The sequence below is a fragment of the Excalfactoria chinensis genome, chromosome 22 (genome assembly GCF_039878825.1).
Source record: "Excalfactoria chinensis isolate bCotChi1 chromosome 22, bCotChi1.hap2, whole genome shotgun sequence".
Lineage (NCBI taxonomy): Eukaryota > Metazoa > Chordata > Aves > Galliformes > Phasianidae > Excalfactoria > Excalfactoria chinensis.
In genome coordinates, this window is record NC_092846.1 from 2,553,878 (window position 1) to 2,611,042 (window position 57,165).

A 57,165-nucleotide genomic window follows, 5' to 3' on the forward strand; every position below is an offset into this window, starting at 1 on the left:
GTTAATGCACACTGCTAAGACTTCTCTATCAAATTCTTGGTTAAAAAAGCCCCTTCAGCTCCCATGGAGGAATTCAGGTATCAAAAGCAGTTGGACAGACAAGCACACATCCCAGCAGAACCCAAGGGTGGCTTGAGAGAGAGCTTGGAGAAGCAAAACTTAACGTTACTGAGCACACAACAAGCATCCAAGCTGAGCAGACTGGGAACACGGTAACAAAAGCAAACAAGCCGGGGTTTAAATAGAAGGAGAAAGAAAAAAAAGAACTTGGAAAGGAAAACCAGAGAGAGCAAATGTTTACCCTGCGGAGGGATAGTTCAGAAATTAGGGCTGGGTGCCAGCTCTCCAATATTTTTAGCTTGGAAAGGTCTGCTAATCTCAGACTGCAGCGCTGTGGGTCCGTATCCTCACCCCCTTTCTGCTGTTGGCTCAGTGGGGCACAAGGATTCATTGCTGTGTTAGGGCTGCGCTGCACCCACCTGTCTGACCATCATGGTCAATGCTCCCACCACCTGATATCGGGGGCAGGGAACCAGGCAACAGCAGTTTGCAATTAATCAGCTCATTGCAACTAAAGCAGAAATCAACAACCAGGCGAGTTGGATATGGGACAGCGGGAAGAGGCACAAAGCCCCCAAAGCGCAGAGGTTTAACGTTGATTCATGCTGATAACAACTTGCTAATTTTAGTTTAGCACTCGGGGTTGGGAGCAGCTTTAGGACAGCACAGAGCTGGGATGGTTTGCAACAGAAAACCGTGAGGGATTAAAATGTTGTCAGCACAGGACAGGAAGGAATTTGGGGATTAGGCACAGCCTCAGCTGTGATGCTGACCGAGGCTGCGTGCAAATCAAGGAGAGCACAAACAACACTTTGCTCTGCCTGGTTAAAGAGGTGAGAGATGGAAATGTTCTCTGTGCTTTGGGAGGAGGAGAAGGAGCAGAACCCAGCCCGGAGCTCAGGAAGAACAAATCAGGTGTGAACTTATATTAACTTTATTCTCATTTCCAGGAGAAAGCAGTGGTGGAGAGCAGCATGGCAGCGAGCTCAAGTATTTGTTTGCTTTAATGCAGGCAAGCGTTTCCAATGCTGAATGAAGACGATGGCTGCGCGCTCCCTTCCCTGTGTACATTTCCAGTTCAAGTAATAGGAATCTCAAAAATAAGCTCTTATCACATGACAGGGAGAATGTCAGAAACTTTAAAGCTTTCTGTGGCATAAATCCCCAAGCAGGGCGTGAAAGTAGCAGGAAATCTTCCACAGCTGAACTCGCTTATCCCCTGGGCTGAGAATCCTTCCTTTGGCTGGAGAACTTTGTGATGAGAGGTGCTGGATGTTTCTGTCTGACTTTAATGCGTTACCCAGAGCTGAAATCTGCTCCAGGATCTGCTCCACTGAGACAGCAGAGCTCTCCATTGCACTGCTGGGCCCTGGGAAGCTGTCACAGTCCTGGGTGGCTTTAAGGAATGCGCTTCCAAGTGACTGCTGTGTTCAGCTGGGACTTGTGCTTTGCAGACTATGAGAGCCTCCGCAACCAGGTCGGCGTTACCCAATGTCAGCTTCGTGCAACACAAGAGTTACAACTTTTGGCTTCCTGCTTCAAAGTGCATGTTTCAAATTAGGCAACAAGGCATTACACAATCAAAGGCATCTGCAGACCCCTCGCCTAGGCACGGAGTGTGATCAGGGCTGGGAAAAGGCAGAGCTGGCTTTGCAAAAGAAGAGCCTGGCTACAGAACCAAGCTGCTGGGCTGCATATGAAAGCAGAGCTCCCTCATGCAAGCAAGATGCCATCAGTAGCCACTGAGATCCTAAGGCAAGGAGCAAAGCTGGGGCTCAGAGAGGACTTGTTTTGGTTTTCCTTAGTCTTGTACAAATTAGGGACATTTCTGTGTGCCCGTGAGGACGCTGCAAATCTTCTTCTTGCTGCAGCCTTGGGAAGTTGTCTGATTCGATGAGAATCTAGCTATATTTGGAAGAAGACCCAGCAATGGCTGAGCACACATCCTTGCTTGCTCTGCAAAGACAATTACTGGATTACAAAAAAAAGGCACAAGAAGCACACATTCCTCCTTCTTCTATCCCTAAAAGGTTTTCCCTCCTTCTTCCTCACTCTACTACTGCTGTCACTGAACAAACTCCAAGTACACATTTTCATCCTTGATCCAGCTGGCTTGGAAGCCTCTAGGATTTAAGATCTCTCTTCTGTTTGAATAATTTCAGTGACTAGAATCTCATTGCTTGCTTCACCAATTCTCTCCATCCTCTGTCTATATATAGTAAAGGAGATGAAATAATATTACATTTAGTTTTATTGCTGGAAGCGATCTGCTGTCCCCCAATGCACTTTCCCAAAGGAAGGAGGTGAAACAGAAGATTCAGCAGGACGTGCCGACTGCAAATAAGAACAAGGTAGAACTGCACGCGTTCCAGCTGGCTGTTACAGAGGAGGAAAACAGAACACAGAAGGGTTGGGGTTATTTAGCCCAGCTAACAATCCTCTGCTCCGGCTGCCACAAAACAGTCCTGCTGTGCCTGGAAGGTGAGCTGTGTCAGAGCCCAGGATGTGGGATTAAGGCTTAAGGCTCTGGGATGCACCGAGTGGGGCAAAGGAATGGGGCTCTTTGCTGAACATCCTGGTTATGGCACCATAAATTCACTGTAATAAATGATATTTCTGTCTTGTCTCATCCCTGTCACCGCATTACAATACACGACTCTCCTGCAGTTGCGTGGCTGATATTTAATGTTTCAGCTACTGAATATCCACTCCTACGTCTTCTCAGTGGAAGGCTAAAAATCCTTCATGTTTTTTTTTTTAACAAAAATAGAAGGTATGGGGATAAATTGCTCTCTATATTACTAATCCAGGACCGAATGCATTCAGCAGTGTGAATTCTGCTCTATCTACACTTTTAAGGAGCTTACTAACTCAAGAAGGTCACGAGGACCTTCTCAGGAGCTGGGAAGGACATGGAGAGATCAGGGACTGCTAAATGTTCATAGAAGCACACTTAGAATTCCAGCACAGCAGAAACACCAGCTCTTCCCCTCTGCCATGTAAGCACGGGCTGCTACCTGCACATACAGGAACAGAGCCACAAGCTTTGCTTGCTCCCTGACACGCACCAGCAATCTCCTTTGAGAAACAGTTCTCAGCTCGCTTTGCTGCCTGTTCAGACTGATCCCCCTCCAGGCAAACCTGCCCATGTGCTCTTCCCATCTCCACTGCCAGAGATGCTGAGGACCAACATCCACCTGGAGGCTGAATATGCTGAATAAGCACTGAAGCATTCACAGGTTTTGACTGTTTGAAAATAGAAGGAAATTGTTTCTAGGAACAATGTGTGCACCCATAGGCATACACTATCCTCTGTGGGGTTTTCAGCTCCCATTCAGTTGTGAAAAGGTCAGCTCCTGAATCACAGCACTGAAGGATACAGATTAGCTCTACTCTGAAGCTCCCCCATTTTCCTACTCTCTCCTCTTCAGAGCTTTCATACATACATACAGCTGTTAAACATGCTGGTGATAACTCAGTCTCTTTCAGGCACTCTCATGGGACACAGCAGACATTGTACTCATAACTGTCCTCTTGCTATTGCAGCTCCACCAATGTTACCCTGGATTCCCCTTATAACTGGAGGTTTCTTCTAGATCTCAAAAAAGAGATTGATATATCAAAACCAAATTCAATTACAAAATACAATAACCTCTTCTTGGAAGTGAAGCTGCCCCATATTCCAGACTGTGGCAGGATTTTTATGTCCTAAAAATATTTTTTTTTAATAAGTTCTACTTAAAATATATCTGAGTCTCAGCCTGCCTCGCGGGCACGTTGTAATGCTCTCAGTGAAGATCTGCTCCCTGTCAGTTCCTCCTGGGCTCAAACGAAAGGGCTTCTTCTCACTCTTCTTCTGCAGACTTGAGCATGAGAATGGCATTGTAGACCTTCAGGGCAGGACCCAGCTTGATATTGAGTATTTTAACCAAGTCGTTCTGGTTCAGGAGCAGGAAGGCCTCACCATCTATCTGCTAGAGGTGTAAAAACACAACAGAGGATAAAAATTACAACCAAGAAATAAGCAGGATTCTCACTTCTTCTACGTTAAACAACGTACTGAGGAATGAAAACGCAGATGCAGCCATGAGGATGGAAACCTCATCCTTCCTTCTGGTTTTGGCTCCCACACCAGCCTGTGATTCCCAAGCATGGTGCCCCTTCTGGGGTCTCAGGCTCTGAAAATGTGGGCAAAACTGACTGGGAAATAACGAGGATGAGGCTCATCCATCTGATGTTTTATTCGCTATAAGGATAATTCCCCTGTCAAAAATCCCACAGCCCAGTCCCAATCTGTGGCCAAAAATTAGATCAGGAAATGCAAGCCTTCAGGAGGCAGCTATCCAAGAATTAATACATTACACTCATCTGCAGCAATTAGAAGCACCAAATCACCATTTCCTAGCGCACTCATTACATGCTGTCATTGCACAGCTTCCCAAGCTCCTGTTAAGCAGCTCAAGGTGAAGTGTGAAGCTTTGTTGCTTCTTTGGTCAGCCTTGCTAGAAACTTTGCAGATGAGAAGAACTGGACAGATGTGAACATCTGGCTGCTCTCAGAACCAGCACTCTGCCCACAGACACTTGGTCTCCATTTAAAGGAGTAGCAGGAGGCTATTATGAAATAGCTTTCAATGGCACTAAATGGGCTTGTTCAGCACATGGTAAAGGAGACGGTGTGTTACATAAAATAGGGCACAATAAAGCCATGGAATCTGTCTGGATTTACACACATACTCTCCTAATTCGTCAGCAAGGAGACATTCAATCAGATTCAAAGCAAGCAATCTAAAACTGTATTACCTTGTGAAAATAAGTGGAGCTCTATGTATCAGAGAGTAACAAAGTATGACTTTAAGAAGAGGTTAAAAATGTATCTTGGTTCACAAGAAACAACGGATATAATTAATATAAACCCCAAATGCTGCAGGGAAGGAGCCAAAGATTAATGGACACAGACAAACAGTACATGTCTAAGTTATTCCATTAGAGTGCATTTACAGAGACTGACAGCATCTCCTCCTCTCACTTGATGCTCACCAGCACAGCGGACAATGTCAGACACTGGGCCTATCCAGAACAACAACCCTTCTGTCCCTGCACTTCTCCTCACTGGAAATTCTCCTCAACATCAAGAACTGCTAGAAAAAGATACACTTAATAAGCTTGGACAAACATGGCAGTAAGGCAAAGAGCTGGGAGACAGGAATTTGGGCTGCCCCTCTCTGACCTCAAGGAGACTGCTGAGCAAGAGACGTTCCTTTACTTCCCAGTTTGCACACTGGAAATGACAGCAAGGCTTCCAGCACAGCCAGCCACATTTCACTGAATCCTACCTGCACGCTGCTTAGAGTCTGCACTGCTGCACAGCCCATGGTGAAAACAGCTTGAAATAAATGGGCTGCTGCTTAAATGAAATAAAGAGTCGAAAGAAGGAGAAAAACTGCTGAAAAATAATCTTACGTTTCAAAATGCTTTTGAGTCCAATATTATCGTTACATTTCACTTTCATCGCATCGCCTCAATGATGTTTGTTTTAAACAGACCTTCCCTGAGCTGGTCCTGGAAATGAGTGCGGTATCATTGCTTGTGGTTTTTGTTCCGTCTTATTTGGACGGTTCTTCAAATTCTGTGCACAATTTGTTCCCTTCGTTTGTAATGTAAGCAGGAACTCATCCTCCTCCCTCCCACCAACAGGAGGCTGCGAGGGATTTATTTCTCCCGTAACGGAGAGCACTCCAAGGCCTGATTACAGTAATGGACAACCCTGGTGAAGTCCAGCAGTGCTGTCACTCACACCTGAGTTTTGGCCAGGGCCAACCTGCTAAAAGGCTTTTAATTTTACACTGACAGTTCAGTCCCAGCACAGACCTGAAAAACAATCCAAGCCTCTCTCGTTTGGCACAGAGACCCACACTTTGAGACTGCAGAAGGTATTAAAATAGAACGTGGCTGTGCTGCTCTCTGAACTAGAAAACAGCCACCGTGTTCAGGATCCATTTCAATTATTACTCGAAGAAACAAAACGAACTGTGAACGGTTGGATCCATCAGTAGACTCACACCTCTCCAAGCCCTCACCTCTGAACTCATCTCTGCTAGAAATGGGGATGTATCTTTTACACCCAGCTATGCTGAAGGACCTCTTTATTGGGAGAAATTTGATCGTTCCCACTGTATTCAATGGAAAGGTATTCATTCCACTACACTGCTACACCGTGTACAAGCATCAATTTATTTTGCTTTTTATTTCGTGCTTATGTTTTAAAATAAGGGAAAGCAAAATACAGGGACATAAATCCCATGAAATGCACTCCAGCCTGATTCATCCTGAAAGGCAGCCAGCTCTGGGGAGCAGTCATCTATTACAAACCTGTCCTTTGCAGCCACTCCACTATGCAGAGCTTCTCCTCAGCACACAGGGTGCACTGGCAGAATGCTGGGAAGGTCCAGCCCCTTCCCTCCAGCTCTTACAATCAGAGCAGCAGAAGGGGAGGCATGTCTGTGCAAATTAATCACGGGCTTATAAAGAACCTCCAAACCATCCCTGCAACGTAACTGGAAGCCAAAGCTCTCAACAGAGCCTAAGCGTCATAGGATCAGTGAGAAGGAACAGGGCAGCCACATCCTGCACTGCTGGGATTTCTGAGAAGCTGTGGGGACTGCAGCACAGCCAGGGAACAGAGCCCAGCACAGGGCAGTGACGGGACATGTTGCAGGCAGGAGATGCTCAGAATCCCCAGCAATTGCTTGTTCAAGGATAGGTGCTCCTCCTGCTCCCACCGTGGTGTCCACAAGAGAAGCCAGGGATTCCTAAGAAGCCCTCTGACTGCCAGCCTGCCCAAGAGAAGCAGGCATATGTTCTTGCTAGAGGGAGCAGATGAGATCTTTGCTGCGCCATTCCAACAGGACATCTTTATAGTGATGCCAAAAACACGAGACAATAGTCCAAGACAGGATGTTAAGCATAAGCTAAGTGATTGGAACGGGAGGGGAAATTTAAAGCAGCAGAATGCAATTAACCAGGCTGGGATTCAGCTCAGTGCTGAAGCTGTCTCCTAAATGCTACAAGGCTAATGACAAGGCTGAGCATGTCTGTGCATTCAGCACTGAATCTGCAGAGCAATAGGGGTACAAAACCACCCAGCTCACAGCACAGGATTGGGGCAGACCTGACTTACCTCTTCCCTGAACACAGCTGCTTGTTCTTTGCAACCAGGTAAACGCTGGATAAAGTTTACCACCTACAATCAGATTTACGAGAAGAGAAACAATGATGGTTAGAACGATGATGAAATACAACGTATCTTATTTCTGTGTGCAAGAATTGTTATAACGTTAACACAACTCTCCTGTTAATGAAGGTTACATACATGAAATAACAATGGGGTGTTGCTACACCATGCTTGGAGGGCTTATTCTGGTTACAAACAGCACTCCATGTTGCTATTTGGCCACTTCTCTATGAGTCCTGTTTCTCTGCAGCTCAAAACGGTCCTTACAAAACATCACCCTTATTAGGAACTGCATACGGCCATACATCATTTTAAATCCATCCACAACTTTCCTTCCTCTACGGTTTTGTCAGAAAATAGAATTAAAAAGAAGGATTCAGACGATTTCCCATCACGACATCCTTTTCAGAGATGATATAAATCAACCAAATGAGTCCTCCCGGTTTCTTAACACGCAGAAGGCAGAAAAGCAAGGAAAGGAAGAAGTTGTTTTATTTAATGCATGGTGGATGCAGAGGATCCACAGAACCAACATGATTAAACGAGTTAATTTTACATTTCGTATTAGGGAAAACCTTTCTAAGCAGGAAATCTGTTAACATTTGGAATAATCTCCTCTGAGACATGCAAGCAAGCCTTGGATTATATTATATAACACGACACAGTGCAAGCAGCAATCCTGAATGCAGTGGAGGATGGCTTAATATGTATTGTCTTCTCCATCTGCAGCTTCACTGGTTCACAGAAGATTTATATATTGAGGCATCATCAGATCAAACGTTTCATGCTAATTGGATGCTCCCTTGCAGGAACAGCTCTGTTTCATGAAGCATATTCACTTGAGTTATTACAGATGTGACATTTCTTCCATGAACACAAAAAGACTAACAGTTTGGGGGGGGGGGGTTGCTGTCAAAGACGAGCTTCCATTTAAATCACAATCATCAGGCTCCCTCCTAAATCACATCACTGCATCTTCAGCTGATCCCATTGCTGACCTGGATCCTTCCATGCACAGCAGTGAGCTGTCAGCTTGCCCCCAGCTGTGTTCTGCCCTGGTAGAGCTGCTTTTTGGTGAGCATTGCTGACTCCTGTTGCTTCTGTTATGCAATCTGAGAGCACAGCCCTTATCTCATGTTTCGCCTTTCCATCATGCTAAGAGGAAAAGCTCCATCTTAAAAGAGAACCCCTAAAATCCACAGCTCCATCACGCACTGATTCCAAAACAGAAGTGCAATCTCCTACTGCAAACAAGTAACAGAACGATACTTTCCCTGTATCTCCTTATAATTAAAAACCCACTGAAATATTTCTGCAGGGCTGCTATCTTCCACAACCTCAGGCCTGTGGCACTCACAGGCTGGCAGAGGTCTTGTTTCAGATCAACAGAATGGGCTGCTTTGTGCAACAGAGTTCCAAGTACAACCCATAGGCAGATGTTTGCCCTGTAGGAAGATGTTAGGAGCCCAAACACCAAGAGATCCAATCTACTTTGGACTCACTAGAACGCAGAAAGTCCTATTGCATTCATCTTCCAGAGCTTGTGGCTACGTTGCCCTGCACACAGTGATCCTCCAAGTGCTCAGAGAGAAGCTAAATTGATTCCTATGGGAATCTGCAAAGAGCACAATTTGCTAAAACCAATCCACTTTGCTGAAATGCAAGACAGAATCCATCACGACTCCAGCCAGTCCACTGTGGTGCTGGAGCTGATCTTTTTAATGTGCCATTCACACTCCCACTGGTAGCCAGCACTTCATCGGTTGGTTCAGGCAGTTCAACTGTACTCTGGGTTTTGAATCACCGCATCCAGAGTGCCTTGATGCGCCGTGGTTGGCTACTTATATTCATCTGTTATCAAACTAATATCCTAGCTAAATTTACCCAGCGGTTGCTTTAAAGGTCAACCGTAAAGGACACATTTTATTGGCTTGTATCCTGACTCTGTTCTTCTATGAACCAACCTCCATGTTTTGTCCAAAAGAGATTCTGACTTTTCTCATGTCAGAGGATTAGCTGCTTCTGCCTTTATTGATTTATTAAAAGACCTCTGGGAAAAAAAAACGAAACAAAACATAACAACAATGGGAGCTTTTACTAAAGAAGGATACAAATAGAAAATCTCTCATAGATTCTCTTCCCTCCTTGCTAAGCAATTTAATTTAAGCTCATTTTCATTAAAACACAAAAGAAAGAAAGGAATACTAAAAGGACCGTTTTCTTTTAAACCAGCCCTACTGATTATTCTATCCCCTTCCCTTCTGCTGTGGTTCCTGACCCCTGCAATCAAGTCCCACCACGCTCCGAGTACTCCTCCAGCATGAAGAGCAAAGTCAGGATTGGTTTCTCTGACAGTGTGAAAAATGCACTTTCTGAAAGTCTCTGAAGATCCTCCATGCATCACGAAGAACAGCACCTTTGTCCTGCTTTGCAGATTATCTCCTATCTTGCCAGCACAACATTACAGCACACTTCTCTTGAATTAAATGGCCTGTGATTAAGTGCCAGGATCCAAATTGTCATCACTTCCCAAGTGGAGATGCAAATATTATTTACGCCCAAGGCAACAAGTAAAAAAAAGAAAACAAACCAACTACTCAGCACACAAAAGACAGCAGCTTTTTCACATGCCACCTAATTACAAGAGACATCTCAAGAGCTGGGACTGCAGACTTATCCTCAGCTACACAGCTGCCTCTGCCAGAAATCAGGTCAGGCTGTGGGCAGTTAGTTGCAGGGAAACAGGCAGGGAGACATGGGAGGAGAAGGCAACTGCACAGCGCAGTTTGGGATTATCTGCAATGTAAAAGTGAATCAGCAGCAAAGTCACAGGAGAAGGGGAGGGAGATTAGAGAGAAACAAAGTCTGATGTAAGAACGGTGCTGCAGGGCTGAGGACTGAAAGATAAAGGGGTAAATAAAGAGGACTGCATTCACAGAAGTAAGGCATAGATATCAAAGGGTTAACAGAGATCCTTCCCCTCCCTTTATAAAGGGACCTGGGTATAACTTTTAGCTGAGTCAGCTATGGCATATGCAAAGCAAACAGAAAAGCATTACCTAGGAGGAAAAAAAAGATGTTTTCCAATTAGCACTCCAGAACAGGGGGGGCCTGGCACCCTCTGCAGCCAAGAAGCAGGGAACTTACCTCTTCCACAGACCACTTGGACACATGTTTGGCTGTGAGGCCTGAGACCTCCGGCAAGAGCCTGCAGTGCTGCTCCCAGCAGAGATGGAGGCGGTGGCTGGGGTTAGAGTCCAGGGCAGGCATGAAGATGGACTGATGGAGGGCCTGCTGGAGGTTGAAATCGAGGTCTGGAAAGAAAATGAGACAAGTCAGAGCAAGCTTTCAAGAAGGAGCAATTATGGAGGAGAAGGAAGGGTCACAGTTTGGAGGGAAAAGCAAGGCAGGGCACACAGACAGCCAGACACTGATGCTGCATGGCACAGTGTGCTCTCAGGGCATGCTGCTCCCCCACCCTCCTGAGAAACTATAAAACAAGATAAGATTGCCAGGCTGGATATAATATCGTTAGCTTCTTCCCTGGAAAATGATGTCACGCTGCTAACACAGAAGATGCTTGCAGCGTTTTATTGACAAGGTGGAGGAGTTCTGGTAACAGCATCTTCGGCTGGAAACTAATGGCACCGCCCCAGCTGCTGGCAGCCTGTGAGGAGTGAGATGTGTGCAGCTGATGGCCTGGGCTCAATGCCTCCCCAGGAGACTCCCAGGCCAGGAATGCTGCACGTTACCTCCAGACATCAGTTCCCTCATGTGTCCAGTGATGGAAGCTTTAAAAATCAAAGAGGGGAAGAAAAAAGAAAGAGAGAGAGAGAGAGAAGAAATCACCCCTCCCTGATGAGATCACCTGAGCAGTGCAGAGTCATGGTCCTACAGGGATTTGCCCAGTTATACAACAGAAAGTGAAGCAGAGGATAGAAACAACATGGAACACATTCACAGCCAGCAGAGTGCTTGGTCATGTTAGAGGTAGAGGCTGGCCTGGCATGTAGTTACTCTTCTGTTCCTAGTTATGTCACCTTACCTTCATCTCCACCTCCCTAAGCAATGGAGGATGCCATCAAATATAGGTCTCTATTGCTAATGATGAGACCAGAGTGAGGGGTTAAAAATACATATATATATATAAAGCCTAAGTAAGACCTGCTCTTCAGATGGGATGGAAGCCCTGTGCAATGATGAAATTACAGGTCAGTGGATTACTGCAGAATTTCCCTCCACTGATTTCCATCACTCTGCTTAAGGTGAATGCGACAGGAAAGCAGACAGCTTTCCCTGCCAACTGCAACTGCAGCTCAGAGCTGGCAGACTTCTGCTCCAACTGCAGAAGTCAGCACTAGGTAAAAATGAATTAAAAAAAAACAAACAGGCACCTGTCCCAGTTTGTGCCTGCTTAGCTATTTTTGATTGGAGTCTATTACTATGTTAAATCCTCCTAAAAGCCTGGTCAGCTTGGTTCTCTGAAATGGCTTTTTATAGTAAATCTGAAAGTTAAGCATATGGTTTGCTAAAGTGATATCGGAAAGCTTCTCTTCAAACTTAACCTGTCAAGTACCAGAATAAAACAGAAGTTATTTTTTCCACTTGGGTTTTTGTTTTCTTTTTCCATCCTAAAGAGAACCTTCCCAAAGTCACCCCAAATGATTCTAACTGTATTTCTGGATACCTACAGAAAGAAGTTGATGGAACTTAGCAACCGCCTGATAGGTTTGGGTTGTGTCTGCAGAATGGTCATGGAATGGGGAACAGCCTCCCCTTGCCACTTCAGAACAAGCAATGCTACAGGAGGTGGTGAAAGCTTTCTCTTCTTGATTAATAAATACAAAACTACACAGGGTATTAAACCTTAGTCAACTTTAACCTTCTTGCTCTTTTCAAAGGGAGGAGGACAACCACCATCATCATCATCTCCAAGCCTGCATTCTCTTGATTGTGGAATCAACAACCAAATAACCTGTCAAGCTTTAAATGATCCTTGTGGGTCTGGTATTTTGCACATACACACACACACAAACAAACAAAAACCAACCAACCTTTCCCGTCGTTTTCCTGTTTCACCAGCTGCAACTTGATGTAGGCATGTGAGCATCCAAGCCTGAAAGCATCAATTACAAAACATCTCAGATGAAAACACAAACTGGTGCAACTGCTCCTCCAAACAAATTGGCTAGTGGGGTACTTAGGAACAAGTACATTCTCCCTCTTAAAATCAGCAATAGGATTTCTTCGTTCACGCCTTCTCCTCTATAAACTATGAACTGTGATATTAAATTCAGACCTACAAGTCAGAATCGAGTTTGCAGTGGGAAAGGAAGCCTCCAAATTAGCATGAGGAAAGAAGACTTAACAAGCAACTCTAAAACCCTGCACTGATAATCTCCAATCAAACTGGGCTGTTCTAAACTCCCGATTAACACCCTTATTTCAGATATCACAGCAGCATCAAGAAACACAACTATGAATCCACAAAAAGACATCATAAAAATCTTATTTACTTTTTGGGTTTGGCTTTGATGTTTCCAGAGGGTTTCTCTTCTACCCAGTCTTTTGCTTCATTGCTTTCAGACTGCTCTGATGGACTCTGGATGCTGCTTTGACATGACTTTTCACTGTCTTGTGCAGATTTCCTGGAGAGACAGACAAACCATAGGAGCTAAGCTGACATTCTCAGCTCCCTTTTCCCAGAAGAGAGTAAATGAGAGTAACAACTACCACCTAGTGGTGAAAGCTCTCCTCTCCCCTACCATTGTTGCAGCCCAGAGCATGGATTATGAGATATTATATGAAATAATCAGTCCCTGTGGACAAAGGCTGCAATCCCAGCAGCGACAGGAAACCCAATGAAATCGATTTAGGATTTATGAATCCTGGATAACATTTAAGACAACTTACATGACTGAGTTTGTTGCTATACAGTTGCCCAAAGAAGGATGAACAGCAGGAAGCTGTAACACCTGCATAACGAACTCAAACCTCCCACTATCAGGAAATGAATTACTCAGAAGAATGTAAAAATAACATAATTTTAGAATGAAATTGGTTCTGGGAGAATCTGAAAACTCTTTAGAGAACATTACAGCAATAGTGCTATTGAAATCCAATCCATTTTGCTATCAAGAGTAACAAAAGGAGACCCCTGTATGGCATTGGGATGAGAGGAAGCAAACTTTGACCACATGCACCTTGGGACTGAGAACTGTTCCTTTTGTCTGAACAAACATACCAAATATATATTGAAAATGTGATAAATTTAAGCAAAGCAAAGATACCTTAACACTTATATAAGCCTTAACACACACAAAGAAGGCTAAAAGTACCACTGGAGATTGCTCTGGTGAGATTGAATTCCTACAGCCTAAAAGTGACAATAATGAAACCCTTTATGTCCAGGTTTGTCCCATGACAGACTAACTGCCTCCTGCAGTCCTGAAGCCAAAACATGGTTTGTCTCAATGATACTCAGTTCCAAAATTATTGTAAGATAATAAAATATCTGAAGGAGCTCAATTTATTTGCCAAGTGATACATGTAGAGTCATTACATGTACCAGTGTAACGTGACCAGCACTGAGGTGGATTGCAGTCATGGTTTAATAGCACAAAATAATCTTGCTTGACAGTTTTAGGGCAGGAAATGAAGAAAAAGAATATATTTTAAATTGAAAGAGAAAAAAATATATACGGAGACAGAATGCAATTTCTTTTGTTGGAATGTGACCAGAACAGCAGGATTAAGGAATCAGGAAACCTATTAAGGCATATGAGGGTATAAAAGTACACTGCACTGTGTTAAGAGTGTCTGGAGCATGGGTCAATATTACAGAAAGATGAACTGAATGCACTACTGATTCTCTGCCAATCCCTGTGTTTTTCAGCCTCGTAAAATGGTATTGCCATGGGAAATGGGCTCAGCTCACCTGGATTGTGGAGAGTCCTCCTGAGAAGACTCTCCTGCCCTGAGTAGAACCTGGGCAGGGGTCTCCAGCCTCTTGGCCTTCTGCAGGCTGCTACTGGGGGAAGGTCTCTCCCCACCCAGGCGGTCCTGTAACACATTGTCCTTGTTGAGGTTCACATCAGAATATGGGCAGCCAACTAATCTGTGTTAAGAAAAAAAGAGAGAGAGAGATTATGATGCATGCTCCTGAGCGTGTTCCCAAGTCACAGCCTTAGCAGCCTCAGGCAGATACAAACATTAACAAAAGCCAGGAAAAGCGAGGCCTAAAACTCATCCAGATAGACATTATTACCCAGTTTTAGGTATGGGAAAGCAGAGGACCGAATGGTAGCTCTGGAAACTGAATTTATGTTTTCGAAGCATCACCCTAGAGAATAACAGATCTTCCCATGTTGCCTGCTTGTCTGAACAGCATTTCATGAAGCAGTAACAGTCTGAAGCTCTTTATCACATTAAGTACTACTGGATCCTCAGACCTCCCATCTGAGACTGTTTTCTTGCTCTGTAAAGCTTTCCTTTTCCAAGAACGCATAAGAAACCAAAGGTAAGCCTGTCATCCAAAATCCAGCAAGAAAACCCTCTCACTCCAGCGTGGTTTTAGAAACCACAAAACATGGCTCTCTCCTCAGTCTTATGCTCTAATAATGTACCAGCACTCTCTTCCACTTTAGCTATTGCCTTGCAGTATTCTGGGGCATATTATTTTACATAAGTAATTCCTTCGGTGATGCTGGAGTGTAGAAATTGAAGCGAATGAATCTATGCTATCTTGTATTGCAGTTGGAACAAACATACAGCTATAAACTGAATTGATGGTGGAACAGCTCATTTAGACACAAGAGGGAGCTGCAATTACACTAATAGCTGTCTCCAGAACACCCTGTGATAATTGCAGTGCAGTGCAGGTGCTTGTTGCTGCATTATTATTGCAGACAGCACTCAGATGCTCCCAGACAGAACCCTCATAAGATCTCAAGATACATACGTATAATGTGTTCCATATCGTGGCCCCCTGACATGACCAATCCCATGACATCCCGGAGTGGGACACGTTTGTCCCACTGTTCCCACAGGATCAGCAGCACCTGGAGAATAAAATACAAAGGTAAACGGGTTTGTGATAAGCTTCCTACCTCTGAAGAGAAGGCTGCATTTTGGGGACATTATTTGTGATAACAATATGGTTTCATCTACGTTACCGAGAGGGACTTGCAGAGCGTGTCCAGTTTTCGCACACCAGCCTACTGGATGAACATCAGGGCTGTCTGCATCGACCCAGAAATCATAGTTACAGTCCCAGCCATCAAAATGTATCTAAAAGAAACACAGCCTCAGTGAGAGATACAGTTAAGGAGGTGACTCAGCTGTTATTTTAACTTCCCCCTTTGTTTCACCTTGGAGCTGATTCACTCAGTCTTTCAGTCAAACACAACCAATCTTCGTGCTCAGTTTGCCTGTTACAGAAGCACCACGTCCTGGTGGCACAGCCAAATCTGCAAGAAAGCCTCAGACCACGGGGTGCTCAAGTCTAAACTTATGCAAACGTAACTGGTCTTTTCTCATTGCCTTATTTTCTACAGATCCCAAAACACCACAAACCTGACGAGTTTTGCAGTGAAGAAACTAGAATTTTCTGCTGGATGAAGGGATGAGTAATAGCTGGCTTGGATCCAGGTCAGGCAAATAGAGACTAAGGATTATTGCTATTTAAAGGCTGTTGGACTGTTAATAAGGCAAAGTTTCAAACAAAGGTATGAAGTGAATATCTTGCTTCTAAGATGCTGGGGAATCTTGACTTTTGCTTACAGCTACAGTGATGAGATTGAGAATCAAACGAGCAAAGGAAAGCAAACGCCCCTCCTGCCCATGGAAGCGTCCTTTAGGAAAGACTCCTAATGGCCAAGAAGCCCCCATCAGTGCAGCTTACACCTCAGCCAACTGATGTGTAACTTCTCATCAACAAAAGCCCAAGCAACTCTCCAGGCAGCATACAAACATGAAAACAACCGATTACAATGCACCTATGCAACAAATTCATACTGGTGCGTAAAGCCACCTCCTACGTGGGCCAGGATTGAACGTGCTTTTGGATTTCCTTTAAGTGTGTTAAGAAAAAAAAGCTAAATTCAGGCAGCTTCCCACCAGCAGAACGTTACTGCTACCCTCATTCGTGCAGTTCACAGATGGAAAACCATCCTGTCAAGTCTTATTTCAAAACAGTTACAGTAAAACAGTAACTAATAATACCAGGCAATTCCATTAGATTTCAATAGGACAAAACAACAGAAATCATTTCCAGCTGGGCACTTCTGTAGGCTGGATCGCCTGCAAAGCATTTGTTTGCTGCTCCTCACATCAAATGGGTATTTCTTTCTGTACTGCCAATCACTGAGCATTCCTCAGCACAAGGGCTCTGCATTTCAAAGCAAGGTCATACCTTAATACGATGGTCATCTCTGTCAGTTACGGTTGCCACTCTTATCAAGATGGGATTTCTTTTGTCTACAGCCTCCAACTTCATATTAACTTGGAATCCGTGAGCAGGACGCTGTAAGATAAGATTGCAGGCAGAATGCTAAGAAGTGAAGGCAGTTGCAACTAGTCACCTTCTCTGAATAAAACATACTTAGTTTTTCATCTACCATTCAAGTGCTTTCGCAGCTTTTGCCCCCATCTCATCTGACAGACTATTTCAGAGGTTAAAATCAGAGTTTTCCAAGAAAATAAGCTGTCCATTTGTCAGCAGTACTCGAGGAGAAGCCTGAGCTTTCCAATGCAGAGCAGCACCTCAGTCAGTGCTGCACAAACTCCACTGACAAACAGACTGAACAGTCTGACAGGAGAACTGCTCAACACAGCAGCGATTACCCATCACCAGACAAGGACACCAACCAGCTTGCTGCTGTCAAACACCTGAAGCACATTGCTATGGGACATCTCCCTCTGCTACACAACGTGACATCCTTCCAACCGCTGCCTCAGCCTCTGGGTATTAATTACCTTCATTTGGTGCATGTGCTGGCAAACGCGCTTGGTTTCATTTCAGTGCAGTGTGAATTTTTCCCTCTGATGCTGAGATTTTGTCCTACCTGTAACCTGGCATTTTGGGGCACCCCTCTTCCTTCCCACTCCAAACCTCAAGTTTCTCTTTGGTCTTTTGAACTGGATGCAAGCCTTACCCATAGTCTTTCAGCCAGCTGGTAGACCAGAAGGCAGACAGCCTACACTGCTTTCAGTTTAGTTTAGTTTAGTAAGAGATTCTTACTGAGACAGCCAACACTGTCTGAGTTTCCTGAGGAAGGAGGGCTAGAACAAAATGCAGCCCATAAGATGAGCCGAGGCTATTTGAGCCTTGCTGAAGGGCTGCTACCTTTTTGCAATGACTTTTGAATGTTTATACACTGACAGACCAAGACGATGAGTCAAAACAGTGATGCTGACAGCAGTTGTCTCCTGTTGTGCTTTAGGGTAGGTGTGAAGGCAGAAACCCAGAAACAAGACTTGCTGCACGTGCTAATGATCAGCGCCTCCACACTACGTAGATTAGCTCTTGAAAACTGTTAAAAACTAATTTGGTGAGAAATGCCAATTCTGTCTCTCAACTCATATTTTTATATACTGATTTCCTGTAATTGCTAGCTGGAAAAATAGTAATAATAATAATAATAAAATCAATAACTCTGCCACGTATTCGCACTTCAGACCAATCAAGCCAGAAAAATAACGAGATTCAATCTTGGAAGAATTCTATTCATGGCTGCAATATCAAGTGTCTTATTTCTTTTCTGTTTCAATTTCCAAAAACAGTCTTGGATGCTAATTTATACTCCTGAGTTTCATGACAGCCTGTCTGCCATTCTTCCTCAGCCAGGCATCTGAAGGAACAAAGCAATGGCTTCAGAAATCGATCTAAAACAGGAAGAAAGGCAGACAAGGCTGCTGCATTCCCCCTTGGGAAGGTGCCTCATTTCAGAAGAACCCAGAAGAGGGAGTATCCACATGAAAAAGGCCCCATGTACCGTGCAAAAGCCCTGTGATCTGCAGGTAACATTTCTCAACACTCTTTGGATTCAGGCAATCTGAGGAAGAAGTGCTGGAATGACAGATTACTGAGGACTTCAGACTGGTGACTCTAAGTAAGTTGCACTTCACTGTTCCCACTGTCACAAAGAGTTTTATTATCTTTCCAAAACATTTGTCCCTACAACGCTATTTCTATTGTTGTTCTGTTGAGCACAAGGCTGGCTGCTGCATTCCTTCTCTCTTGCATTATGCAGGCTCCTGTTTTCTAGCACTGCTGTGACTTCATGATTCATATGTTGTGCCCCATGACTGAGATGCAGCCTGTCTAACTCTGGAAAACCTAAATCCAAGGGATGCTGTGGAGATCAACCCCACTGCAGGTAACTCGTGCTGTGGCCCTACAATTATCTAAAGAGGCCAAACAGCCTCTTTACACGACACCCACCTTGCAGCCTACAGCATCTGCCTGCTGCAATCTAACAATTACCAACTTCCTTTGGCTGGATTTTTACCTCCCTTATCTGGAGCCACCTTGATTGCTTTTTCTTCCCCAGTCTCAAAGAGCTTGCCAACACAATATAAGGGAGGGAAGGAGGTATTAACCTGCAAGTCTAACTTTATCAAAAGGAATCAAGGGAAATGTCACAATGGCACAGAAAGTTCTTAAACACACTCGCAAGGTTTAACAAGATGAATCAGCAGCGTGGAAGATGCTGCTAAGGAAAAAACACCACCATCACCATTACTTTGGCATTTAAGAAGTTATTCTAAAAGCTTTTGTTTCGTTTCTGCTCACAGTGAGCTCCCAGATAAATGCACTGTAAGGAAACGTAGCTCATGTTCCTATGGTTGAGGGATCTATCTTCAGATTTAGCCTGCAGGATGGTCTCATTCCACCTAGGAGTTTGGCAGAGATGCTCTGTCACCTGGTGCTATGCTTATTCCTGCAGAGGGCACAGATGGCTCCTTCCTAGAAGTACCAAGATTTTGTTTTGTTTTAGCAGCACAGACAATTTTAATCTCAGACTCAAAGTAGAAAACACACTTTCATCCTCTTGGCACAGTCATGGTGAACTGTCACAAAATAAAGCATCAAGACAGAAAGGGAAGATAATATATGTTTCCCTTTCTCTTCTGAGCTGGGAAAATCAAAGAGATTCACCAACCAGCTTGAATGCTCTTGCTGGGGCTGCCTGCGAGTTGGTCTCTATCAAATATTTCTCCCATGAGAAGGCTTTGGGATCCTTGTATCCTGAAAAACACGGAGAATTAACATTTAAGTAAGAGAACCCCACAGTTATTCTTACAAACAACAGAAAAACCGCTATGCAACATATGGCTGTAATGTTAATTGAGCTCTTAAAAATGCATGGCATTGGAAAGTGATGTGTTTATTCATACACAATACTTACAGCACACACGACAGCACTGCAAGTTTCCCAAGCTTCTACACGAAATCTTAACCCCAACCTGAAAATCCTGAAGAGTTTTTATCTCTACTGCTTAATCCATTCTTATTGTGTTGAGAAAGCTGGCAATTAAGAGCTAGTCAGAGGATTCTGTGATGTGCAATGACATCACTAAATTCATTTCCTATTTTATTAACTGTGCTATGTGTGAGTGCTTGGCTGCTTGTAGAAACTTCTTGTCTCCTCCCACCTATTCATCCTTAGCTGAGTAGAATTAGCAGTCTGGATGTGAAAGCTGCACAACCATTTCCTACCTACGCAGGTACCCACAATGGCTGCGCTTCTCTCTTCACCAGCAACTCCCAAACAACATTTAAGAAAGCGTTTTACCCTTTTTTATTTCCCATTTCAGTATTTTTTAGCCTCAATACTGATCCCTTTAGGCGAGAGGGTCCAATCACTAATTGCATAGGACAGACTGCAAATTGCTGCACATAAATCTTTTAGCAGAGAAATGAGAATTGACTGCAGATTCTCTCAGGGGCACAGGCAATTGTGATGTGAGTGGTGGAGCTGGATGCCACAGCCCTGGTGCACATTCCAGAAGCAGGAACAGATGTGGTGCTGCTGAAGAGCCTATAACCCCTTTAACATCTGCAGTATAAGGCACAAAGGTTAATTCTTCCTCTGCAAAGGCAGCTTGTAGTGGCACCCACTCCACTAAACTTGATATGCTGTAAGTAATTACAGAATTTCTTGCTCCAAGGCTGTCAATCTAGCTAACAGCAGACATGATTTTTTAATTACTATTATTTTTAAGACAAATGAGAACTTCCATCGCCCTGAAAACAACACTGATTTTCCTGCAGGCTCTGTCCTTTTTCATTTGCCTACATTCTCTTCATTGACTGAATTCCAAGCAGAAATGGATGTGGCTTCAGTTGCTCCTTCAGTTCCAGAAATTCTCTCATCATCTATAAAATCATGACACCGATTCCTCTTTTTTTCCAAGCTCACTTTAGAGGAAAATCTGAAAACAGCTCTAATTTCTTTCCCTCTGAAATCAAATTCAATTGCAAATTACCAAACCTTGTTCCTTTGCTTGAAAGAGCTGTAAAACAAACTACAGTGGCAAAAAGTATGAACAATAACACTGTTCAATCAGCAAAGAAAAGAGTCAATCTGTAACTTGCAAACATATAATTATGTGGAAGATAAAGCCTGCAGGTTTTTTGGCTGAGGGAGGAAATGTCTCACTTTCAACATACCAGGTGGTGTTGTCAGTGGGGTTCCAGTTTCTTGGCAGTAGCCAACAGGACGAATATATGGGCTGCTAGATTCACACCTGAATCAAAGAGGAAAAAGTTGGCACAAGTCAATTTTAAAGCAGAAAGAAAAAGCAGAATTTCAAATGCTCTCCGATACGCCTTTGCGAGGGTAGCAGATGCTTTCAGTGGGTGTGATCATGGTGTAAAAGACAAGCCTTGCCTTGTTAGAATTCATACACCTAAGTTATCAGGGTATTCAGGCTGCCCCAGAAGATGTCTGCTGCTTTAAAATACAGCAACAACAGTAAAATAGCCCCCGACCCCCACATGGACCACACAAACCACAGTTCAGCCTGGACATAAATCATCCAAGCTAAAATACAAAGAAAGCGAGCAAAAGGAAAAAAGATCAAAGACTTGTACCTAACCGAAACACGATTACTGTGCAAGAAGGGGCAATGATTTCTAATGTCCTAACAGGAACTGCGGGTGAGCCTTTACTTCCAACCAAAAACTATTGGTGGTTTGCCTGGTTCCCAATGTTATTGCAAATATAGACACTCTGAAGCCCTGAAGGAGGGGATGGGTCCATCTGAGACAGGCCCTTTAGTCACAAACTGTGTTTACAGCCAAATGCTACTTTGAGGCTTTGTTTGCTTGTGTTTCCTATTAAAATGTTCAAATTCCAAACAAAACAAGACATGGAAACAAAGCTTCACAGACTAAAATGGTATAAAAACTAGATCTAACGTTCTGCAAATGGAAACAGCAGTGCTGCAAGGTTCTGGATGATATTTTTATGGCAAAGAAAGAGAAAAATCAACTTGGCACCTATTCTGAAAAACAAAACAGAAACAAGTAAAAGGAGGTGGGGGAGAAAATACAGAATGCCGATCAAGTCAGTGCTACGTAGATAAGCACATGCCTTGTGTTGCTTTCACAGGCAACTTCAAAGCAAGTTTCTCCATTCATGTGGGCTGGAAATCGTGAGCCAAAGAGAGAGAATGTTTCCTAGGTTAATATTTCACCTGGCCCCAGCAGCACGCAGGGCAGGGATCAAAATTCCCAGATGCAGAAGAACTGCAAGTGCAGGTCAGGACTTAAAAGCTTAAACGCTGGCAATCACTTTCATTTTCAAAGTGCCCATTACTAGTTGTTCTAGGGGATATCACTAATCAGAAGTGTTTGTTACCAGTGGAGCAGTTTATTCTTTCTCTGGTTCTCCACAGGATAACATGAACTTGACTCCCAGCCAACAGCCGCATTACCCTGAACACTGCACTGGCAGTTCAAGCTAGCCCCACTGGTTCTGCACTGAACCAACTAAAGTCATCAAGTAGAAACTCCTGTGCCCCCAAAATTATTCAGATATTTGAGAACTGATTTAAGATCCCGATTTCAGTGACTACATTTCAAATATTAGATATCACCCTCAGTGAAAGAGTGAAATAAACTGCAGTAATGCTTGCAGACATATAATAGAAAAAGATTCTCTGTACCAGTAGTCGTAAGTCTCATCCCAGTTATCGAAATGAATTAGCAGGCGGTTATCCACCATGTCACTAATGGTTGCAACACACATCAGTGATGGATGCTTCTTGTCCACTGCCTCTAGTTTCATCCCCAGACGAAAGCCAGATGGCGTGACAGGCTAAGGAACAGGACAGCAGGAAAGAGAAATCAGTCATAGTATAGCTTAGGCCATTTAAACTACTGCTGTAAACATGTTAGTTGCAGGTTATAAGCCCAAACCCCACAGACCAAACCTCAGGCTATTAACAGGAGGTCTACAGACAAGAATTCCACGTGTTTTGGCAGTAATTGTCACTTCTAACAAAGAGCTGCGCAGCACAGGTTCTGTGGGTAAACCACAACAAATTCTAAGGCTCAGATGCACAACTTTGTGCTGCTCGGTGTTGATTAAGGCTTAGAACAAGCATTGCAAGTCCTCTCTTATTGGTAATAAAATTAGTCTTCACAAGCAGAGCTGTATGGTTAGGGCCAGATCCCTCTGCAGTCAGCGCTCTGTCCATCAGGAGCACTGAATCCATGGGATTGGGGACTTTGTGTCATTTGAGTACCACAAAATGGGTAACTGTGTTGTACAGAAACTGAGGCTAACAACCAGAAAGAAAACAACAGTGGGTGAAGGATGAAAAATACTCAAGATCCATTGCCTCGTAATGAATCCCAGGGTGCACATGAGCATGCTGCTGGAAACCAGAACTTATTTTGGAAATGATTAAATTAGACGAAAGTGACACAAATATCTTGACTGTAGGGACACAGCAAAACAGACCATTGTAATATATTTAACAAATGGTGGAGTAAATCCTTTCCTCCAGTACTAAGGAAGAAGGGAAATACAAATTCTCTGTCTGGAAAGCCTGTGACTATGGGAAGGAAGAAAAATTGTACTAGTTTCCCATCTTACAAATAAATTACAGCAGGAAATAGCTCGCATCCGACTGCTCTGTGGCCATATCTCTGACATGAGCATATTAAAAACACGTAAATATTCTGGTCAAAACTTGCTTAGCATCAGACTTGTTTGAAAACACCTTTGTATAATATAATCACTTACAGTGCTGAGGGTCTTAAAAAGGCTTTTTGGAGCTGCTTGAGCTTTGCAGTTCTTCAGATAGGATGTCCAATTAAATTCTCCCTCCTTGAAACCTAGAAAGAGAGATAAAAAGATTGTTTTACACAGCCCTGCTACATTCAGATTGTTTTTTCAGAAGTGGAAATTATCTAGGAAGGATATGAACTTTGCATGATAACCGCCCTTTAACAATCTTCAGGGGTTAGGTGTTTCAGCTAAAACATCCCCCTCTCTTTCAGTACAATGTCCAGTCATTGATCTCAGCCTTCAAATGATTCCAGGGAATGGAACACAGGAAAGCAGATCCTGAACCCTGAAGAAACTCCTTGCTTTACAAGCTCATCCAGAAGTTTCTAATCCGACTCATATCAACCTTTGGGAACATCAAAACACACACAGCCAGGACAAGCAGCTCTCAGTACAATTTATGCCTTCTTGTACACTGCTGTATTATTTATATTCATACCTTTAGGAGGGAGCAGCTTATGACTTGTTTTTTCACACCAGCCAACGGGATGGATGTCTGAGGAATCAGCATTAACCCAGAAGTCATAGCACTCCGGATAGCCATCAAAATGTAATCGCATTCTGTATCCTTGTACCTGCAAGCAGGAGAGTTCTGATTATCACACACGGTCACACAGAACTTAAAGAAAAGCACTTATGAAATGCTCCTTCCATATCTGGATTTATATATAAGACCTGCTTTTATCTTCCCCCACCTACATCTCCACGCTCGTCCTTCCTCGCTTCAAACTGGTGATGACAGAACTGGCCATTGCAACTGCAGTGCCCTCATATTCCATACACTGTATATCCTGTGCTGCAACATCCTGAATGCAAATGCAGCAGGAGAGCTCTTACGTCCACACCAGCCCAATTCTATTTAATATGTGTTGAAGAAGCATAAAAGCATTCCAGCTTGCTAAATATAAAGTCTTAGAGCCCAAATGCATTGCTTTTTTTCACATTCATTTGTTTTATGGAAGGAAGAGGTGCGTTACCATTATGAGTTACGGCTGCACAAATCCGACAATAGGATTTCATATATAGATTGTGAATCACTTAACGTTATTCCTTCAGTATCACTCTGAAATCCTCCTAATCATTAATAAACTAAAATATTATTCTTACGTTTCCTCTTTTTATTGTAACAAAAAATAGCACAAACGTGAACAGGATTTTTGGAACCAAAGATAGGAATATCAGCTACCTCTGCCACCGTAAGAACACAGAATCGAGAGGGGTGCTCAGGATCCAGCCCTTCTAATTTCATTCCAACTTTAAATCCATTCCGGCCTTGTGGGAATGACTGAGACTGTGAAAGGGAGGAAAGAAAGGAGAAACTTGTTTTTAATTCCTGAAGAGAAAAAGTCATAGCACAGCAGCCATCAGATCCACCTCGGGTTTTGAATTTACAGCTCCAAGTGGCAAATTCTATCCCTAAACGATAGCTGCTTTAACAGACAAGCACAGGTACAGAGATCAATAATGGCACCTTCACCCTATTTCAGGTTCACTTGTTATTCTAATTCACCTCTGAAAAACACTGAACCATGAGTCTGTTGCAATTAACCGCGAACAAATCTTTCAGCAGAGGCAGAAATGAGCTCTATTCAAAGACAAAAGATCCCCCTTTACAACCCAGTGTAGGAGGGCTGGCAGAAACAAATAGATAGGAAAGCTCAAACCATTCTGCCTTTGTCAGCACGAGGTCAGCAGGATGGATTTTCCCAAAAGGTAACTTCTCATCTTCAAACAGCAGAAGGGATAAAGTGTGTTTAATCCGGAGCCCATTCACACAGCCATTCCAGAAAACCTTTGTGGTTTTCATTTATTTGCAAACTTAATCCAAATTAAACATCTGGAGTATAGGACAGGCTAAAGAATTTTAACCAGAATTGCAAACAGCTTAATGCATCCAATGGAGTACCAGACTTTCCTTCTCACCTCACCCTGCAGGCTGCAAACAGCTTTTGGCTTTAAAGGATTCACTCAGAGTTGAACTTCTAATTCCAGCTGATGCTCTGGAATGCAGAAGCAGCTTCACTGTGCCTAAATTAATACCTACATTCTCTCAGTTTCAGTGGATGTTCCACAACTTTATTTTATCTCTAACATTCACGGCTTGACTCACAATTCTCTATACAGGAAGGTTGGGAAGGCTGCTGTACAGCCACAGATGAAACACAGGACATGTGGAAGACATTAAACTGTTCCTCTCCAGCATTACTTAGAGGTTGCCTAACAGCTGATCTATTTGGAGCTACCCAAAGCAGACTGAAACAGTCATTGTTTATTTGTGAGTGAGACTCAATCCCTATTTTTTCAAGTGCTGCTTTTAGATGAGGCTCTCAGGGTGGAATTCAGTTTGCACAGCGCCTCAGGGCTGGAAACAACTGGGTTTTACTGCCTGCTTGCACCAAAACAGCTAATAAACCTAACTGCTGGTTTGAGAATAGTCTGCAGTTCTGCTTCCGTGGAGTTAGTGATTCTGTGAGATAGCCTGAGAAAAACACAGCACGATCTGAAAAAAGCTACTGACCTCTCTGAACAGTTTGAGGGGAGCAGCTGGCATCCGTTCCTCTTCTAAGTAGGAAATCCAGTTCCACACCTTCTTCTTTGCAGGAACAACTGAGCAATCAAAAACAGAAAGAGAAATGAACGCTTCTCTCAGGTGCTTCCCTTACTGCCCTCTCTTCTCTTTCTCCTCCCATTCCTGCAAGTAATGAGCACCCAGAGCATCTCCAGGCTGCTCCCTGCTATGGTGTAGAATTACCCTTAGAGGAGGCAGCTCCGAGTTCAGCCCAGCCACATGCCCAGCAGTGCTGTGCCTTGCTGTGCCCCTGAGGAGGCAGTGTGACCCAACTTATTGAGGAAACATATCAATTCCAGCAGCAGGACAAACCATGCTCGTTTCTCATTGATGGCATCAGAGGTCAGATAAGTTGTGACCCCTGGATTGCTGGCAAGGTGCCCGTGGAGAGCTGCCACTGTAATATTTTGACATGATAAAACAGTGCAGAATTGTGGAAAAGAATTCCTTCTCCTGATATTTTACAGAGGAATAAGGGATCGGGTAAGAACTAAAGGACAGCACAAATGGGAACGTGTAACTGTATCTAACGTAAACCTAAATCAAACCAAAGGAACAAGCAAGTGAATTTGTGTTCACTGTACATGAATATATGTGTTTATGACCTGCTAATAGCACAGTGCATCGACTAGAGAGGCAGCTGTCAGTACACAGATGATGAAGACAACTTGGCATGTGCTTGGATTCCTTCTAGTAGGACCATGGCTGTCCACACAGAATTATGCTTTGAGTATATATTAGAAACCTCCCCAGCTTACACAGGCTAGCTCCTTTAAGGTATGTAATAAATTTAACCCAAGGTCTATAATCAATCCCGTCTTGTTTACAACTCATTTGCTGTTGGGCATTTGCTGTGTGTGGCTCTGAAGCTCTCTAAAGTCAATGGAGAAAAGATTCTTATCGGCTTCAGCAAGCTTTGCATCCGGGCTGTCTCCTTCCAGATCCTCTGTGCTGTGCCCACCATGCAGGTAAACCTTGTGTATTCCAGCTAATACGTTTCAGAAGACTGACTGTGGTAAGAGGGTTATGTGCCTCATAAGCTGCTCTGAATGTGAAATGAGCTCTACTGTCCTCTCCTCTTCTGCTTACTACCATTCATTTTATAATAGCTAGTAAAAAAAAAAGATATTAATCTATAAACATTAAAGAAAAGAGACTATGAGCTTAGCTCACCTTGTTTTATTGGTTTACTGTTTCTGCGGCTTTTCATATTATTTGATTTATTCTTCTCCTAGACACAGATATGTTAAAAAAAAGTTTAGCAATATTGTTGTTTCCTCCCTCTTTGATCATCTCACAATGCACGTACAATAAGGATGTAACATGGATCTAACAGGAGTATTAGCTAGCACCATTTCCCTTGGAATAACCCTGCAAGAACATTAGTAGGGTATGTTACACGTATCACTTTGATCCTGCAGCATCCCAAAATGCTTTACAAGTTATTTCATGTGGTACTAGAGTTCATTTAAATATGGCCACCAAAGAGCAGTAGAGGCCCACGGTCTCCATTAGGAAATTAAGGATTTGCTTTTTGCAATGCAGGATTAACTGCTCACATAAGCAACCTTACTGCAATGCTCCATTTTCCTTTTGCTTTCCAGTGTTCTTATGTCCATCTATGCCAGGGAATGGATAAGGGAAAAACCAACAAAGCACTTATAAAGCCCTGAAATTCAGAAGCAGAAGCTTCAAGTAATTACCATCATGATGAACACCCCAGGACAGGTTTCCTTGCGTCACACTTGGAGCCAAACTGCCATTTATAGCTGCATGAAGTTTTCATACCCATGTGAATTCACCCAGGGTTGTTGTTCCCTCAGATTGAATCCCAAAGGGCAACATGTGAAATGCAAAGCTGCCTCCCAAAACACACCCCAAATGAAACAGTGGGACTATTTCAAATGATGAAGAGGAGAAAAGGAAGAGACAGAAGTCAAGTACTTCTGCAACGTATGTACTTAAAAACCTCTTGGGCACATCGCAGAGAAAGCTGAGCAATGAGTTAAACTGTTCATGAGATCAGAAACTGCAGTTTGCATTACCAACAAGCACCTACTCCAGTGGCTCTGCATTAGAAAAACAAGTGCAATACACAAGTACGGATGTAATGGTTCAGGCCTGAGATTACATGCATGGTAGCAGAGAGCAGACTTGCACAAAGAAAGGCCCCTAAAAGGAGTATGATGCTTAATGAAAGATCACATCCCAACTGATGTACTGTTCGTATGCCATTAATACCTGTTGCTAGTGGTATAGTGAATGTACACACAAGGACATAATAAAGAGAAATCAAACTGTGCTGCTGGACACCAGTTCTCAGCATCACACAGCATTCTTTGACTGTAGTTAGGTGTAACATTTACGGGGGGGGAAGGTATTTTAATTACTGTGAAATATGCTCAGTGCACAGAGCTGGAAGGACAGCTATATTCAGTTACAGTGTGAAATCTGGGCTTCACGTGAGCTGTTTACCAACAGTGACTCCTCTTACTTCAGAGCTGAGCACTGACCCAGCCCATCCTCATGGGTACAAAACAACCTCCCTTGGTCCAGCCGTCATTACGCAGTGAGATGTAAGCCACAGCACTGTACATTCTCTTTGCAGTTCTCCTTAAAGAAAAGACACGCAGCCTTATTTACCTCATCCTCATACGCATTTTCCTCATCATCCTCAGACTCCAAAAGCAATCTTCTCTTCCTTCTGAGCCGCTTCACAGGTCTGTCAGCCTCATTTACCTGACAGCCAATGCTGGCATTAAGATTTCTACCACTTCCCCTGTTTCTGCAACCATCTGGAATTTCTTTGGTATCACTAAACGTTCAAAATTGAAAACAAAATCACATTAAAAGCCCGGCAGTATTCTTATGGTATCCCCACTGCCTCTGTACCTCTTTGGCAGAAGGAAGTTCATTTACCTGTCCCTGTGATGCTGTGAGCCTGTTTGAGCACAAAACTTCCCATTCTCAAAGCAATCCATTTGCTTGCAAGTCGGGAAATGAGAACAAGGCACGTCGTCTTTGGGCACTGCAGGAGCAGAAGAGGAGAAAACTATTAAAGGAAATTGTTACAACCACTTTCATGCAAGGATTTCTGCTAAAGTCCTCTACAAACAGTCATCAAGAGAACCTCGGTATGCATTGGGAGGGAAGTAATTATTATCTGTATACAAACAGTGTGTACCTCCTCATTAAAGACAAAGTACTCTTATCTGTTGAGTCCTATGTTGAAGTATTAAATAGGAATATAATCTCAAGGCTATAACCAGTGCACGATTTCTGTTTCTTTATTCCTAGTAACCTTCTAACTTGAAAGGGAAATGTCAAGCAAGTCTGTCTTGTTTAGACACTTTTAATAGAGTTGGTTAAGTTTTAAAACCTCCATCTTTATATACACTTCATATATAGGAGAAAAGCTTTCACAGGCACCATTGGATCCAGGCAGGGAGAAAACCAAATAGGGAAACGTGCAAGGCCAACAGTGCTTGAAGAGTTCTGCCCAAAGAGACACTGGCAGATAGAATACACTTGGATTAAAAGGACGTGAAGAATTCTTGGTGCTGAGGTGACCACAGATGAGCTGGTTGATGGATTGCTGCTGCCTCAGCACTGGCAGGAGAGGAAGACTACAGCCAGACAGCAGGAGCACAACAGAATGCCTTAAGGGAACCTAAAGAGCTTACTGTAGGTCCTGAGATGAGAGAAACAACAGGGAAGACAGGTACAAAGCAAGCCTTCCTACCAGAGAAGAGAAACAGTTCCATGGCAATAATGGGGAGAGCCAACTGGCAGAAACCTGCAGGCAACAAGAGGAGAGTGCTCTCTTTCGATAGAAGAAATTCCCTCCATGGGTGTGCATGATTTCAGGGACACAGCCCTGCCTTGACCAGTGGAAACTCCTTTCCCCTAATTTAGATTGCAGCAGCCTTGGAAATGTTGAAACTGTAGCAGCTTAACCATATCTATAGCAAGAGCCAGGTTAGACTCAACTCTCTAGGAGTTCTAGCAAAGCTAACTAACATAGTAGGGATTGATTCATTAAGGGACACGAATCCCAGTTAGCACCCCACAGTGTCACCCACTCACACTCCACATGCAGGTGGAGAAATGACACTGGAAGCTCCTGTTGCCCCCTGGGGCAGTCAGTGAAGGCCCATCTGTACTAGTGCATCAGTTTAGTTGAATACAAATGCAGACCCAACAGCTGCCATGACAAGGACATCTCCTACATTAAGGACAAACATCGATGCCACTGAAGATCTGCTGCCCTGGAAAGAAGGGGCTCCACCTTCTCATCATCACCCGAGTACTTAAGCTTAAGCTCAGTGGCAGTGGGATGTTTGACCACGCTGACAAACCCAGCCCACATCATTTCTATAATCACACTTACCTTCCATACAAGGAGAGCACAATGCAGGAGCCAGGTACTGTTATGACTGTGCAGCAATTACATTCACTTTAAATACATCTAATATATTCAAAATAGACAGTGACTCACTCCACACGCTGTGTCAGGGAGCGCAGCGCTGCTCAAACACACATTTCAGTTCTGTTTCGAGAAGCTTTTTCAGTATATTCTATCTCACAGCCAAAAGCTCACCTTCCAAAGCAGTGCTAAAGGCAGCAGGAGCGTTGAGAGCAGCAGGAGCAAAGCAGGCTGGACTGGCATTTATTGCTGAGGCTGAAACAGTTTCTAAGGCTTCTGCTTTTTCTGCTTCTACTTCAGTAATGATTTCTAGCATTCCAAACTCATTTAAAAAGTACTGCAGGTAACAGAAGAAAGCAAGCGAATGAGCAGCAGAAAATAAGTTAGGAAAGGGAAGAGGAAGGAATAGGATTCCCTGAATAGCAGTGAGGTATGAGACAAAAAGAAATGGCTGTATGTAACATACAAAAGCAGTAGAAGTAACTAACAGTAAAAATGAGAAACACCAAATAACGTCCTCAAAATGCCAACAACAGGCTCCCCAAAATTCCAACAGTGCATTTCATTGCCAAAGGAAGCCATCTTAGCACTACCTACTTTGGATGCGCTCCCCCTTTTAAAAGCCAGACCTGCAGAAAACCAATTTAATGCAAACCTCTGTTCTGATGGTTCAAACCTAGCAAGGCACAATCACGTTTAGAGCAAATTCTCCCAGATCTCCATGCAGGAAGGAATCACCCAGCTGTTAAAAGCCCCATTGCAATGGGGAACGCAGACCTTGGAGCAACACAATGCAGTGAGCTGCAGGGGCTGGGGGCACTCCTGGGCAATATGATCTTCCCACAAGAGCAGAGAGATATGGGGATATGCAGAGGCAACGCTGCTGGAAGGCACAAAGAGATAACAGGCAGCTCTTCTCCTTCCATGTATCCCAGAGAACCAGGATGTGCCCAGCCTAGAACAGCCCAGGAGCTAACAGGGATGCAAAGCACAGAACCTCTGGCAGGCACACTGTAAAGTGCTCGATTCACAGGGCAGCTGTGCAAAAGGAATGATGCATGGCAGACTTCAGACATTCCTTACCAGTTAAGCTTATAAAAAAATCTTGGGCTACGAAGGAATAATTCATTGGTCCAGATGAATTTATTAAAGTGTGCTAACCAGCGTAAACTTGAAGCTTTTATTAGTCCCCTATCTGCAAAGGCAACCAAACAACAGAAAATTTTATATATATATACATATACATACATACATATATATATACATATATATATATATATATAAACCCTCCTTCCTGATGAGCAAATAGCTCCACAGATCAGTCCCTCCTTGACCTTCACTGCCTGCAGCACAGAGCTACTCAGCTCAAGAATGAAAGAGGAAAGTCAAAGGTGGGCTGCATTTGTAAGCTCTGCTCCAAAGCTTCTTCTCACAGCCCTTTATTAGTTTGAAATCTTTTCTCAGCCATCCTTTCTTCGCTCAAAACTGGCAAACTTGGTCTAAAAGCGTTTTGTCACCCCTGAAGCACGGCTTCTCATTGAGGAGCACCATTCTGCCTCTACCACTGCACGCTTCCTGGTCTCTGATCCCACCTCCAGCTCCCTATCAAAGCCTCATCCCAAATATTCTTCCTCCCTCTTCCTGCTTTTGATCTGAAACCTCTCTTTCTTAGGGCTTCAAAGATGCTGGACTTGCTCCTACAAAGTGCATCTCTTCTTCTGCGTTCTCCCAGGGACTGAGCATCGTTTTTATTTCAGCCAGAAACGGCTCATTACAAAGAAATGATCATTCTAAGGTAACAACTCCACATTTCCTGCACAGGGGCCAGTTTAAGAGATGAAATCTATCACCTGTTCCCACAGCCAGCACAGCATCTCAGCAGTTCAGTGCCATTGCCGATGAGGGTAGCTCAGCACCACGAGCAGAAGGTGGGCGGAAGGAGCATCTCCACATCTCTGTGCCATTAAGCAGCAGAGCTCTGAGCTGGAGGTGGGGAAGGATGCCAACATCATTCTGTATGAGCAGATCTGTCTCTGGAGTAGATATTCTCGCATATGAATCAACAGCTCTGATTCTGCCCAAGCCAGGGAGGACAGGGGGCTGCTAATCCCTCCTTTAGGAATCCCATAGTGTACCTGCAGCCTCATTAACTGATGAATCCCAATCCAAGTCTCCCAAAGCAAAAGACTGTTAGGAAACACATTGCCATACTGTTCCAGCTGAGGACAGGCTGTCCCATGGAGCCAATCTCCACTTTGATCCCCACTCTTTAAGGCAATACTGCTCACCCTTCAGCTCTGGAAATGCATAACTGCTTCTATCAGGACTGCATCCCCCTTTGCACACACAGGGGAGCTCAACGCAGCACACCACGAACCCTTCAGAAACAATCTGTCCTTCCTGAGAACTTTTAAGAAGGGAATTCAGGAAGAACACACTTCGTTGTGCATTACATCAGGAAAATAAAGTGCTTCACATTTTTTGCAGGAAAAAAAAACAACCCCACAAACAAACAGCGTTTGGCATCTTAAGAATGAAGTAGCTTCCTGTGCAGCCAGTTATGTTCCAGCTTAACACTTCTACTGCTACTTCTACACCACTCACCAGCCGTGGTGTTCAGTGCTCTTACCCTCCACCACCTAACATAAAATAACGCTGCCTTACTTGTTCTCTTTAATCCAAGTAAGCAGTGTGGTGCTTTGCTGGTTCACTACTGGCAGCCCGTGGAGGGACTTCTCTGTACTACATGATATAGGAAGGAAGGGAGAGGTGTCAGCATGGACAGGAGGTGGTGGACCTGATTCTGAATGCCTGATGACCAACAATGGGATTTTTTCCGAGCTCTCAAGTCCCTTCGATTCCAATTTATCTCTAGAAATTGATTTTGTTTTTTTCCCCTCTCAGATTCAGATCTTGACGCCTTAAGGACAATTTTACGTATTCACTTTCAGCCACCAGAAGTGCAATCAAACTGAAATAACAACTAAAGGTAATTTGGGAAACAGCCGAGTCACCTCCTTCCCCCTCCCCCCCCCTCTGTGATAGTACATCATGTTTGTGGCCATCAGATCCTGGTTGTGATTTATAGGAGAGCTGTACTGGAGTCACCATTGTGAGTATATCACACGGAGGCAGCTGTAAAAAGCTGTCCAAAATAACCACTGGTGTGAAAAGAAACTCAAGGCCCAGCCCTATAAATATTCACTCATAAAAGAAAAGGTTTTCTCATTTTGAGCTGAATTAAGGGGACTTCTTGCCAAAATAAGTTACCTGGATGTGACTGAGAATTAGGAAGATCAGGGCCAGAATTTCCATCAGAAAAAAAATCCCCAATTATTTAAAGTACTTCCTACCTTTAGAAATTAATTAAGCAACAAATCAGAAGGGGGGAGAGGGGGGAATATCATCAGGCTTTCAGAAGCATCACCAAAATGCCACCTTGTAGTGCCAACTCGGCTGCCTGAAACAAACCATTTGCTCTGCACAAGTTTCACTTGCAAGCTGGAGGACAACAGGTAAACATTGCTGCAGTGCCCAAGGCACAGTGGCCACTCATTTCTTGTGTTGTTTGGATTCTTACTTGTATGTTGCTACTGGGTAAGGTACCAATGCCGTCTTTCCAGTCTAAGGCATTCAGCAAATCGTAGTCTGCTGTCGGGATGCTGACGGTGCTCTCCAGGATATTCTGTTCCATCTTTCTGCTTATTCTTTGGACTCTTTATTTAATTTTAAGAAAGAAAACTAGGATTTGGGGGGAAAAAAAAAAAAAAAAGAAAGAATAATAATAATAATAATCAAAGAATAAATCCTGCATTCTCTGGATTCAGGAGCTACGCTCTGGCTATCAGCAGTACAAGGATTTAACACAGGAGCATGCATAAACTCAGACACCATATCCACTGCCACAAGTCAGTACAGATTGTGATGCAGCAGCACTTGTTGCTACGTTTCTCTGTACTGCAACAATGCTCAGGTTCTGTGCTAGAAATTCTACGGTGCTGTTCAAATGCTTTTTGCCCACGCAATCCCTTCGTGTCCCAGCAAAAGAACTAATAGGCTCCATTAAAAGAACTGACTGAAAGCCGCAGCTGTATGAGCCCCCAGTTCCCAATTACTCAAATATTACTGCAGCGGGCACTGAACAAACGCTGACCATACATTAATTGTATGTTGCTGCCCTTTAAACGTACCCTGAGTATTTTCAATCTGCAAACGTAACTGCTTGCTTAAAGACAAATGAGAAGGACTCACAGCCTTCCCCTGAGCTGGCAGTACTGCTAACTTTGCCAGCGTGAGCAAAGCCACTGCTGTTAAGCACTAAGCTGAAGGCATGAGCTGAGCTGCACTCCTATGGAAGTGGGTCAAAACCACGCATGGATGGGGCTCTTTGCTCTGAATTTTGGGTTCCCACATCTGAGCTGGACGGGTCTGCTCTCAGCTTTTAGATGAGTAATAAGGTCAGGCATCATCCAAGAGCAAATTGCTTGATCTGCCTTTGGCAGATTGCTTCTCTCCTTAAGCACTGGAGTGCAGTGACAAAGCTGGGGCATGGTTTAACTGCTGGGTGCTTACATTGGGGCAGGTGAACTTCACTCTGATGTGATGCCTTCCACGCTACACCATCCATCTGGAGGCTAAGTGTGAATTTACTGCAGCCAAAGGCAAAACCACAGACCTGACACGGGTAATTGATGATGCCTGAGCATTCCTGCAGTTCTAATTCAAGCATGACAGCTCAGTATGATGATCTTATTTAGGTCGAAATCAGGACAGATGTATGTAGATTGTCCTTCTAGATATCTTTGCATAGCACAGTCTAATCCCTGCACTAGTTGCTTTATTTTTTTTCCCCAATTGCATGTACCCATCTACTTACAATCCTGTCCATGCAGCACAGCAGTACATGTTCTGCTCAGGCTGAGCCACAGCAGTGCAAACAGGAGCCAACAAAGCAAGGCTGAGCTGCAGCATCCAGCCCAACTGCCACTGGTTTCCAATGGAACCAAAGGTGTTACCCAGCCTGGTGTCCTTGGCGATGCAAACAGAACCCAACCACTGCTCCCAGCCCAAGGCTCAGGCTGAGTGCCATCCAAAGACTGCAGCCAGAGGCACCCCAAGCATTAATATCTCATGTGTCCTCGTCCATCTAGAAACACCTGTTTGTGGCCCATGCTTCAATGCCGATTTCAGCAAGGACAAAACCATCACTTCTTGCTATTATTTGCACTCAGGCTCTAAAAATAAAGAAGTTGCAGCACCAAGGCTGTCTGCAGGGCTCCCTCCGGGGAAGGGGGTTTGGAAAGAGCCCGGACAGAGCTTGGGCAAACGTAATTAAAGTGCAGAAGTAATTAAACTGCTGTCAAGAAGCATCATACACAAAACAATCTTGTGCTATCTGGAGAAGACCCAATACAATAATGGTCCTTTTCCATCTCCTGTGCTTTTATAAATCTATTAAAAGCCTTAGAAAAATGCAAGGAAGGAATTACCGCTCTTATAGGACTCCCTACCAGTAGAATCTACAATAAAACCAAGATAGCCCAATAAAAGGAAGCAAACTGTGCAATTAGAATGACAGCAGAAACTAACTTGAAACATTCTGAAGAGCCGCAGTCAAGCACAAACGTTTCCATTTTGTCCCTATTTGCGGTTGCTTTTCATTTCTAACATTATAAGACTCAGAAATGTTATTAGAAGATCTAGCAAAGCGATGATGAGTCATCCAGATCCAAGCTGGAGATTCAGATGTATGAGATGATAAACGACTGGCATGCTGGCAGAGAAAACGGTTCATAATTAATATGCTAGCACCCAGACCTCTGTGCTTTATCTTTAGATATGAAACCTGCAGGAAGAGGAAGCCCCAAAATACTCCGGTTTTGATCTCGTTTCTGCCACTGAACTTCAGTGCAGCCTTGGGAAACTGCTTCATCGTTGCTGCAGAAAACCAGCTGTAGCTTTTACCATCCATCCTGCCTTCGTCGGGAGGGGGAAAAGAAAGAATACGGGAGAAAAGGCACAAGTTCATACAAACAAATAAAAGCATGGAGGCTGAATGAGTGCATTGGGGTTCATTATATTTCCCTACGCACCATCAGATCTAATGGGAAGAGAAATACTTCAACAGAAATTCCATTTCACACACTGTCCAGCTTGACTGCCAACGACAGGAGGATTCGGGTGTCTTTATATGAGGGTAAAATGTGAGAAACACAACGATGTAATAAACCCAAAGGCCGTAAATCAAGTAAAAAACAATCTCAGGTTCACAGCCCTTCTGGCTAAGCCTCCATAGAGCAGGAGGCAAAATTCCATTCAAGAAGCAGCTGGCATCATGGAAGTATTTGATATTGTGCTGTTCTGGGAATAACCAACTTACAAATCACCCTTCCTCCCTGAAACAGAATGGGAAACCTAGCAAAGCTGGGCATTTCATTCAGTGTAATGTATATTCGGGGCTCTGAGCATCCTATTTCCTGTGAAATTCAGCATAGTTATGTAACAGCCACTGTATTATACCTGCCATTCATTCTTATGACATTAGCAGAGAACTGAAGCGCAATTTAAACGGGGGGAAAAAAGAACCTTAATGAGTTCTCACAAGGCACAGCTAATCCTGTTTCTGGAACAGCTTTGAAAACTTACCATTTCAGATAAAAATTGGTTGCCTGTCCCGGGCTATGATGGTGACTGATGATCTTTTACTCACCCATCAAGAGATATTACTCACCTCGGGCAAGCAATATTTTGCAAGGCTGAACTAAAACAATTACCAGAAGCCCAGCCTCACCTCCAGGAACCTCATCAGCACGGGCACAGATTGAAATGAACTTTCAGAGCTTGCAACGGAACCAAACCAACACATTTCAAATGAAAGTGTTTGCAGCCACTAGCAGGCATTTAATAGCATGAGTAACACATAGCTGCTTTCACTGTCTGCTGTGTCAATGAAGGGAGAATCAAACCTGGGCTCACAGCACAGGTTTGAACCAAGGAGACACACACAGGCTTTGCCACAGGACTGCTCAGATAAACTACTTTGGTTTTCGAGGGGCTTGCAGTGTTTGTTTGTACAATGCAGTCCTTGCAAGGTCACTGCAATGCACATTAATATACGGATTATACCTATCTGCTATTGTGCAGGAGGACTAATAAACAGGCACAGCGGCTGTGTGACTTTAATCCATTTATAAGATCAGACACCAATATCACGAGCTCACTCTAAACCGAGCAGCTGATCCTAGCATTAAGTCCAAAGCAGCATTGTCATTCATAAGCTGCTATCTCTTGGTTTCTTGACACAGTTGTGTCAGAAAAATCCCAGCACGTACACACACACACGTACTTATTTCAGCTCAGAAAAGAAAGCTGCTGCATGGGCCAGGCTGGATGTGGCTCTGGGCAGCCTGGTCTGGTGGTTGGCAACCCTGTACATAGCAGGGGGTTGGAACTGGATGAGCATCAGGGTCTTTTTCAACCCAGGCCATTCTATGATTCTGTGACACTCCCCATTGGATGCACCAAAGTTTTCCCATTGCTAAACCTGCGCTCATTTCTACCACAACAGATGCAAGACACAAATACTTCCCGTTGTTCTTGACCAGAACTGTTCTCGCTCAGAACGTAATGACCCGTAATGAAGCTGTAAGATTTCTCATTCAGGAGAAAGTCAATTTTGTGGTAGCATAAAAATGATTGTGCTGGGAGAAAAAAAATGAAGTGCTTGTTCTAATGGAAAACTGAAAGCTCAGTTACCACTTAAATGCTTAACTAAGACACAAAGAATTAATTTTGCAATAAAACACGCTCTCAAAGTGGATGTAGTTAAAGACAACAAGGAGAGCATCCATTACATTTTGTTGCCCTCCAATATTCCGATGTCTGCAATGGTTGCACGTTGGCACAGACTTGCAAAAATCATTTTAAAGGGATGTCGAAGTTCTGCACTGTTTGTTTCATTTGCTTCTGTTCTGAAGCCTTGCTGACATCGTGCCTTACTTAAAACCCACCTTATCCTTTTGGGGGAGAAAAATTAAGGCTGATTATCTAAGACTGGCATTAAGGCCACTAATATTAACCTCCAAAACTACCAGCACCTCCTCCAAAGCAGTTGTTAAAGTGTCACACTGACACTGACAGCAATTGTTCCATGTTGAATAACGCACGCTTAGGTCAAGCACTTCAAAAGGGGGAAAAAAATAGCACTCAGAATTGACAAAGCAAGTTTAAGAAGGACAAATAAACACAAGCTCGCTGTTCAGATCTATTTGATGCTGAAGTCAATAGTCAGAACCACTGTAACTATGTAACTGCAATTGAAAATCACAATGGAGATTTCTTTCCCTGGTATTTGTTTTCTAAGTAGCTGGATACAGCATGCAGTCGAATTGTGATCTGTAGATTTAGTGTTACTACAGCATGAAGGAAGTAAAGTACAGTTTGGCACAGATGGCCATAGCAAAATATCCAAGCGACTTGCAGTTAACTCTATGAGCAGAGGGGGGATCAGAACAGCAATTAAGCATAGCCTGCCTGATCTGTGCTCAGAAAATCACCTGAATCTGAACACAGAAAGGTTCAGAGAAGGAAGCAATTGAATTAAAGCCTAGAATTACTTCTTCAGAATAAATGAATGAGATAAGGCAAGGGATGCTCCGTTTATAAATGAAACACCTGTTCTGTTGGCACTGGACGTGGCACTCTGTCCATCACCACGTTCCTTCTGACTCACTGTACCAAGAGGAACACATCCACACACACACGTGCTTTACCTGCTGAGCACAGGCAGTGCTGCTAATGAGGAAGTCCTGGGGTGGAAGGAGCCCCATTTTGCTGAGCCAACTAATTGATTCCAAGTGCCAGAGCTTTCAGCTGCCAACGTTCATTAACAAATAAACATTTGATCTTTTTTTTCCCTCACCAGCTTCTGATCTAGTTCTTCCATCCACTGTTCTAACCCTCTTCCTTTCCTCTGTCTGACGGAGGCACGTGGCACTGATACAAGCTGTGGAAGGCTGAGAAAAGGCAGAAATACATTTGTTGTTATAAACCACGAGAGAGGGGGAACTGTGTGTGTGTGTCTGGAGCAGAAGAACCAAGGCTGCAACTCAGGAAGCACTGGGTTATTCCACAGGATAACTGCAAAGATGCAGAGTAGCTGCTATGGCATTTCAGTCTGGTTTTGACCCAATCTAACTGTTTTCCTGACATTCGAATCCTGAAGTTCTATCAATGGAGATTCCCTTCTGTTCGGAACAGACCACGCTCCACAGCCTCTGCATGGCAACCCCATGGCAGTGGTTTCTCCTGGGCTAGAGATGACCTCCCATAGACAGGCTTCTGCACTTCTCACCTCCAGAAATAACAGGGTTTGTATGGATCATGGAGCTCTTTTCTAACTTTAATGACTCTAGGATCATCAAGGGGCAGAATAAGGCAAAATCTGAGCTCTGGTGCCATTGTATGGATAAGTACAAGAGGCTTACACTGAGGCTGTACCCCATAAATCCACAAGAGCTGTTTGCAGAGCACATCTGTGCACAACCACACATCACACCTGTGCACAACCACACATCACATCTGTGCACAACCACACATCACACCTGTGCACAACCACACATCACATCTGTGCACAACCACACATCACATCTGTGCACAACCACACGTCACATCTGTGCACAACCACACATCACATCTGTGCACAACCACACATCACACCACAGCTGGCTCATTATGGCAATGAACACAACAAAGCTTGTCACACAGCGGGTTTGGAGCTGCTCACTCGGACTTCCAGGCCTCATAACGGAGGTACGGGCGTCGAGCAGCCGAGGGCCGCGAGCTACGATCCGCCGGGGCCGCGGCGCCCTGACCGCGGGAGGCGCCATCTTCCCACCCCGCCCCGCCGCCCTCAGCGCCGCCGTCCGGCCCCTGCCACAAGATGGCGGCTCTCCCGGTCCCGCCGCCACTCACCGCCACACGGCCCGGCCCGGCCCGGCCTCTCCGCGCTTTTCTTTGCTTCTCAACTCGGGTAACGTTTAGCGAACCGGCGGCGGGCAGAGCGCATGCGTGGCTGTTCCGGCAGCGGCCCCGGGCCCGGCTCCGCTGGGGGCAAGGAGGGGCCGGGCGGCGGCAGAGCAGGCGGGGCCGGGAGGGGACGGGGCGGCTCCGGACGTCCGAAACGGGAATAGCGAGACAGCCCCGGTTAGCACCGCCGCACATCGCTGTGTGCTGGACGGGCATTTCCATGCAGAGTAAGGGTAGCTCCTTACCTTCTGCATAGCCCGATCTACTCATGTATGCAGCCTCAAATTCATGTTTGTCCTTTGTGGCTTATAGAACATCCCCTATTGGGCACAGCGTGTAGCACAGTCAAGTGTTTCTCTGTGTACTTCCATCCTCAGGGATCTGGGGAAGAAAGTGCTAAACAGCCTTACTAAAAACACACAGCTCACTAGCAGCAGCATTGGTGGGCAGACAGCAAGAGAAAACTGCTTGCCTGTACTTAACAAGCGGTTGATTTTGTTAGGAAGGATTTAAGCTAATCGACCCCTGTTAACCATCACAGAATGGCTTGGGGTGGGAGGGACCCCAAGGACCATCATCATCATCTCATTGCTTTGCCAGCACCTTGCAGGAGGAATTGCAAACATTCAGTGCCCGAGATGTTCAAGCAGTAAGCACAGAACTGAACATCTCACACTTCAAAGGATATTAAATATCACTTCTGCAGCAATATGACATTTGATAAAGCCTGAGCCACTCACAGAGCCCTGAGCCCTCTCTTACATGCTACAGAAAGATTGTCTTGAAAGCTACACTTGTGATCTACCGCCCTTTCATCTTTTTTAATGTGGTAGCGCAAGTTTCAAATGATCCAATTATACAAAAAGCACTTGTTCCTATGAAGTTAACATCTAGTTGCAAGAAGCTGCCATCAGAAGGATGAGATTAGCTACAGAAAAGTTCTTAATAAAGCTGTAACTAACCTTCCTTACCAGACTAAGGAGGGATTAATAAGATGTGCTTCGTCCTGGTGTTTTCTGGCTGCATTGCTGGCTCCAAAATGCAGAGCAGAGTTTCAGTTCTTAATTCAAAGCCAACGTTGGAGCTTGTAGGAAGTTCAGTTTGGTAATTTGCTAATGGTACAACAGTAAAATTGGAGTGTTATTCATAGAGTATTCATGCTAGAAGCTGCTCTCCTTCCTTCCCAAGCCCAGAGGGGTGCTGAGGACACATTGCAGTCAAACAGCCCACCCCTCAGTCCTCTGGAGCTCCTCAAAAACATGCCACACATTTGTCTTCTGTGCTTCCTCCAAAGCAGAGGTGTTTTGTTAGGAAGAAAAGCTCCCGGAGCTTTAGCCTCAACTCCCAGTCGCTCTGTGTGGATGTATTGCTGCATAAAGCTTAGAGTAAAGCCCTATTGATGCTAACCATGTCTGTAATCTCGTCTCACCTGCTCCAGACTAACACCTTTCCATCTATATAGTCATGCTTCATGACCGAAATCCCAAACTCACAATCAGAGATGATGAAATCAGAGAAGTAAACGGCTGGATCAGCTTTGTGTCCTCCTGCTGAGTGTGCCAGACTAGAATAACTACTGTAAAAGCACCGTGCCTCTGCCTTCATTTCTCAAAGGCGCTGTAAGAAAGGCCAGCTGTGCAAGACGAGGAAACAATTGAACTGATGATCTACCAAATAAAGCAAAAAGCAGAAAAAAGCACGTTTCCCATGTCAACCATCCTTATCTTCAGCGTTAGCTGTATAGAGAGTAAAAATGTTTTGGTACGAACAATGATTCCTGTTGACTCGAGTCTAGCAAGTTAAGTGGCTGAAAAAATTATCTTCTTTGTGTTATGGAAGCTGAAGCACAACTACATTTCATTTATACAGACAATGGAAAACAGGCTTGTCATCTTCATTATTATTTTCTGGTTCAATTTCTTGTATTCTTCTTATTGCAACGTTACAGCTCTAAACAACACTGTAAGTGCTTCTGGAGAAACAAGTTAAAATAACTTGATTGTATTCAAGTGCCGTGACTACATATAAAGTGACTTTCCAAACCGAGAGCCCGTTCTTTAAGAGTAACTGTTCCGCAGATTCAAGTTTACGCTGATGGATCTAAAAACCACAACACAACTTCAGGTAATCACCATCAAGTGTCATCAAGCAAAAATAGTCTTTATTCAAATCTCATGGAAACAGGGATCACTGTACTTTGCAAGACGGGGGGAAAAAAATAAATTAAAAAATTAATATAAAACAAGGATATTGTCACAATACCAGAATATGGAACTCTATTTTCCCACAGATTACTGCAAGTACCTTTTTATCCCCTTTTGACTGTGCTATTCACAACTCTGGAAGTCCAAAAAAAATATGAAACAAAAGTAGTCTGAAACTTAAGACTTAGCACTTCCACTAAATGGCATACAGCAAAGGGCATCAATTCAAGGGCAAAGATTGTGGAAGCCATCATACCTACCTATCAGTCATCATTGCAATCTCATAAACCCACTAAGGTGCAGTGCTCACTCTCTGCAAAGCTCTTCCTGGAAAACAGGGCCATTTCAGTGATCTCGGAAGAACTGTATCCTAAGAGAACCTTTCTATTGAATAGTAAAAGAGCTGAACAGCCTCGCACCAGAGAGCATGACAGGGATTGAGTACTGCCACTAACAATGACAGACACACCACCGGGGCAGTTAAAAATATACAGCATTGACATGTTTTCTACTTCAATCACTTGTGCTACAACTACCAAACACGTACAAAAGACTTCTCTGACTGTTCCAAATATGCTTGCAGCAAGGTTAGGATCTGGAGCGAGACCTCGACCGCGACTGGGAGTGTGACCTAGAGGCAGACCTAGACCTAGACTTGGACTGGGACCGAGGTTTTGAAACAGATTTTGACCTGGAACGGGAATCTGATTTGACATTTGGTTTCGACTTGGAAATAGACCTAGACCTAGAGCGAGACACCACATGGGCAGCTGCATCCTCACCCTCACCTTTTGCTTCCTTTTTGTCAGACTCTGATTTTAGATGTTCCTTTTCTTTGGAGACTGACCTGGAACGCTCACGGCTGTCCTTCCTTTTTTTCTTGCTACTTGGTTTGCTGTCTCGCTTGCTGCGCCTCTTGCTTTTCTCGCTCTTGCTGCAGCTCCTGCTTCTACTTCTGCTGTCATCCCTGCTTCTCTTCCTATTTTTCCTCTTCTCCTTACTGTGGCTCCTGCTCCTACTCTCATTCCTGCTCTTGCTCCTACTTCTAACTTTGCTAATGCTCTTTTCCCTATCTTTGCTTCTACTCCTCAAGCTCTCCCTCGTCTCTCCCCTGTCTTTGCTTCCACTCCTGCTCCTGCTCTTTTCCTTGCTGCGGCTCCTGCTCTTTTCTTTCTCATCACTGTTATGGAGAGTGCCCTCAGATTTATCTTTACTTTTGTTCCGCGATTTCTCTGCACTCCTGCTGCGACTCCTACTTTTATCCTCTTTACTTGGAGTCCTGCTTTTCTCTTTTTGGCCTCTGCTACGGCTCTTGCTTCGACTACGGCTCTTGCTTCTGGAACGGGACACAGACCTGAAAAGGCAAAGGCAACAGACAACTCCACTTTAGTGCAGCCTGGATTTGACTGGTGCTTAAATACTGTGCATAAGTTAGGAAAAACACCTCTCCACTTCTCCCCACTTAAATGAGAAGCATCATCCTAAACTTAAGTGACTAACCCCCATTTCTTTCACCACAAAGACATACCTGGATCTTGATCTGCTCTTGGAGCGACTGCTGCTGGCACTGCGGCTCCGGCTCTTATGAGAATGCCTGCTTCGAGAGCGAGACCTAGAACAGAATCAATCAGCTCAACGTTAGCATGTGCCTGTGGAGAACTTCTGGTCTCCTGCAGGTGAAAGCCCACAGCATTAAAACACCTTTCAAGGTCTCCTGAACTTTTAAGAAACCTTGGAATCCTTATGCAGGAGGCACAATACACCAATGTTTACTTTGCTAAAAGGCTGCAAAAAAGTCCACTTTATTACACAGTTCTATCCTCAAATGGAATGTGGCAGCGCGTGCTGAAGCATTCCCCTTGATCATACAAAGTAAGCAGTACATCTCTACAAACAGGGAATGGGTGGGGGTTTCCAAACTGAGGAAGAACTGATCGTCCTTGTGCCTAGAGCAGAACACAATGTTCAGAACTGTAGTGTTAATAGTACCTTCTGCTTCATTCTCTGTGCACAGCTCCACCTGCCACACAGCATTCCTCTGCAAGAAAGGAAGGACTACAGACTTAACGGAGTTGGGAAGAGCAGTAGCATACTGCCGTGTATTTAGATAGCTGATGTATACATTCACTAAAGAAAACACTTCTGGTACGAGATTTCTCCTGGTGACTTCCTGGTAACTCATAAGTTCCCAAAAACTTGATTTACTGAGAAGTCAGAACACTTCCAAGTTGGTTTAGAATCCACTGCATGTTCATGTAATTCAGTTAGATTCAGCCTCAGTGATGCCACTAGGAAACATACCTTGAATGGCTTCGGCTTCTGGAGTAAGAGCGGCGCCGTCTTGATCCAGGTCTGTCTTCCACTAATCTAATCTTTCTGCCATTTACTTCTGTCCCGTCCAGCTTTTCAAGGGCTCTTTTCATGTCAGAATAGGATTTGAACTCAATCACACCTTCATTTTTCCTTCCTTTGTGTGCATCTGCATATGTCACTTCCCCTGCCTGACGCATATAATCCTAGAGGAAGAGGACAGAATAACCATTGCCTCAAATCCAGAGTCAGGCTTCCAGGCTCTACTCATCTCTCAGTGATGCTTGCATAGCCTCTTCTAGTCACACTGATGTCAGCAAGGGTTTTAAACAAAGAGCATTTGCAGTACCAAAGCCAAAAGTTCCTCAGCAAGCCAAGTAACACACTAAAATTTCACAGATTTTGTGTGATTAGAACTAAGGCAGCACTGATAATTCAAGCCAAATAATTTAAGGTCTCCCATCTAGAGTCTAATGTCAGTATGGTTGGGCTATGATAAATTACAGAAGTGTTTTGAGAGATAGATGCTTGTTCTCTAAATCCTGTTTTCAAAGGTAACTTGGGTTAAGGAACACCCTTAAAGGTTGAATATGAGAAGGCCTCACACAGACAAGAAGGTTATTAAAGCAAGCAGACTTCCCTTCGTCTTCCACCTAGGTAGTACATCTCATTCTGCTGGAAGAAACCCCCACACAGATAGGAGCTGAATTCATTTTCCCACTTCATGCTACCTGGCTTCTCTGTTTCAATTACTAAGCAGGTCAGCCCTGCTCAGAGCAAGCTGTCACAGGGCCATCTCAGCCACTAGCTACTTCAGCTGCAATGGAAACAGCGCACAGAGATTTGGTTCAGACTGTTTTTGGCCCAGCTACTCCCACCTTAGTTACACTACAATGAAAGCTATTCAGAGAAGCAATGCATCCAGTAGAGAATTAATCATGCCATGCTCTACTTACAATTTTTAATACCAGAAGCAAAGACAAGCTATTGATGGTGTGAAGCATTAACAAAAGACATTCGAAGAATCTCAGTACGTACCTGAACTAGTGTTACACATTCAATTACAGACCAGTCTGTACTACGTCAAAGTTTGTTTAGAACAAATTTTACACATCCTTAAAAGAGAACCATAAAAAAAAAGCGTTCCTGTAAGAACAAGTGTTTTCAACCATTGCTGCTAAGTTCAATAAGGAAACACTGTCTTCCTGCACCTACTATTGGAATGCTGCTCCCTATCCTGCCCCTCTAGTCCACTATGCAGATAATCACAGGTCGACACCACATCCAGGGGACTCAGACACAGTGCTGTCTACACAGTGTTACCCAACATTTCCATTGCTGAGAATTGCTTCCCATTCCTTCAGACTTTGAGAGAATGTTCACTTTTGGCGGAGCTGGTTGCTCATTTGGGAAGCATCCTCTCCCTGAAACAGCCTTTAAAACAATTTTTCATGCTGTGGAAATTTTTAAGAGAGGCATTGTGCAAGAACGAGGCTATCTTTTTCCAAACAGCTCTCAGAAGCTGATGGCTAATTTCCAAATGGACATGGGCAAGCTCCTTTGTCTCTGGTGGCTCCTACCACGGCCCTGAGTAAAGTGTTTCCATAGGGCTTAGCAATAATAATCAGCCGTAAGTGATGGTTTCTTAAGGCAAACGTTCTCCTCCCACCATCTGAGGACACCAAGCCTGCAACTGCAGCTCCCAATGTTGCATGCCACACTAATGATTTTGTATACACAAATATACCTCAAGACTGACCTAACGGTGTGTATTGCTTCAAATAAATCTACTTGTATGCCTGTGAGCACATCGATTTACTGACACGTTGGGGTTAAAAAAGCCAGGCGTATGAGTTTTCTTTGATGAAACAGAAACTAACTTTTTTACCCTTTGTGCTCTTTAACAGAGAAAGGGTAAAGAAAGGGGCCCCATACCTTAAGATCTTGCCAACTGCAGCGGCTTGACAAATTTTCCACAATCAATCTGTATTCTGTACGGGTAGGAGGACCGTACTTATCTCTTCCGCTTCTTCTATAACCATATCCACCTTTAGGAGGTGACAAGCAGACAGCAGTACTTCAACCAGGGAAATGGAGCACTCAGTCTAAACCCCCCGACAAAAATGTTCTGCCCCATCTGTTCCCAAATGCATTCCAAATTCACACCCCCACAAGTCTAAAAAGAATAAATCCCCCTTGTGTAAAATATCACAAAGACCCAGAGACTTAAAAATTATTACAAGCCCATAATTAAAGCTACGCACAGAATTATAATTAAGTTAAAATTAACATGCAATTAAGTTATCTTTAAAACAGATTGAAAGAAGAAACTAAATTAAACCAGTTTACTAATGTTACTTACATTGCATATAAGTTTTCTGAGTATTTGATCTGAATAAAGATTTTCAGGCACCTATTTCAGATTAATCTCATCTGTCTCTAACCCTTGGGATCCTCACCACCCAGGTCTAATGGGAAAAGGTTGCAGTTGTCACATGGCTTCCTTTTTTTGGTCAGCCAAGGGCCACAAGTTCAAAGAGTCACTCATGGAAAGGTAACCCAAGGTCAGCAAATGGAACAGGCAGTCATCTTAGCCTCAAAGGACTCTTAATTAAAACATTGAGGTCTTTGTTAAAGCTATGTTCAACATCACATTGCAAATCAATCATAAAAATAGTTAAACAAAACGATAATAAAATAGTACAAGAAAGCGTGTTTATTAATTTATCCATTAAAACAGTTTAATACAACAAGTTAAATATTCAGATCAACAGTTACATTTACAGTTACAAATCGCTATTCACAACTTCATATCATTTTCTTGTAAAATTACTTAATAATAATAATAATAATGCAAAAATATTTTATTTAAAAATAAGTCACTGATACAAATGCATTGTAGTGCTTACTGCGTCCAGAACCATAACTGCTGTCACGACGTGGGCCTCTGGCATGCTCAACGATCACTCTTTCCCCACATAGATCTTTACCATTTAGCTCATAAACAGCATCATCTGCATCTCTCAGGTCATCGAATTCAACGAAGCCATACCTGGAGAGACAGGGGGAGAAAATAAAGAGACAAGAATCACTCAAAACTCAGCTTGGGGTCTTCATGCTCGCAACAGCACTCTCTGCAGAACCACACGAGGGTACCTCTGTGTGTTGTCCTTTAGGTGAACGCCAGCTGTATTCCTGGTTCTGCTGAGAAGCTGTGTTAATTGAAGTACCTCACATGGAAATGCTCATCTACCTATGCAAATACACTGTACACTGTGCTCAAAAGACCAAACAAAACAAGGGATTTTCTTTGGCTCTTAAATAGACTCATTTTACTCTTGACTGTGGGCAGTAACAGCCCAGAAGGCACTTGACGTCCACCAAATTTCTATAAGCCCAACACTTCAGAAAGCAGGCAGAGACCAGACCTTGCTATAAGATTAAAAAGGAATCCAGCAACAGTAACCAGAAATGAGTTCCTGGGGTGAACAGAGGCCACCTGCAGCCAACACAGTGCAAAGACAGCCCAAAGAATCACAGAATCGAGGTTGGAAAACACCTCCAAGATCATCTGTCCAACCATCCACCTATCACCATTGCACCATGTCCTTAAGTACACATTACACAGCTCTCCCCTGGGCAGCCTGCAAGCACTCAACTCCCTTAGTCAGGATCCCAGAGGATGGTTTTTAAGGCCATTTCTTACAGCTGCTTCTCAGGGCACACTGGTGACTTGCTTACAGGAGCACTGTAGTTAAAACTCAAGCCTGCCAGTTCCTAAACACACGTTTAAGGAAAATAACATTATGTAAAATGCCCATCGCCATGCATTTGTGGTTTTGTTGTTGTTGTCTATCCACAAAAACACCTTCAGGAAGGTCCCACAGAGAGGATTGTGACTGGCCAAACATCAGCTGAAAGCACTGGACTTCTTCTTACTCACTTGCTCCAAAAGGAAGGTCTACGTATCTACCCTATGCCATTCATCCTATTCACCAAGGAGAGCAGCAGCACAGAAGTAGCCCTAGAATAAGATGGGTCAGCAACAACAAAATCACGCTCAATACCACTTGTAAATGAAAGTAATGCTGATCCACCTGTTAAATATGTATAATATTGCACTGGATGATCCAAACCCATGAATTAAACCCATTCAGAAGCATAGTTTTACACCAGAGAAAGCCACAACTGCTGACACAGCTTTAACTACAGCAATCTGAACCTGCTGTTATTTGACAGCAGTGCAAGTAAATCTTCTTTTAAATGTCTACTATTACTACTTACATATGTGGCATAAAACTACTTACTAAAAACGTCAACACAATTTACTCCAGATAATGTGAAGCTGCACCATTTTCTGCTCTAGGATATGAGGGGGAAAAAAAAGGAAATTCTCTTGGAAGAGAATTTAACAGCTTACAGTCCATTCCAATTCATGTGATGTCTTTGAGTCCTCCTGCTCAGATGAAGCTACAGTCAGGACAGGGAATATCACGGTGCTCAAAAGGAAAAGCATCTTCAGACTGCTTGAAACATAACAGCCATTTAAATGAGTTACTCAAGTTACAACCTCAGAAAACATTCAAATTTCAGTGTTTAAAACTACAACTATTTAAGAATCCCTTAAGATCTGGTTAGTCATCCTTTGAAAGTACTTCAGTAATGATCAACATTGCAGCCAATGGTCTGCCAGCAGAACTGAACACCTTAAATCAACAGGAAAATACAAAGTCTCATCTTATTCACCTCCATTAATATCAAGGAAGAGAAAGGCATGAATCCTCTGGACCGATAAGAACAGTTCAGTGGAGTTGTCACTCCTGACATCCAGCTGTGCTGGGTATCACCATTTCGTGACACCAAGTTGATTTTTTAATCCTAGCTGCTCACACTGAAGTCAAACATTTTGCGGGGAAATCAAATCACTTCTTTAGGCAACAAACACAGTTTTTGAACTTGGAGAGATGAAAGAATTGAAGCTTGAAGCTTTCGGGCTTTGATCTCTGCTCCTCGATGCATTGCAGAAGTTACATCCCTCCTCTTACAAGGATTTCTCCAAGGCAAAGCCACGAACACCAGAAAGCTGCTCAGGGTGATGCGGGGCAGGTAAGTACACAGACAGAATTATTTGTTAAAGCAAGCAAGATTGCAAATTAGTCTCACCACCAACCAGCAAAAGCTTCCAGCTTTCAAGTTATTACTGCTAGTTTTTCCTCAGAAGATAAAAAAAAAAAAAAGCAGGCTGGAAAGTCCAATTTTCTGGTCACTTAATACACACACTACTGCCGTGCACAGCTCCAGATGTCCGTGAAGTCCTGAGTAGGAAAATATGTGAGAACTATGAGCATACAACCAGAAACTTCAAACAGAAATGGAAGGACCTACAAGGAGGAGACGTTCATTCTCTGGTCGTTCCCTCAGGTAAACGTTGTTCAAAGACTTTGAACTGCAAGCTTAAGTTACAACTAGCAGCAACCAAGACCCAGCAAAGCCTTCAGAACTCCGCTGTATCACATTCCAGTCTCTCTTACTGCTGAAGCACTTCAGCTTAGCTGCTAAAATACTGACAGGCTGATCTCCTGCAGGCTGAGCACTGCCAACAGCCCACCAGCTTCCAGAAGAAACTGAAAGACTCTACAAAATGAAACACAGCGCAGTCATTTTTAATCATTTGCTAAGCACTACTAAAAATAAGCTGACAAGAAAGGATCATTGGGCAAACAAAGCCATGGAGCGCTCCGGCAAACATTGAACACGAGGCAAACTCAAGCAGAGCAGCACCAAATCTGATAGTTTGAGTCAATAGATGCCCAACTGGAATCTAAGCATGAGACACCTGCAGAGGCAGCTTCAGGATAACACCCTAAAAAGAGCTCATCCTAGAAACACATGCAGAGCTCTATCTAACCCACAGCTGGAGTAACCTACTACAGAAACAGCAGGCAGCAAGGCAGACGATTGCTCAGTCACACAGTTATCCACAGCCTTTGAACTCTGTCTCCCCCAAGTGAACTTTAGCGTCACATTCAGGGTACCTGCACTGTAGGTACGGGCTGTGTCTTCCCTTTCACTCTGCAGCCTGTTGCAGTTGGCACTCGGGGTGCCCTGAGTGATGCTTCCAGCTTTGGCCACCTGAGCTCAATGCAGCTCTCCATTGAGCACTTCTAAATGCTCAGCTGGCATTGCAGGGCTGCTTCATGAAAGACATTTCTCAATACAGAAAGAAGACGAGCCCATTAGGTGCATCAGACATGCTATTTGGTAGATCTATATCTGCTAATGAAGGATGTTCTTCCCCACTGACAACTGCCTATAAAGCAGAGACATTTCCTACGGAGGTTCCATCAACATGAAAACAAGGTACTCCTTGAGCTTCAACGATGCGCAACTGAATATCTGAGCAGCCTTCAATATTATCTGGCTAAAACATCCATATCCCGCTCAGTCTTCCTAAACAAGACTTCAAGTTGGGTGTCTTAGACACCAGCGCTCGTTAGGAGGGCAGCTTCAAGAAACAGGAGAAAAGAAAGCAGCGATTATTCGTGTCCTCTTGAGACTCCATGCTTGTACGTCGTTACTCGAGCAGCACACACGCAGAGCACACGTTATCACACGTGCACGGCTACAAGGGGAGGCCGCCCACCCGCATCCCACCCTCGGCTGCAGCCATCAGCACCTTCATAGGGAGCCGCATCTCCACAGCGCACCCAGCCGCCCTATAAAGCCCTACAGCCCTACAGCCCCTGACCCACCCCATCCCATCCGACCCCAACGGCACCCGCACCAGCCGTCCTGCCCCCACCCCCCCGTTACCATGGAAACCAACGCACCCCAAACCCACCACGTAACCCAAATAGCCCAAACCCCCTCACAGCCCCCGAACCCCCGCGGCCCTCACAGCTGCCGCCTCCCGTCACAGCGCGGCCCGGCCTTCCTCTCAGGGCCGCCGCTTGCGTAGGGCCGGATCGGGCCGCGCTCTACTAACAAACCGAACCGGACCGAACCGGGCTCACCCGTTCTTAAGGTCCACCTCGAGGATCTTGCCGTAACCCTTGAAGAACCGCTCCACATCCCGTTCCCGTGCCTGGTAGCTGAGGCGCCCGATGTAGACCCGCGGCATCGCGCCCGGGGGGGGGCGGGAGGGGGCGGCGCCAAACGGCGACGCTGTAACGTCACTACGTCATTACGGGGGGGGAATACGTCAGCGTAGGCCACGCCTACCGGTCCGCCTCATGGCTCTTAAAAGGGTCATGGCAGCAGTGGGCCCACCTGCCTTAAAGTCATCGAGTGGGGATACTGACCCTAATGTCAGGGTCCAGGGGGTCACCCTACCATGGGATTCCACCCGCACCGCAGCAGATCATTCTAACATTAATTAAATGCCATGCACCTCAGTATCTCATTTTTTTCTCTTTATCAGAAGACCCCAAAAGCCTGATTTTTGTCCCCAAGAATGTGAAGAGGGACTGTAGTTGTTATATGGGCTGTTGCTCAAAACAAGAAACCCGCTCCAAGGGCAGAGCTGCCCCCTCTACTCTCCATAAGCCCTGCTCGAGGCTCCTGGTGAGCTGACCTAACCCTAACACTAACCCCAAACCCCGCAGTGCTAACAGGGCAGAGCCCACCAGTGCCTCCCCTATAGGAGCTGTGGGATTTCCCAGCCCTGAGCTGGGAACAGGGAGAGTTTACAAGAGCTGCTGGAGCAAGAGAATGCTTTGAGCACATCAACATTTATTGGCAGAGTCTTACAAAAATAGATATATCAGACATTGATTTCCAAGAGGTTTCCCCATCAGAAGTTGTGGTGGTTCGGTAACAGCAGCAAAACTGAATTCAAGTCCAGGGGTTGGCAAAATCAAACTGATGGTGGTGAGCTGTTGGGGTGAGCCCAGGGTACCCACGTTGTCCCACATAACCCCAGCCTGCACGAATGCCCTGCAATGATGCCAGCATTGCCATGTGCCAGGTAGGGAAAAATTAACAGCAACAACAAAGGAATAATAATACTTATATCTTTAAAAGTGGTTTTGCAATTCAATCTGCTCCCTTCCCTTGAGATGGCCGAGGGAAGAGCCCAAGCTTTCAGCTGCAACAAAGCTAAAAGGAGACCCAAGTCTCCCTCCAGAAGCAAACCCAGCCTCTGTTCAGTGCAGCCTCTGCAAAATTCCAGAGGCTTTTAATACCTGAAATAAGAAAAATGAAGGAAAAAAAAAATAAACTATTTTTGCAAGGTCAGAGCAGGAGGATCTGCTTGGAGGAGGTGAAGGGCTGCATAGAGGCTGTCAGGGCCTTCTTGAAGTCCTCCAGGGGGACTGCAGTGCAGGCAGGAGCGCTGAGCTTTCCCTCCCGCACCATCTTGCACAGTGTGTCCACCATGCTGGCCATGCTCTGCTTGTCTGTGAAGGAAGAAGAAGGTGGTCATTGTCACCATCCCTGCCTGCCACCCTGAACACTGACCCAACCCTAACCCAACTCTAATGCATCCCTAACCCCAAAGCCTGCAGCTCACCATGGTCCTTCTTCCACTGGGTCATCCAGAAGCCTCGCAGCCTGACGTCCCTGAAGATGAAGGCACTCTGCAGAAACAGGAGGTGAGATCTGTCCCCTTCACCCTGCTCTCAAGTTCTTGTTAGCACAAGGAGCATCACTCAGGGCTCTAATTTGGGACAGATCCTCTTTGACAGGTTCACACTAATGAAACGCCACGTGCTGCAGCACTGAGCTGTGTCTCACTGGGATAAAACCCAGTTTCACATCAAGGAGACACACACAGCCCTGGCATGCAAGAGCAGTTTGCACCAGGACAAGCTGGACACTCAGCATCTGTGGGGTTGTTTCAGTGCAGGGACTTCAGAGCAGTCCAAATCTTCCATAAGAGCAACTGAGAGATCCACAGCAGAATGCAAAGCAGCTCATCCCATAACAAACCCAAATAAAGACAGAAATTTGGAGGCTCTGAATGTGACATCCAGGCTGCAGAGTGGCAGAGGATGCACTGAACTCCTGCAGATGTACCCAAGAACATCCCTATACTCACCACTGGCACCGTCACAGGCTGCTTTGCCATTCCTCCATAGGTCACCATGGTCCCTTTGGGTCTGCAGGAGGAATGGGGCCTTGGGTTGCTCATGGTCCCCATGGTGCAGCTCTCCCCCATCATACCCCAACCCATGTGCCCTGTCCTGGAGCAGGCTCTGAGCCCACCCCCCAGCCCAGCTCACTGCAGGTGTCGCAGCATCTCCGTTGTGCTCTTGCCTCCAACACAGTTCAGGGCAAGCCGGGGCTTCGGGATGCTCTGCAGGAAAAAGGAAAGGAGCCCTTCATTAGCACTGTGCAGAGAGCTCCACTAAGCCCATTTGTATTAATGGCTGGGTAAATATATGAGGCGATTAGTGAGTGGCTTAGAGAACTGTATCTATTCCTAATGACTTACAGCCCAGATGCCACGCAACCTGCCCTGACTCACAATTGCTTATTGCAGGCTTTCCTTTTTGCTACCCCTGCAGCTCCCCTCGAGGTACTGAGCTGTGGGGCAGCCTCTGGGATGGCTCCACACTGAGGTACCTTAAATATCTCCTTCATCTCCGGCTTCCTCAGCGCATCCTCCGTCACGATGTGATCTGCACCCAAGGCCAGCAGCCGCTCCATCAGCTGGGGAAGGTCAGGTCTGAATGGAGAGAGGCCTTGTGAGGCAGAGATCAGGGCATCCCCAACTCCTCTGTGCTGTTCCCTCAGTCAACAAGGTGTGTGACCTTGTCATAAAAGGAGATTAAATTCATTAACCAGGACCTTCCCCATGAAACCGTGCTGGCTGTGACCGATGCTGCACTGCCTTCCAGGTTTCTCAATAACTCTCAGAATCACCTCCATAATTTTGCCAGGCACTGAAGTGAATCTGGCAGGCCTGTAATTACCTACAAAAGCCCCAGCGATGCACAGACTATGCAAACAAACCACAGAAGACCGAAATAAAACAGAATCAGAGCCCCTGTGATCGACTCTTCACCATCTTCTCTGGGCTGAACGCGCTCAGAAGAAACCTCCTGTCCCCACACTGTGCCCAATGCCTCTTCCACCCCACAGCACTCACCTGTCCCTCACCACATTGATGGTCCTGATGCCCATGGCCTTTGCAATCTGGATGACAGCCTGCCCCACGCCGCTGTTGGCCGCGTTCTGGATGACGGAGTCCCCTGGGGAGCACAGGTTTGGCACAGCCACGTGGGCTCACATCCCCATCCCTCCTGCATGACTGCAGCACACAACGTACCTGGTGCCAGGCTCTCGAAGTCGGTCAGCATGCGGAATGCCGTGCAGGGGTTGATGCTGAGTGTGGCAGCACACAGCATTGGGATGTCGCTGGGCACCCGCAGCAGGTTGTCCTCAGGGAGCACCGCGTGTGTCCGCCACGTCCCTGGGCAATGGGGAAAAGACAGCACTGGGAGACCTTGCACTGTGCCTTAACTCACACTGCTGCAGCATTGCCTTGCAGTGTAAAAGGGTAAACATCATACTGCAATATGTTAAACCTCTTCCTGAATGGTTGGAGCCACACTGTTTACATGGGTAAAGAAAGAGAAAGCCAGTTGTGTCTGAAACAACGTGCAGGCTGGATATACTTACATCTGACTTAACCCCTATCATCCACTTACTATTTTTTTTCCCCTCTTTATGTTTAAAAATCTCACATTCAGATCTTAACTAGATGGCTCTCGGTCTCCCATTAAGTGAAAAAGCCTTTTAAGAAGAAATAGGGAAGGAACAAGCTGTTACACTAAACAGGAACTGACAATTTCTCTGGCCATTGGCGTGTTGGAGCAGCACGAGAGGCATTTGTTGGAAAATAACTTCCCAAGCTTTCCCATCAGAGCACTATTAGGGAGGAAACTGTAATGAGACAGAACTGCCCTTGCACAGGTTAAACGCTTTATCCTGTGTCTTTACAGAGGCCATCAGCAGCTGTGACAAAACACGCTTGTTTCCAGAGAACAGATTGCTGTGATGCTCTGTAATAGTGCAGAAAGCCCATAAAGGGTTTGCACTATAGAAAAAAAGGAAATGATTTCTGAATTAAAGCTGAACACACGCTTACAGCACACAGCAGTGGGCGCTGGAGAGATGGGGGCTCTGCATCCCCAACCCCCAACCAGGCAGAGGGCACACAGGGCCCATCTCCAGACTCACCAAGCCCAGCATCAGCAGGGATAATGATGTCCCCAGGACTCAGTGCCACCACACCAGGGCCCACCTCCAGCACACGTCCAACACCTTCATTGCCTGCTACGGCCGGCAGTGGGGCCAGGAGGGCATAAGTGCCTGCAGGGAGCAGAGTGAGAGCCGCACACAGAGCCAGGATAGGGACTGAAGCACATGGTGGGCAGCAAGGATCATGCACCTTGGATCATGTTGATGTCAGCTGGGTTGATGGGCGCTGCCAGCATCTTAATGAGGACATCTGAGTGTCCCAGCGCAGGTAGCTCCAGCTCCTTCAGCCTGGTGGGGACACAGTAATTGCAGAGAGGTTCATTCCTGTATTACCTCTACAACGCATCAGTCATAAGCAAAGCAGTGCTGTTTCCCCATTTACATTGCTACACCCTACTCCAGCAAGAAATAAAATCTCAGTGTCTAACAGGGCACCTGCACTGCTCCTCCAGCCAAGAGCACATCCTGTCCAGAGGAGGCCTTCCAACCCTTTTGCCACCAAACCATTACCAGATCCATGGAAAATGCCCTTACACCACAGCTGGGTGAGGCAGAACCCCTAATCACCCAAAGCAAGAGCTTCAAGGCCACCAAGTCAACCCAACCCACTGAGTGCCACCACCAAGCCATGCCCCTGCTGGTCAATATCTTCCCATCACCAAACCACTCAGCCCATTGCTGCTGTGCACGGGGAGTTGCCATTCATTTTTTGGCTGCTTTGGGCCACACACCTTCCATTAAAGAGGACACGGGGGGTGTGCAGGGCCGTGTCTCAGTGCCTGCAGATGCAACAAGCAGCAATCACACACAAAGCACGGGGATGAGGGA

The 57,165-nt window shown here is 44.7% G+C and overlaps 3 protein-coding genes across 6 annotated transcripts in view; all 3 read right to left on the reverse strand.

Moving 5' to 3' along the window:
- Positions 1 to 979: 979 nt before the first annotated feature.
- Positions 980 to 40,933, reverse strand: LOC140261674 (lethal(3)malignant brain tumor-like protein 3). Of its 4 annotated transcripts, none has more exons than XM_072355353.1 (20): positions 40,565 to 40,700; positions 29,086 to 29,194; positions 28,810 to 28,981; positions 27,340 to 27,397; positions 26,116 to 26,204; positions 24,784 to 24,888; positions 24,037 to 24,172; positions 23,553 to 23,644; positions 22,468 to 22,619; positions 20,969 to 21,045; positions 19,458 to 19,543; positions 16,706 to 16,816; positions 15,468 to 15,582; positions 15,254 to 15,353; positions 14,231 to 14,410; positions 12,810 to 12,941; positions 12,348 to 12,409; positions 10,441 to 10,607; positions 7,240 to 7,302; positions 986 to 4,034 (listed from the first exon to the last, which is right to left on the reverse strand). In XM_072355353.1, the coding sequence occupies exons 2-20, from the start codon at positions 29,145 to 29,147 to the stop codon at positions 3,906 to 3,908; spliced, it is 2,088 nt and encodes a 695-aa protein (XP_072211454.1). In that variant the 5' UTR covers positions 29,148 to 29,194; positions 40,565 to 40,700; the 3' UTR covers positions 986 to 3,905. The 4 variants fall into 4 exon arrangements, with proteins under 4 accessions (XP_072211452.1, XP_072211454.1, XP_072211453.1 ...); XM_072355352.1 differs by lacking the exon at positions 40,565 to 40,700 and adding an exon at positions 40,377 to 40,410; XM_072355351.1 differs by lacking the exons at positions 27,340 to 27,397; positions 28,810 to 28,981 and having other exon boundaries at positions 980 to 4,034; positions 40,565 to 40,933.
- A 1,829-nt stretch (positions 40,934 to 42,762) lies between these two features.
- On the reverse strand, positions 42,763 to 52,319 carry SRSF4 (serine and arginine rich splicing factor 4). The gene is made up of 6 exons (XM_072355525.1): positions 52,146 to 52,319; positions 48,042 to 48,184; positions 47,068 to 47,180; positions 45,124 to 45,338; positions 44,351 to 44,434; positions 42,763 to 44,176 (listed from the first exon to the last, which is right to left on the reverse strand). Exons 1-6 carry the CDS (start codon positions 52,250 to 52,252, stop codon positions 43,411 to 43,413), a joined length of 1,428 nt encoding a protein of 475 aa, XP_072211626.1. The 5' UTR covers positions 52,253 to 52,319; the 3' UTR covers positions 42,763 to 43,410.
- A 525-nt stretch (positions 52,320 to 52,844) lies between these two features.
- Positions 52,845 to 57,165, reverse strand: part of MECR (mitochondrial trans-2-enoyl-CoA reductase) — a 5,866-nt gene continuing 1,545 nt past the window's right edge. The window contains exons 2-10 of the mRNA XM_072355446.1: positions 56,528 to 56,625; positions 56,317 to 56,448; positions 55,403 to 55,546; positions 55,223 to 55,325; positions 54,697 to 54,799; positions 54,354 to 54,427; positions 54,170 to 54,230; positions 53,642 to 53,708; positions 52,845 to 53,528 (exon numbers count right to left, since the gene is read on the reverse strand). Coding sequence (XP_072211547.1) covers positions 53,365 to 53,528; positions 53,642 to 53,708; positions 54,170 to 54,230; positions 54,354 to 54,427; positions 54,697 to 54,799; positions 55,223 to 55,325; positions 55,403 to 55,546; positions 56,317 to 56,448; positions 56,528 to 56,625 — 946 coding nt within the window. The 3' untranslated portion in view covers positions 52,845 to 53,364. The remainder of the gene's footprint in view (positions 53,529 to 53,641; positions 53,709 to 54,169; positions 54,231 to 54,353; positions 54,428 to 54,696; positions 54,800 to 55,222; positions 55,326 to 55,402; positions 55,547 to 56,316; positions 56,449 to 56,527; positions 56,626 to 57,165) is intronic.

Excerpts from the sequence above, each read along its gene's own strand:
- LOC140261674 (XM_072355351.1), bottom strand. The coding sequence starts at position 40,888 with ATGAGTAGATCGGGCTATGCAGAAGGTAAGGAGCTACCCTTACTCTGC. Across the intron at positions 15,583-16,705 it reads GAGATGACCATCGTATTAAG|ATACATTTTGATGGCTGGGA; the intron begins GTATGACCTTGC and ends TGTTTCTTTTAG. Across the intron at positions 12,410-12,809 it reads ATCAAAGCCAAACCCAAAAA|GCTTGGATGCTCACATGCCT; the intron begins GTAAATAAGATT and ends TGATGCTTTCAG.
- SRSF4 (XM_072355525.1), bottom strand. The coding sequence starts at position 52,252 with ATGCCGCGGGTCTACATCGGGCGCCTCAGCTACCAGGCACGGGAACGG. Across the intron at positions 47,181-48,041 it reads CAGTTATGGTTCTGGACGCA|GTGGATATGGTTATAGAAGA; the intron begins GTAAGCACTACA and ends CACCTCCTAAAG. Across the intron at positions 44,177-44,350 it reads AAGAGCAGATCAAGATCCAG|GTCTGTGTCCCGTTCCAGAA; the intron begins GTATGTCTTTGT and ends TTGCCTTTTCAG.